The 72,089-nt window shown below is 38.2% G+C and overlaps 1 protein-coding gene across 4 annotated transcripts; it reads right to left on the bottom strand.

The window, feature by feature from the left end:
• Positions 1–36,778: 36,778 nt before the first annotated feature.
• Positions 36,779–71,279, bottom strand: LOC129767817 (zinc finger protein OZF). Of its 4 annotated transcripts, none has more exons than XM_055769038.1 (5): positions 71,137–71,279; positions 42,032–43,267; positions 38,274–38,657; positions 37,927–38,208; positions 36,779–37,862 (listed from the first exon to the last, which is right to left on the bottom strand). In XM_055769038.1, the coding sequence occupies exons 2-5, from the start codon at positions 42,623–42,625 to the stop codon at positions 37,539–37,541; spliced, it is 1,584 nt and encodes a 527-aa protein (XP_055625013.1). In that variant the 5' UTR covers positions 42,626–43,267; positions 71,137–71,279; the 3' UTR covers positions 36,779–37,538. The 4 variants fall into 4 exon arrangements, with proteins under 4 accessions (XP_055625013.1, XP_055625016.1, XP_055625014.1 ...); XM_055769041.1 differs by having other exon boundaries at positions 71,133–71,272; XM_055769039.1 differs by lacking the exon at positions 71,137–71,279 and adding an exon at positions 61,400–61,891.
• Between the last annotated feature and the right edge of the window lie 810 nt (positions 71,280–72,089).

The following is a 72,089-nucleotide window of genomic DNA, read 5'->3' as shown; positions in this document are numbered from 1 at the left end:
CATAATATGACATATAATATAAACTGATTTATTTTGTTTATCTTGTTCTTGAACTTATTGGTGGTTGGGATCTTTTAAATTGATCATTCAGTTTTCACAAACCCATGCATGGTTTCCGAATTAAAAATGGCTTCAAATTACAACACATTGTATGCAGGATGGCATTAACGAATTTTCTCGGTAGCAAGAACTGCTTTCTTTGGTTGATAACTAATGTTGAAAAATGAATGACGTTACATCTGCATTGTATAGAAAAATAACTAAGGAGCAACATGATGAGCTATGTATTTCCTTATTCTTCTTTCTTTGTTTTTAAGAGGCATTGAACTTTGCAGTTCATTCGCCTCTATGTATTTCCTGCTGCTCTGTTCTTATTTTAAAGGGCTTTAATCCGAAGGTCATTCGTCCATGTATTTACTGTTGGTTTCTCAGAACGCTTATAGCTCGTTTATTTCTCGACAGATCGTAGAGTTCGTCTCCAAAACCTCAGTTCATTTTTATTTACTTCGTTTGCGGAAACTACAAATCTTACAATTCATTCGTCTCCGAAACACGGAAACAGATTAAGGTACGGTAATGTGCTCAATAGTGAAATATATGATAGTGAATGAGCTGATGACCACCTATGCATCCCCTATCACAGCCATCATTTTGATTGTACGATATGTGCATACGCCGAAAGATGCCCGGCGTTGAACATTTAATAAGTACAAAGCCTTCGGAAAAAAATCAAGAATTAACTACAAGACAGCGAGAAAAAAATGAGAAAGTTTGTAAAAAAAAACGCAAAAACACAACACCAAAGATGCTTTGCAGAACCCCCAACATATTCATGAAGAGTAAACAGTAAACTAATCCATTTTTCAGGTAGATAGGTAGGAATTCACGTAGCAGAAGAAAATAAAACAATATATTTAAAATATATATTTAGCAAAAGCTGCCCCCTTTGTATAGTCCAACGTCACTCCGGTTATGTCCCCGACATTACCCAACCGTCTTTTTTTTTGCATGCTACAATCATGATATATGTTTCTCCTTTTATTTCTCAGCTACTAATCAGTGATACAATACAAACTTATTTAGTAAAAAGTCAAATCAATTGGCACATTAAATTTTTACGCGGTTGATACTTCCCGCGTAAATTCCGAAATCCCCGTGAAAAAACCGCGTAAATTCCTGAATTTGTGTAAAAAACGCATAGCTTCTTAAAATCGCGTAAAAATAATCGTGTAAAAATAACCGCGTAAAAAGCGACTTCAGCGTACCGCACCACAATATTTCTAGCCAACTACACTTTTTATAAGTGGTTGTTTCTTTTACAGTCGTTTTCTGCAGCGATTTTTTTCCGGGAACCATGGAAAATGAAGAGTATTCAAATCTCTTTGTCTTTCTTTTTCTATTTGTTCTGTTCCAGTTGCAGGACAGACAAACGATGAGAGAGAGCGAAATTATTCCTTTTCGGTCTGGTTTTAGTTATGAAAAGCACTTTTTTTGTAAAACATTTTACCGATTATTAAACAATATATTGAATTGTAAGAAACTGCATTTAAGTTTTGGGAAAAATGAGTTTACAAAGATACAATTAACGTATCTTATACTGATAAGTATCAGTATCAGTATCAGAATCATCTGAATACCACTAACATTATTCAGAGAACACTGAAATTCAGACGTGTGCGATTTTTTTTTATTGATAGTAGTCTGCCATTTTCGCTTTGTTCGCAAATATGAACTGAATTTCTCGTTTCCGCCTCGATCAGATAATGGGATTTTTTCTGATAATAGTAAGAAACCAAAAAAATTATTTAATGCATTCTTCTGGGACACTTACAGTACCTCTCCAAGTGCTATCAAATTTCCACGTATAACCGACCAAATGGTAGCTCACGAATGGTTTTCACGAGCTATATTCCGAGCGCACGTTCATAAATATCTCAACACTCCAACTAATGCGATGATCAGTTGCCACCGTTCAATTCGATCCATTTATTAAGATATCAACAAGATTGCTCGCTCTTCTGGATGGCACTGCAGAAACAGGAAGTGTCAAAATGCCTGTTTGTCTTCCGCCAACGATGTCGAAGGGAATGAGAGTGCTATACCAAGTGTGTGTGTGTGTGGTGCATGTGATTATTCACTTTTTGTCCGAACGGACATCGGAGCACAAACAAATCGTAAATCTCGCTCTGCGCTCAAGATGTAGCATCCTCCCAGCTGCATTTCTTCAAACATTTATAATCGTATAAATCACTCGCCACGATGATCGGGAGTACTGGCTCTTCCCCTCGAAATGGTATGCTATCTATCTTGACTAATTAGTTTGGTAACTATTGTTATTTGATTTCATATTCTCCCCTACTTGTAAAGATAATATCTTACGCCTCTCGAACGCTGTACAGTTTATCTCTGTATCCAATCGATAATCGAATAACACCTCATCTGCGAAATGCAGATAATCGAATTCCGTTCGTTCCATTCCGCATATCATAAGATATATCGGCAGATCCAAAGGGATGCCAAGCTGTAACTTACTGCACACCCTCTTAACTTTTGGTCTGATTCACCTCATGCTTCGCCACTATCCATCTAATGGAAGCACTCCAGTTCTGACAATTTGGCACGGCTGTAACTCACGCCATTTATACAAACGCTTGGCTCAAATATTTACGTTTGGTATTAATTCTCCGACTTTCGTGCTCAAGCGAGCCGATTGGCTGTAAATACAACAATATAATTTACTGATTATATGCTGTGCTCCAATATTTCCCATTGTATTAGATGCAGACGGTCCGGATCCGGGTCGCGTCGTAACGTGCGCAAGATACATTAAAACATGACATTTGGAAGAAAAATATAAAATTCAGTTTCGACATACATGCATCCTGCAGTTCATAATCTATTATTATTGCAATGGTAGGGGGTGCAAGTGATCCAGCATAACGCCTCCGGGCGCCAGTCCGTCTGTTACACGCTCCCCCCATATCACTCGGCCATAATTGAAAATAACATTCGCACTCAGCAAAACCACTCTAAAGCAGCGCTAAAATGATTTTAATTTTTAATTCATCTCCCTCCGGTTAGACGATGAAAAATTAAAACATTTTTCTTGCTCATTGTTTGCTCTTATAACCACCGTAACAGTAGTATTTCAACCCCCAACCTGTCATTCGTCCTGTTTTGTTTCCGTTTTGTGTTCCGTGCTCCCCGGAGGTTGAAGTGGCAGTGATGGTGCATGGCTTTATTGTTTCGCTTTTCGAGTGATTTTCCATATACCATTTCTTTTTCATTATGCTCAACAGTCACCAACAGGGAAGAGTACGGATGTTCCGTCGTGGGAAAGGGGTAACAATTTTGCTGGCGGTGTGTGCATTAGTGTTGATGTCCTTGGATGAAATGGATGGGGTTTCGGAGTCATGGAGCGTCGAATGCATCCACAAAATTGGTGCAACGAATGTTTGATATTTAATTTTATCTTAAATGTAACAGAAATCGAACTAATGAACTGCTTCAATGTAAGCGGCAAACACAACAAGCATTGTAATTCCCGGTCCTGCGTAAAACAAACTGCATTAATTATTGCAATATTTTTTAATTTCATTAGGCAAGGTGCACAAATAACGTAACGCTAAAAATCTGGGTTCTTAACCACCTCCCCCTCCTTACGTAACGCAATTACTATCTCTAATAAGTAATGCATCTTCTTCTCTCTCTTCCATCCCATTTTTCTATCCGATTTCTCGTTCTCCCCTATGCATCTTCTACTACTTTTTGTCGTTCTTCAAAACCAAAACGATCCAAATTTGTTGTAAGGAATCATTGTTAATATTGTTTCAGTTTCACAATGATTTTGATTTGCCCTCGTATTCGACCTCGTGCAATGTCTTACAGGTAGGTAGATGATGAGGAGATTTAGGTAAGTGTTAGTGAGATTATAGGATTTAAAATTTCACTTCGATCCGCATCGTACCACACCATCTATAGTATATTTATGTTTTTCCATTTTCCATTGTTTATTTTTTTTTTAACTGTAACAGAATCAACTATACTATGGTAACCCTAGTTTCTTTTATTTATAGAGTTTCACTTAGTATTCAGTAGAAGTTGATTGTGTTATTCTTATTTTAGCCAAACTGTCCCTTAAGCCATCCTTATCTTGAATATCCTGAATGTTGGCAATAATCCCTTCTGAATTCACCAAACACCATATCTTTAACAATTAAATTAGTTAAATTATTCAAATTGAAACCAGGAAAAGTTGTATTAGCAACGCACAAGATACCGTATACAAATCATTGTAGCATTTTGAAGAGAGTAAGGCAGCTCGCACACCGGAGCAATAAGCAACTAACAACTAACAACATGCAATAAGCAATATTATCACAAATGGATTCTTTCATTTAATTTTTGTTGATCTCGCACACCGACTCAATGCGATATCGCCATCTCCTTTGTAAAGCAACATTAAGGTGACAATGGATGTATGTAAATAACATAATCATCGAATATAAAGAGCCGACCATGTACATTTTGTTCACTGGCCCAAACAAATGTCCTGTGCAAAATATCAGCTCAATCGGACATGATTATGAGGTGCCTCAGAGCACTCAAAGTTTTTTCAATTTTTTTCAATTTTTTTTTCATTTTTTCAATTTTCCGATTTTCATGTACTCCCCCTTTGAAAAATTTTCAAAGGTCAAAAAATCAAAACTTTAAGCGTTTTAAGGCACCCCTGAATCATATCCGTTAATATGTTAATGATAATGGTCACTAGGGACTGATATTGAGCTGACATTGCACATCTAACGGGTGTTCAATAAAAAATGAGAATTTCTTCAGAGATGCAGAGATGCAATTCCGGATCCTCGTGGACAGCTGCTTGGTGTCCGTGGCCCGCCAATTATTCTTGTACACCAGGGAACTGAGGGAGCCAAAAAAATCCTCGATCGGACCGCACTGAGGCAAGTTCTGTTCACTGGATACGTACGGTATCTGTATTTTCTCGAGGTACGCCAACGTCTTCTTGGCGTAATGGGAAGAAGCCTTATCCGGCCAAATGACGTACTTTCCATCAGAATGATGTTCCTCTAAGAACGGAACCAGAATCTTCTCCAGGTATTTCTCCTGGTACACCTTCTGGTTGATGGCAAGTCCGCTCGGCTTGTTGAAACAGGGCTTTGAAATCCCTTTGTCGGAGATTTCAATATACAGCTTCTCAAACTTATGCTTGTATTTGCACTTCACCCCGGGGTTGTGGACGTCTTGTTGCTGGTATAGTACCGGTCATGGCCGGGAATGTGGGACTTTGAGAGCGGAAAATAACTTTCGTCATCCAGCACGAACGACGCCCCCGATAATTCTTCGTCATCCACCGGCACGATCGCTTTCTGCTCGTCCGTGTACTCTTGGGGAACTAGTCTTCTTCCGACAGACAATGCCCTCCTGCTTGAGGGTTCTGTGGATGTAGGAATGGGAGCAGCAATATTTTCGGCCAACGTCACGCAAACTCGGACCGTCCTTGTTGTCGAACAGCTTTTTCAGAGATTCCTTTTACTTTTTCGTCATGATCTTCGCCGGAAGGCTACTACCGGTCTTCCGCTCGACGTTCCGGAATGCCAGGATCCGGTAAACAGTGCTCACCGGCACATTTTCGTCCCGAAAGTGGGTTACTGTAAATTTTTTTCCTTGGCTGTCACGCGTTTCAAAGAACCGTACAACGCCTTTGCGGAGTGCTTGTTGTTTCGAAGCCATCTTTGATCGAACTGACAGCACCCGAGCGAAAAGAAACGAGCAACCCGTTTTTAGGGAGCCCAGAGAGCAATTCGCTCGGTGAGAAAAAAATACGCTCTCTACTTTTTTTACAGAAAGATATTGAAATCATTCCCACTTTTCATTGAACACCCGTTGTATTTTTATTTTCTTTTTTTGTAAGTGTCAGTCCCAGTCAGTCAGCGCTTTCCCACCAAAAAGCTCAAAGTCGACCTCTAGGGACCGACGCAGGGCTCAACGTGTTACGGATGTTCGTCGCAGTTTTTTCGTGGAGCTGATCAAGCAAATGAGAAAAAGATTCGATTTTGATTATCCGACGCTGAAGGCTGCGACAATGTCAAATCCCAGAAACTTCCAAATTGACAAGCATTAACGTTGCGCTAGAGGCGTTCCCAGGGTTTTACGACGGGAATATACAAGATCTGATGAATGAATTCCGTACCCTAAAGGTAAAATTATTCCGTAAGGAAATCATAGTTTCAGAAGACGAGCATGTGCACGCTTGGTGGACAACAATTGGATACATGGAAAGAATTGGCGGTTCACTCGCATTTTCGGGCCTTCGATGCCTTGTTTGTAACGTTCTCACTATAGGGAAACTTCGATATAACGTACCCTCGTTATAACGTACCCTCGATATAACGTCACTCGATATAACGTACATTTTACCTCGATATAACGTACACCTTTTCAAAGTGTAAAGTAAATTTTTTTTCAATATTTTTTTTCTGATAGAACAATGATTTATCTGTATTGTGATGCTAAAACAAGTTTTGTACCTTCAATCAATCTCGAAATACAGCTGATTTTGTGATTCCAGATTCTAAATGAATCAAGCTTTCATCAACAGTACGAAGGGAAACATCATGAGAAAGGCTGGCTTCGTCTTCTGATTGAAGTTATTCATTAACTTGACTAAAACAGCAACACAATAATGTATTATAGACTACGTTTGTGAGTACTTTATCATGCTTCGATATAACGTACAATTCGATACAACGTACAATTTTGAAAGTGAAATGTACGTTGCATCGAAGTTTACCTGTATTCCTTACTCCTGGTGTTTTTTTTTCTGAATATAAACAGAAATAAGCTTCGAAATCGGCTCAGCAACGATTGTTTTCGATTGTACAGATTTTTGGTACAGATGTTTGGAAGGAAAAGTACAAATGAGGAAGATTTTTAACTCCTCTGGTTCAGATGAAAATGTGGCAACACTGCCTGTGACCAGGATTGCCTACTATATTTTACAAAAATCAAGAAAAATAAAAACAAAAATCTGGAAGAAATCTGGATAGCTTATATTAGGTTGCCCGGAAAGTTTTTACCGATTTTTGGGAAAACGAAAGCGTCTTTTTCTGGGCAGATTTACAATAATTAAATTTTATATGCACACTTTTGTTGTAAATTTTTTTTTCAATCTATAATTAATCTATAAAAATAAAGTTTTTTTTGTATGTATTATACATATAAAATCCGCAAGATGTCTGTAAATCTGACATCCTTGAACTAAAAATATAGAGTGAAAGAAAAAAAAGATTTCATCCAATTCACGTTGACGGCATTGAATTTTGTGTTCTGTCACAGTAAAAGGGGAAATCTTAATCGATTTTCAGGTGGAAGAAACGCTTCTTTAAAATAAAAATTATAAATGAAAATTTACTTTTCCGTATCTTATATAAATTATACGTAATAGAGGAAGGCGTTCATCGCAAATTGTTAAAAGTAGTAAACAAAAACTGTATCTGATAATGGTTTTATATTACAATGATAAGTTTTTCGTGGAAATATAAGGAAATGTATAGACAAATTGTTAAATGGGGGTCTCCGTAGCCACATTCGTTGCGCGTTCGCTTAGTAAGCGATCGATCGTGAGTTCAAAACTCAGGGCCCTCATTGACCATCTTTGTGTTGTTACAGAATAGCTACGTCCACGCAACAATCATCAGCGATGGAGATCGATCCACGGTCGAAATAAGATCGATTCATCCATACAACTGCTCTGCTCTGCCAGACACATCGGGCTACTGTTCTATGAATAACTCAACAATGATCAAACAACTGTCTCCGCTGTCCGGTGGTCCAACTGGATAATGGAAGAACAGAATGAATACCCTTACGCCTAAATGGCTACTGTGTGAATGTACCATATGTAATGGAATAGAAGGAATACTGGCGAATGGCAACTGTGTAATGTGCTAATTATAGATATGATAACCATGTGACATGTACACGATTAAAATTCGGCTCTGTTACAGCTAAACTGCTAATGAGCCTTAAATAAATGAATGGGATAAAAAAAAATTGTTAAATCAGTGTCAGAACTACTTGTTTCGGTGTATTTGATAAATATCAAGTGATTATTTTCAATCAAAATATAACGACCGTCGGCCGTGTTTATCTGATGAAGAGTCTTTGTTTCACACCAACTTCAAGCTTGATTAAATGTTGACACTGTTGTTCTTGTTCTTCATGTTGTTCTTCGATAACGTGAATCGCTTCTGAATAGTTAGCTAATAAACGAAAGATAGAATGAGCATTATACAAGTGCGCACGGAGGAGCTTTCTTATGTAAGCAATAGACACCTTGAACGGAAATGTATGTCATTGATATACTTGTGTGCATCCTTGTAGAAAAATTTAAAAAAATCGTATACCAGAGCAGTGCTGACTGAATATTAATTGTCCTTTAAGGGATTAAGACAGTTCTCTTTTCAAATCAGGAAAACATTGAAAGGGATCCCAGTCTTTTTATTACTGTTTTATTTTTTTGATAAAATAAGAAATGAAAAATCAGGAAACTCAGAATCATTTTCGATGAATCAGGTAAAACTAAGTGTTTGTCAGGAGAAGGAAAAACCTGGGAAATTGTGAGAAATCAGAAAGGTTGGCATCTCTGCCTGTGACACGTGTCATTTTCAACTCTGACCTGATGGTATCCTTTTTACTGGTAGACCAAATATTTCAATTTTGAATTTACATGATTTTTTTTAAATTTCGATAGCAATGTATGTTTTCTCCAAAACATGAAATTTGATCTTATGATACATAGTTTCTTAGGGTCAATACATGATTGTTGATTATCAAAAAAATTCTTCACTATGCAAAATTTTCTTGCTTGTTTTGAAAATGTCAAACGTTGATTTATGTTCCATGGTGTAAATTATAGATTATTTGGGTGTAAACGGAACGCGATGCATATGAAACGGAAGATTGTCCTATTAGATTGTTTTAATAGATCCTAAGAACTTGTAAACATCCACAAAATAACGACCTCAGCAAAGGGCTTCCAGGGAAAAATGAAGCTTTTATTAACTATGTTCCGTGTGGAAATGTGTGGACTACAAAAATGAAAACAGAGACACAGCGACACTTCGATTGTTGCACTTTTCACGTTAAGCCTCGCACCGATCTCTAGGGACCGTCACTGATCTTTTTATAGTAAAAATGTTGATCATTAGGACTGACAGTTCAATAGTAAGAACATAAAAAGAATACTTTGTTTTCGGATGTGTTACAAAATGGTACTACAGGTGAACTTCGGAAATAACGTACCATCGTTATAGCGTCACTCGATATAACGTACACATCTTCAAAGTTCAGAGGAATAATTTTTTGAATATTATTTTTCCGAAAGAACAATAAATTATCTGTATTTTGATACTAAAGCTTGTTTTGTAACTTCAACCAATCCCGAAGTACAACTGGATTCTAAATGAATCAAATTTTAATCAACAGTACGAAGAGAAACATAATGAGAAAGGTGGGCTTCGTCTTCTAGTTGAATTTATTCATTAACCTTACTCAAACAGCAACACAATAAAGTAATATAAGCTACGTTTCTGAGTTCTAATAATACTTCGAAATAACGTACAATTTTGAAAGTAAAATGAACGTTATATCGAAGTTCACCTGTACCACCAAGTCGTATTTCTGACAATTGGCCTTCAATACAATGAGAATATTTGGGACCAAAACAGTGCGAGGTTCAATGTGTTAATGAGGAATGGCCCAGTTCTAGATACATTAAAAAATCGGTAAATCATTTTGTGTCAACAAATACGAAATTGACGGTATAAAAACAAAACAAAAGTTTCATATAAACATGTGAGACATGTTCCTTTCGGTGTATTAATTCAAATTTCCTGCATTTGTCTCCTTATTACCTGCTTTTCGATCTTAGGCTCTTACATTGTCACATACCTTCTCTGAAGCAACACTGAATATTACCAGCCGATTGCTTACCAATCGATTCATGTATACTTTATCATTATAGCGCTTATTTATTCATTTATATCATTTTTCTTCCACTCGGTTCGATTCCTTCCGTTTGCATTATTGTGTCTCTCTCTTCCGTTGTTTCCGCCCGGCACTCGTTTGATGATATCCACGGGACAAATCGTGTGTACGTTGTCCCGTTCATGTTTCCAGCGATTTCGCTTTCCAATATTGATTATTATTCGCTTGAATGTGTATTTTCCTCGTTCGTTGGTTTTTTTCCTGATACTGCCAAAGCTGTTCTTGTGCCGATAGTCAACCGGTAAGAATTCCATGCAAGGAATCAAACCGGGTGGTGGGCGGATTTTTTTTCTCGCATGGAAAGGGGGATGGGGCGCAGAAAATTCAGCGAAGGGAAAAGAAAAATATATATATTTTTAATATCAAGACTGTTCTTTTTCCACGATTTCATGGGGCTTCTCTTCAGGCTTTTGAAACATGTACATTAGTCAGATTTTCCTCCATTGTAATGTATGTACTGGCAATCCATTCATTTCTGTCTCTACTTCACTCGGCATGATTCCACCACACAGACAGTATCCCTGAACTGATCGCCGTGGGTCCCCCGCGGTACGCTAGACTATGCTGCTGGCGTTGTTTACGCTACGGGACAGTGCTACAGGGTTCGTTTTTTTCCTTTGTTGCAAAACAGAATTTTGACGCTGACTTCGGGTTCCGATCAATCACACTGTCTATCGAGCGCCGATAAGCTTTGCCTCACTCATTTCAGGGAAACGCTGATAATGACATACCATAATTTAAATGCCGCTTGCACTGGTGTTTCCGCGTGTACCATGGAAAACGGCGAAGCCGATGGGAAGACTGCTGTTTCACTGTGATGCTTTGGGGCGAAATCGGTCCTTCTGGTTTCGAAAGATGGTTGGAACGGATACGGAACCGTGTTCGATTGCTGAACAAGCAAGATTTTAATCAGCGATAGTAATACTACCCGTGGGTCGAGAGAGGAAGCTATATACACGTGTACATAATTTAAAGAGAAAGAATGCAGCACACATAGAATGTTGAACACGAATGAAATCTGCAGCATTATTACACGGCATGATTCTAGTGAAGGTATTAAAAATAGGATATGATCATGCATAGCATCCAAATTGGAGCACGAATACATTTAACAAAAGTCTGTACACTAGTAGCATGGAATGATGATTTGCACACATCTCATTTTACTGGATATATCATTATCTTGAAGTAGGTTTTCATACACAAGTGTCGAGTTAAACTGCTGTTGCGACAACAAGCAACCGAAAATATACCTCTCTAGAAAAAGAGCCTCTTTTTCCCCACGCACTCCTGCCAGCTTTCCCCATTTTTCCAATGCACCGTGCCATATCAATCAACGCGGCTCCTTCCCACTCTTTGCAGCAGATCCCAGTCGGTAAGGGTACGACATAATCACTGATGAGTGGCAACTCGAGTGCACCACACCGGCGTCATCGTGTTACACGTACCGAAAACCAGACGTCGACAAGCACTCGAAATTGCACACGGCTCGTCCTTGAGGACGCCAACCAACCAGCGCCTGATTGAGTAAGTCTCCCGGAACATATCGTTGATTTATAATTGAATTGCTCTCTTTTTTACAACTCAAATCAAGTGTACAAAATTCAACAATTTCTGCTGCGCCTTTTTTAATTTTTATTTCGTTTCCGGCCTTTTCTCGCTTTCTACCCGTTCCCATTCACTGCAGACTTCTCCCCCTCTCGACAGAAAATATACACACACCAACTGAATTCTAACTTTTCCCATTTTTTGTATGTCCGGAAAGCACATTGAAATACTACCATCGCAAAAGTGCCCACGAATGCGGAAACCAACCACAAAACTCCCCGTGAATGGTACAGATTGCGATACATGCACGACTGGACCATTGTCCCACTTAGTCCCTTCGTTTCAACCGTCAGCGCGCGCCGTGCCATCCTTCCATCCCTTCCGGCCCGTCCGGCATCCTCGCACGCCTCCACTCTAGGCCAAATTATCCTTCCTGCAAGTGCCATATCAGAATAATGACACATACTTAATTTTCCGTTTTATTCTACTTTTCCTGACTTTCCACTCGGATTGCATTGCGAGCCAACCCAAACTCGTGCCTTTCGCATATCGTTACTCTACTCCTCTCTGATGCTGTTGCTATTTTTTTTTTGTGCATTTGAATTGAATCATTTTTTCCAGTAACGATGATGTTTGATTAAACATTTGCGTTTAGTATAGCTTTGCACTTTTATTTGGGTTACAAATGAATTCTGAGAGATTCGCGAAATACACGTAACGTACATTAACTGGGATCGGACCATTTTGTGACTGCATTCATAATTTCCCTCTAAAGATCAGTATACATCCTGTCAAAAATATACCGGGAATTTAAAAATTTCAAATCTTTCTCCTGAACATTGTTCGTTTTTTTTAAGTTGGTACTGCTGTCAGTGGTCTCAATGTCAATTTTGAGCATGATCTGTCATTTAGTTTATTACCACGTTGAGCTCCGTGGCGGTCTATAGGGACTAACGTTGAGCTTTTCGTTAAAAAACGTTGATTACTGGGACTAACAGTTACAAACTAAGGAAATATAAAAAAAAAGTTGATGGATCTGAGCCTAGGAGCATGGACAGGATCTTGACATAGGACTGTGATTGTGTGTAATTATTTGCTTTTGAATTGAGTTTTTTCTTTGATCTGTATCTGTATGAATCTGTATCTGATATGTACAGTGATAGACATTCGTTGAAAAAAAAACTTGAAACACTTACAAAACAACTAGGAATGTTCTTTTTATACTTATTTGCTGCAGTGGTAGTATATTTAAGTCAATTTTATTGAAAGGACGTGCGTCACAATCACACACACACAAGGCGGCATCGGTGGATATAAACATTCAAACGTCGTTTTTTCCCGAAACATACGTTTAGCCGCAGAGCATAAAAATCGAGTTTTCGCATAATCGCCAAGCCTGTATCTGTGTTTTTGAAAAAATACTTGGGAATGTTCAATTTACAAGATAATTATTAGATGTGCAACGTAAGAAGTTGGTCAGATTAGTGATTTACGTAGAATTTGAAGGAATGGCGAAAGGTATTCTATTGACGGAAGAGGGGCGGAAAATAATAAAGATATTCAGTGAACAAAAGTATTCTAATCGCTCGATCGTAACAAAAATTGGTCGATCTAAGAAAGTGGTACGGAATTTCTTTAAATAGTGCAAGAAATATGGGATATAACGACCAACAAATGGGAACACCAAAGTTACTTTACGTCTTAAAGGTCGAATAAGACACGAAGCAACCAGCAAACGATGTCCTGCTCATACATTAAGGCAGAATCGGATGTTCCAGTAACGAAGAGGCATATTGCGCGCATCTTGAATGAGTCACCAAGTATCATGTGGAAGAAACCTCAAGGGAAGCCGAAACTGACCGCCACCCATAAGCAGAACCATCTCATTTTCGCCCGGCAATACATGGGATGGAAACTGGAATGGAGAAATGTTGTATTTTCCGACAAAAATTGGATGGTCCGGACTGTAACAGTTGCTATTGGTACAATTTAAGACAACGGCATGTCATGAGATCGAAGCGAAACTTTGGGGGCGGAAGTTTGACAGTGTGGGGAGTCGTTTCCTATCACAGCAAGCTTCTCATTTGTTTCATTCTCACCCGAATGAACTCCGAAAAGTATCTTCAATTACTGGAGGACGTTTTGATTGGCCATATTGAGAATAACGCGGCCGAGGAGGTTTTTTCAGTAGGATTATGCATAGATCCACGTTTTCACGCAATCGAAGGCATAGTTTGCCGAGAAGGACATTCTGCTTCTTGAATGACCTGCTTGCAGTCGATTGCAATTCCATAGAGAACCTATGGAGAATCTTGACCGAGATGGTCTATGCAAACGGATGACAATTTGACAACATTTCCAGTCTCAAGGCACTAATTCAGGAGTGTTGGGCTATAATCAATATGGCAAAACTTTAAAAGCTGTCTGACTCGATGCCAAATCGAGTTTTCAAAGTGATCCAAAATAGAGGTGGACATACTAAATATTAGCTACTGATTGGACTCGAAATTTGCCGCACAAATTTTCTTTTATTGAAATTTTAGGATGCGGCTAAACGAATGTCCACCCTGATTCCACATATTTGAATTACTTACAAAACAAAAAGTGAATTTATACTTTTTTTTAGAATTAATAAACAAATAAACAATAATAGTCTTTTATGAACAAAACTGTACAAATAATTGACTTATTTTTTAAAATATTGACGTAAAATAGGGTGCGGCTAAACGAATGTCTACCATTGTATGTATGTGTATCTGTAATTGTATATTTTTTTCTTTTGAAACCCTGCAAACCCAAAAAAACTGTTTTTTATATGAACTTTTATCCTTTAAACGGGTTAGATGAGATAACGTGGTAGAATCCGGAACCACATTCTTTTCAAAAATGTACACAAAAATGCCATTGAAGCCATTACTACTCTTTGCTTCTGTTAATTCAATTATGCAGAAGAAGACAAGTAGTCATCATTCATAATTTTTAAACTCAAGTCTAAATAATTAAAGGGTGTGTCACATCAAATTGCATCAAGGAAAAAACGCTGTAGAAATTAAATTTTTAGGAATTATATCTTCAGCTTTCGCTTATAATCAGATAAGAGTGTATAGATAACGTTGGCCATGCTTCACTGTCAATTTTTCGTAAATTTGGGAAAATGTCGTCGAACGAAAAAGAGCGTCGTGAATTAATCCTGTGCACTCATTTCGATAATCCGGAGTTGTCACATCGGGACATCGGTAAGATGCTGGGAATCGTCCAATCTACGGTCAGCAGAGTACTAAAACGATACTTCGAGAACCTAACCATCGACCGGAAGGTGAAGAACGGCAAAAATGGGTGCTCCGTCAGTGAAAAAGATCACAAGCGCGTAGTTAAGCAGTTTAGACGTGATCCGAGAAGTTCGGTCCGGGATGTCGCCAATAAGCTGAATTTGTCAAGTTCATTCGTCCAGCGGACCAAGCAGCGGGAGGGCCTGCGTACATACAAGGTTCAGAAGGCTCCTAACCGCGACGAAAGGCAAAACATGGTGGGGAAGACGCGAGCCCGGAAGCTGTACACCGAAATGCTGACGAAGCCGCATTGCCTGATAATGGACGACGAAACCTACGTCAAAGCGGACTCTCGTCAGCTGCCGGGCCTGTTGTTCTTCTCCGCAGACGACAAATTCAGCGTTCCGGAGGAGATTCGCAAGCAGAAACTATCCAAGTTTGCCAAAAAGTACATGGTGTGGCAAGCGTCTGCTCTTGCGGAAAGCGGAGCGCCCCCTTCGTGATGACCGGCACGGTAAACGGGTAGGTTTACCTTAAGGAGTACCTACAGAAGTGCTTACTACCACTATTGAAGCAGCACGAGGGCCCGACCATCTTCTGGCCGGATCTCGCTTCGTGCCACTATTCAAAGGACGTGTTGGAGTGGTTCGTGAGTTATAGTGTCGCAAATATGGAGCAAAATAAAGAGAAAATCCGACATATTTTACAGTACTACTATGACAAAGGCAAAAATGCATCTCAAGCTGCCAATAAAATTTGTGCAGTTTATGGACCCGATACAGTTTCCATTTCCACCGCACAACGATGGTTTCAACGTTTTCGTTCTGGTGTAGAGGTCGTCGAAGATGCGCCACGCTCCGGAAGGCCTGTCGTCGAAAATTGCGACAAAATCGCTGAATTAGCCGAGAAAGACCGGCATAGTATCAGTCGTAGCATCGGCCAAGAGTTGGGGATAAGTCATCAAACCGTTATTAACCATTTGAAGAAGCTTGGATTCACAAAGAAGCTCAATGTATGGGTGCCACACACGTTAACGCAAAAAAACATCTTTGGCCGTATCGACGCATGTGAATCGCTGCTGAATCGCAACAAAATTGACCCGTTTCTGAAGCGGATGGTGACTGGCGAAGAAAAGTGGGTCACTTACGACAACGTGAAGCGCAAACGGTCGTGGTAGAAGCCCGCTGAAGCGGCTCAGACGGTGACCAAGCCTCATTAACGGCCAGGAAGGTTCTGTTGTGTGTTTGGTGGGATTGTCAAGGAATAATCTATTATGAGCTGCTTCCCTATGGCCAAACGCTCAATTCGGACCTGTACTGCCAACAACTGGACCGCTTGAAGGTAGCACTCATGAAGAAGAGGCCATCTTTGATAAACAGAGGCCGCATTGTCTTCCATCAGGACAACGCCAGGCCACACACTTCTTTGGTGACGCGCCAGATGCTCCGGGAGCTCGGATGGAAGGTTCTTTTGCATCCGCCGTATAGTGCGGACCTTGCACCAAGTGACTACCACCTGTTTTTGTCCATGGCGAACGAGCTAGGTAGTCAGAAGTTAGCCACAAAAGAGGCCTGTGAAAATTGGCTATCCGAGTTTTTTGCCAATAAGGAAGCGAGCTTCTATAACAGGGGTATTATGAAGTTGGCATCTCGTTGGGAACAAGTCATCGAACAAAACTACGCATATTTGACTTAAAACAGATGATTGTAACTAATTTTATGAACAAATGAAAATTCAAAAAAAAAATACCGCAGGACTTTTTTGACAGCCTAATATTTGACTACAGTTTGCCCATGTTTGCATAGGAGACGTAATCACCAACACCATTAGTGTTGAGAAAATGTAATTTTGTTGTTTTTTTGCCTACAAGCGTAACCATGCATAATCATAACCATCGTTTCGATGAACATTTGTTCGCATAGCTAGACGTACTCACCAGGTTGCCCTGTCGGTAACGATGGTATTGAAATTTCCGATAATAGTCAAAACGTCTCCGTTGGTAGTTTCAGTTGTTATCGAATAAAATCAAAAAGGTTTGGAAGAAATTTAGTAAAATGTCTGGAAAAAGTGCTCTGGATTGCGAGTTGCGAGTTTATGATAGCACTTTTTTTTCTGAATACTCTGGGATATGATAAGAATAGCAGGTTCGTGTTTTTTCAATTAATTGAATTTGTAAAGGCAATCTGCAATGTTGGTAATGTTGGTAAATGTTTGGTAATTTCACGATCAATCGCATAAAAATTGTGGAGTGCCTTACACCAATGTTATGAGTAAGTGCTGAGTATGTGGAATAGTTTGATGTCGAATCCAAGGAGTTATAATGCCAAGAACCAATATTATTTTAATTTTACTACTGATCTGATTGTTTCATGATCTACTTGAAGATTCAAAGGCAGAAATTTAGGTAATTATAACATTAAAAAACACATCTGCTTCTCTCTGTTCATCGCAGTGCAGTGTACAGAAATTAGTAAATATATGAGCAGCGGTTTCAATGGTTTTTTTATTCATCAATTAGGAAAAACTAAATAATAAGACACTATCGTGATAGGCATGTTTGGACTCTTCGAAGAATGTGATTCAAATGTAGATTTAATTCATAGCACATAATACTGACAATTGTTAATTTTCGAACGATGTACAAAAGCTGTATGGAACTACGTCTGTTATGCGGACAAACAGTGTTTTTTCGGAAACGTTTTTTTCAAAATTGTTCCAATGTTTTCGAACAAAAAATGTTTGTTTGCATGTTGAGCAAACGTATTACATTGCGTAGAATGCAGAACGGCGAAAAAGTCGATTTTCTTCATTTTGTCGCTTACGTCTCTTATACAAACATGGGCAGTACAGAGATATATAATCGAGGAAGTGAAGTAGGCTTCTAAGGAAGACATATATGGGGAACATAATATTAATATCGCGACTACTCCAGCTATCATAATCTGATATGTGTGAGTGTACACTTTCGAACTTCTAAATCAACAGCCAGCTATATTCTTTATTTGCATTTTACATTTCCGAACAACATGCTCGATATCATGATATCCTGGACCAACATTGCATAAATTGTTAGTAGCAAGACCTACACGATAAAAACGTGAATTGAGCATGGACTGATTGGACAACATACAATGCAACAACTGATAAATGCTTATTATCGACAAATGGAGAATAATTCATAATACACTGCGTATACTATAGAACTATACTATAGAACCACTCCATTTTTCTGAGTTTCCAGAGATATGTAAGAAGTCGGTTGTATTGAAGTATATAGTGTAGGATATAATAACTATCATCATTTATAAGACTAGAAATTTGATCTTTATTTTTGTGTCCAGGTGCGAAGCATTAAAAAAACTAAAATTCTAGTGTTTCATAACTACAGATGGAAAAACTCTCACTCCTTTACGAAATTAACCCCTTCACGTATAACGTCGAACCACACTCGTGGCGATTAGACTGTGCCAGAACATACAAAATCGAACCTCACTCGTCGTCTATCGATGTGAAATGGATACATGCTTCATACGTGTGATGATGCGGGACTGCTACGATCGTAAGTAAGATACACACACTCAGCAGAGTATCGAAACGACTCACTCAAATCATACGGCAAGGGGTTAACTTCAATTTCACCTGAATTTCAATAAGTTTCTCATTCGTAGGTTATCTTTAGTTCTCAATCAGTTCATAATCAGTTTCAGTTAGACGGTTGAAATTCCTGCCAGAAGCGAATTTCCTTTTTTGATCGTTACACACCGTTCGACGGATATGAGTACATACGGCCCTTTTCAGGGCTACTATTTGAAGTTTCAAAAGAGTAAAACTAACAGATTTCTGAACAATGAACAGAATTACATTTAAAAAACAACTGTTCCGAACAATCACAGTCCTACGGCAAACTTCCGTACGTGTTTCTAGGCTTAGACCCTTCTACTTGTTTTTACTATATTTTCTGTTCGTGTTTCAACCGTTTCGCCCTACGCAACTTGCCCTGGAGCGATCCTTCGAACTTACCCAGCTATGAGGATCGTTGTAAATTGATCGGACTCGATTTGTTGAGCGTACGTAGAGATGTAGCGCAGGCAACTTTTATATCCGATCTAATTTCCTCGAAAATCGATTGTGCTGATCTTCTTCAGTCGATCGATTTTAATATACGCCCTCGTAACCTGCGTTCACATACATTTCTCTGCCTTCCTCACTCTCGCACAAACTACGGTTACAACGAACCCGTATCGAGTATGTCTCGTGTATTTAACCGCTGTTATAAGATAAGTTTCACATATCTCGCGCCAGTTTAAGAAAGGCATTCTTGACCGCTCTTTCCAGTTAGGCATAGTTTTAAGTAGATTAAGTATTTTATGTTATTAATTTATTAGGTATCATTAGGGCATTTATGTTCAGACCTGTTGATAGTAATGAATAAACAAATAAAAAAAAAAATTCCAGGATAAATTTCCTGTCTAATGGTATACAACACAACATATGTCGCAATAACGATTTTGAGTAATATGCGTTTGAAAACTCTTAATGAATCGTTACATTTTTCGTAGAGTTACCCTGCTATATAGAAATCGAAGACATAGTCCTATGTCAAAAATTGTTTGTTTTCGTATGTTTAACGATATGTGACTACTTTGTAGTGGAATTTCTGACCATTTTCGTATCATACAATAAATATCTATGGGGCGGGAGCCGACACTGACATAGTATAAATGCTCTTGATGCGGACTGAATGAAAAGCGAAGCGAGAACAATTGGGGTCACCCCGTCATTGAGAACAGGTTAACTCTTTTTACGAAGGATTACGTCTTTCGAGAAAATATTGGAAAAACGAAAATCGACCGCATCGTGAAAAATTGAAAAATTTCAAACGCTCATTGCTCAGTCATTTCGTCATGGATTGATGAGATTTTTTGGGTCGATCGATTTGGGTGCTCTATAGCAATTTATCACAGTAAAGAAAATAATATATATAAAATAATATATATAAAATAATATATATAATGAAATTTACTATCGAACTATTCACTCACGAGACGCGACACGGAACTAGGACACAACACTTGTAATCCATACAAACATTAAAGGGTTAAAATTATCTTTTCGTCTACCGGTGTCAGACATCTCAATGAGAATTCCGCGTTCTGATTGATCGATTCAAAAAATAAATATTTGCCCTCACATCCAGTGCATCTGCACTCTGTAGAAATAAGAACACGTGACTGTGCAATTAGATATAACTTTGATGTTTGATTTTCTCCTGTTGTGCGACGACTCATCACCTTTTTCTGAAGGTCGAGAGTTTTGATTGAGTTATTGTTTTTGTTGACGCTAGAGACTTCAAACTCGGGGAGTTACTTCACCTCCAGTTTTAATTTTCCAAATTAGCCATTTCAAAATTCTGTCATTCAAAACATCATCATCATGACTAATGATACAATCAACATAGTCCCTGCAAAGAAGCGAAAACTGCATCGCAAAGACATGCTACTATAGAAATCCGCCATTCACAGGCGGAGTTCGTTGTACAATTTCGGGGTACTTGGAGAGAAAAATGCATAAAATAGTACTGGGCATTGTATTGCCTGTGGCTGATCATCACACCAAATACAGAAATCTTGTTTGTTGACGTTCAACCAGAAGCGAACCTGGTCGCTGGACATAATAGAATGGTCTATGTTCGGCGAAACACGTTTTTTGCACAGAACACAAATTTTGATAATGAAACCAGGAGATACTTGCCTCGGTTGGGTGTTTCATCCCAAATTTTCTTTCTTCATTCGCGTAAATATTGCATTCGGGTAAATGTCGCAATGTCGCTAATATGGACATATAGTGGGGATAATATGGACAGGTTTGTAATATATGAAGAGTAGAGGTTTATCGACAGCGAGAGGAATAATTTTATTCAACCACGGTCTGAACTCATCATGCATGTCCGTTGAATGATGAAAAAATCGAATTAATCCACCTAGAAGTGATATCGTGCTTTTCAGCAGTATAAACGAGCAGACCCTCAACTATTATGCTTTTGGTTCCAGTCAACATCTAAACAGTCCATTTTTGGCGATTTGATTTCCATTTATAAACGCAGTCCATCTCCCTCCCAGTGGCAACTGTTCGTTTTACATCACCAGTACAATAATTTCAATGATTTGAATTTTCCACTGAAAAATGAATTTAATTTTCCGTACATACCTAATATCGTTTCTCTGTTAACTCACAAACCGGAATATAAGCGGTTTTGTTTTTGTTTCCCTTTTACACTTTTGATCAGAATTCATTGCCATAGGGTGGCTTAAATATTATAGAATAACATGTAGAAGGTGTTCTCATTAACAGAAATCTGAAATTCAAAATGCAACTATACAAATCAACTACCTGTCCTTATTACCCCCACTGTCCCGCGGTTCACCAACATTAACATTTTATAGCTCGAATCACTCGCGTGTTTGATGATGCTTTTTTTTTATTAAATCGTTTATTTTTACAGGCTCAGTTACATAAGTTTAAAGGAGCCAAACTCCTATCTGTAATGTTACAAGTATATATAAACATTTTTCATTAATTCTAGTGTTAATGAAGTAGAGAACCGATTACTCGCGGTTTGCTCGAGTTTAGAAGGGTGACATTTTGTTTCAGGAAAAGGAAGGGATATAAGGATATGTTGACAATGTTCACACTCACATTCGCACTCACATTCATCATACTCAATTCTTAAGCCTATCTTATATCTAATATGTATTTACATTTCACCTTATTCTATTGTTAGTAAGAAGGGATTTAATTTCTCGCGAAGGTAAAGGAAAAGGAGAATATAAGGATATAAGGACAATCACACACGAAGATTGATAACTTTTAAGAAGACATATATTTGGGACATGTAATCAAGGTCTAACCGAGCCAACACATTTCTCACCGGCACATTGGGCTGTCTTCCTCTGACCCGAAGAGAGTTTTCTAAATTCGATCTGGCAACAAGATACACCTCGCACGACCAAACAACGTGTTCGATGTCGTGGTAACCTTGGCCACAAACACAGATATTGCCATCGGCAAGATTAAAACGAAAGAGTAGCGCGTCTAACGAACAGTAATTGGACATGAGTCGGGAGAAGGTGCGAATAAAGTCCCGACTCAAGTCCAGATTTTTGAAACATGGTTTGAGGCTAACCTTAGGGATAATCGAATAAAGCTACCGACCCAATTCATCTTCGTTCCACTTACGTTGCCAGTTAGCGATGGTATTTTTGCGAACTAAAGAATAAAATTCATTGAAGGCGATTTGACGCTGATATATATCGCCTTCAATTGCACCTACCTTTGCCAATGAGTCAGCCCTCTCATTACCCGGAATTGAGCAATGTGAAGGGACCCAGACAAAGGTAATGACATAACAGCGTCTGGTTAAAGCACTCAAAATTTCTCGTATTCTCTCAAGGAAGTACGGCGAGTGCTTTTCCGGCCTCACTGAACGGATAGCTTCGACAGAGCTAAGACTATCCGTTACAATGTAATAGTGTTCAACAGGTCGTGAGGCGACGCTGTCCAGCGCCCAGTGTATTGCTGCCAATTCAGCAATATACACTGAGCAAGGATTCTGAAGACTGTGGGAGGTGCTAAAAATTTCGTTGAACACTCCAAATCCTGTGGACTCATTCATAGAGGACCCATCAGTAAAGTACATATTATCACAATTGACACGCCCATACTTTGCATTGAAGATCGTAGGAACGATCCCCGATCGATGATAATCTGGAATTCCATGGATTTTCTCCTTCATGAACAGATCAAAATGTACAGAGGAATTGATGTAGTCAGGAAAACAAACACGGTTGGGAATATACGAAGAAGGATCAACCTGCATGGAGATGAATTCATGATATGAAGTCATGAATCCAGAATGAAAATTTAGCCCGATCAGCTGCTCAAAATTTCCGATCACCAATGGGTTCATGACCTTACACCGGATGAAGAACCGAAGAGATAATAAATTGAAGCGATCTTTTAGTGGGAGTAGGCCTGCCAAAACCTCGAGACTCATGGTATGCGTTGAGGGCATACATCCCAACGCGATACGGAGACAAAGATACTGAATTCGCTCGAGTTTAATGAGGTGTGTTTTGGCAGCTGATTGAAAACAGAAACTGCCATACTCCATCACTGAGAGAATAGTTGTTCGATACAACATTATAAGATCTTCGGGATGGGCTCCCCACCAGGTGCCGGTAATTGTACGGAGAAAGTTTATTCTTTGTTGGCATTGTTTACTCAGATACCTAATATGGGCCCCCCAAGTACATTTGGAGTCGAACCATACCCCAAGATACTTGAATGACATAGCATGAGTGATCGGTTTACCCAAAAGTTGAAGCTTTGGTTTTGCTGGTCTATGCTTCCTAGAAAAAACCACCATCTCTGTTTTCTCCGTGGAGAATTCGATCCCTAGCCCAATGGCCCAGGTTGAAAAATTGTTCAAAGTATCTTGTAAGGGTCCTTGCAGGTCGGATTCGTTTGATCCTACGACAGACACCACTCCATCATCTGCAATTTGTCTTAGGCTGCAATTTTGTGTAAGGCAATTGTCGATGTCGCTTACATAGAAGTTGTACAAAAGGGGGCTTAAACATGAGCCCTGGGGGAGGCCCATGTAAGAGACCCGACTTACTGCCGAATCTCCGTGAGAAAAGTTCAAATGTTTCTCACAAAGCAAGTTATATAACATATTATTCAATAGAGGCGGCAGACCCCGAGAGTGTAATTTGTCCGACAAAACCTCTATTGAAACAGAATCGAAGGCCCCCTTTATGTCCAAGAATACTGAAGCCATTTGTTTTTTTTCGGCGTAAGCCATTTGAATTTCTGAAGAAAGCAACGCAAGACAATCATTCGTCCCCTTGCCCCTGCGGAACCCATATTGTGTATCTGAGAGTAAGCCATTCGTTTCAACCCAACGATCAAGGCGAAACAAGATCATTTTCTCCAACAATTTCCGTATACAAGACAGCATTGCCATTGGGCGGTACGAATTGAAGTCGGACGCGGGTTTTCCGGGTTTTTGAATAGCTATAATTCGCACTTGTCTCCAATCATCTGGAACAATATTATGCTCCAGAAACCGATTGAATAAATTCAACAAGCGATGTTTCGCCACATCAGGGAGGTTTTTTAACAAGTTTAACTTAATTCTATCCGTTCCTGGAGCCGAATTGTTACAAGAAAGGAGAGCAAGAGAGAATTCTACCATCGAAAACTCGGAATCAAGATCGCACCTATCTTGTGGTATATCTCGAACAATTTTTTGCACAGGAACGGAATCGGGACAAACTTTCCGTGCAAATTTAAAAATCCATCGATGTGAATATTCTTCGCTTTCATTCGATGAAGAGCGATTTCTCATGTTTCGAGCCACTTTCCATCATTTTTTCATTGACGTTTCTCGTGACAAACCTGTAACTAGGCTCTGTTACGCCCTAGCAGCCCCAATGGACTCTCACAGCCTATACTAGGTTAACCCGAAAGAGGTTGGTACAATAGGGAAAACACACGTGTTTCTTCTGGTTTACGACGGCGATTTATTATGTGATTCCTGAATTTCCTGATTCCCTAGTTCCCTATTCCTTTTTACATTACTCACGGTGTTGGTGTGTTGAAGTGTCTGGGCCCGCCGCTGGATTTTCGTGCTGTCGTGGTATGGTATGCTTCACTGTAGTTGGCTCTGTTTCAGGTAAACTGGTTCAGTCTGCTGGTGTTGGTTCGTCCTATTTCCGCTCCTTGACCGGTGCACAGGAAACGGAAGTTTGGATACGACACGTGTAAATTACGAGTCAGCCTCACTATTCGTTGACACATCAATGGTTATTGACGACGAAGCAGTAAAACTTTCGCTACGCGAACTTCCTCCGGAAACGGTTTGGATTGTTCGGAAGGAACGGAAGGGAATCTTCACTTCAATAATCTGGGATTTAATGTTACCCTTTTCCGCGAACTGTATCGACTGTATCGTATAACGTCTTCAAGTTGGTGCGTCTTTGTCCGATGGTTTCGATAAAGTGTCCGCCTCGAGTATGGCGAAACTCTCTCAAACCCGCCAGGTCACATTCGGGTCGGGTTACACCGCCTCTGATACAATCTTGCCAACTGTTGTGATGTGAATTGTGTTGTGTAGTGTTGTCTTGGCTGTTTATACATTCTGGTTTGTGTGGTGTTAGCCCTGTGCCGTAATTTAAATCTATCTTCCTTCTGTTATTCATTTTAAATGTCTTTATAATCATTTTAAATTTTCTTTTCTTTCAGTATATGTTTGTTTTCAAATATTCTAGCTAGCTTTATTCGTAGAAATATCCGTGTGTTCTCCCTCTATGTACCGTTAATATATAGATGTTAAGCACCGTAGAAGGGGACAGAGTTTTGAACCACCCGAACGCACAGTGGGACATGTCACAAACCTCCCACGAAAGTTCGCCAATAAGCACGTTTTTTCCCTTTGATCAAGTTTTTAAATTGATTTTCAAGGTCCAAATACGTTTGAAAATTCTCAATGGTTCCACGTTTTCGAAAAGCTTTAAATGCGTTCGATTTATCCTGATAAAGCTTGGAACATTGGCTATCCCACCATGGATTGGGAGGCCTTCGACGAATAGTGGAGCCTGGGATGGGTTTCGTTTGAGCGCGAACCGCGCTGTCATAGATCAAACGAGAAATGAAGTTATACTCCTCCAATGGAGGCAAACCATCTCTGGAATTGATGGCTAGAGCAATCGCGTCCGCATATTTTTTCCAGTCAATGTGTCTTGTGAGGTCATATGCCATATTTATAGATTCAGAAGAATTCGACCCAATGGTGATGGAAATTTTGATTGGCAAGTGGTCACTGCCGTTGGGGTCCTGGATTACATTCCACTTGCAATCTAACGATAGTGAATTCGAGCAAAGCGAGAGGTCAAGAGCACTTGGGTTAGCAGGAGGTTTAGGTACACGTGTTGTTTCCCCAGTATTCAAAACGGTCATATTGAAGCTGTTACAAAGGTCATATATCAAAGATGAACGATTGTCATCGTACTGTTCCCCCCAGGCAGTTCCGTGAGAGTTGAAGTCTCCCAAGATCAATCGTGGCTCAGGAAGGAGTGAGCACATGTCAACAAGTTGCCTTCGGCTAACCGCAGCTCTCGGAGGCCAATACAAGCTGACAATACAGAGGTCTTTACCTCTGATGTTTGCATGACAAGCAACAGCTTCGATCCCTCCAATAGGTGGAAGTTCAATTCTAAAAAATGGGTGGCACTTATGTTTGATGATGCTTATACATAGTCTTTCTAAGTTTAGATTGTGTACTATCATTCAATAAAATTTTCGAGAGAAATTTCACACGCGGAAAAAAACTGTACCAATCTGTCAATCTTTTTGACGAATATCTATAACCCGTAGCGTACAGAACCTGTACCAAAAATAACGAAAAAATCTGTACCTTTCCAGATAAATCTGTACGTGTGGCAACACTGGTCACGAGTTCAATTCCCACTCCCGACATTCTTCCAAAAATGGAAGTAAAGTGACGAACTAGTCAAAAGTGTTGAAAGCCACTATAATACAGAAAAAATTATAGAAAGTTGTGTCCAAGACACGACCACATTGTTGACCTAGAACTACGCTGTTATTTTGTTCAAGTCGCTTGTTAGTAACTTCAGATATTATGTTACACACACATACGCTTATCTCCTCTATGCGCTCTTCACAGCAGGAACCCTTTCTATCAATATTTCCGGTCTCGATAAGCTTAGTGGATATAGTTTTGCTACTGCGAAACCAAATCACACACAAAATTCTTGAACAATTTTCTTGGTGAGCCGATGATAGCCTAGTTTGATGATTCCCCACACAATTGTATAGTTCAGATCCTTAATGGCATGGCGTTAGTTTGATGTAATGATTGCATTGCCAGAAACATGAGCGAGTGAGTAATTTGGCCGTGTCTACAGCTCAATTCGAAATGAAAACATGTGACAGCGAAGACAGCGAGATCCAATATTTATACTCCAGGCAAATATTTCCATTCGTTCTTCTTCATTTTCTTTTCTTTGTTCACGGTAACTTTAAATCATTCCCCTTCGTTGATCGCCGATAAGTTGCTCGTTATTGACGGCATGGGTAGGGAAGCTCACACATTAGCAGAACAAATGTATGGGAAAATGGAAATGTTTCTAGTTTTCATCGATTTAAACCGTTTACACATCAGGGGATTGTAATATATAGCATAAAAAACAAATCTTAGGGAATTTCAGATTCGTTTGGTATGTAAATAATCTAAATCCGTTCGCAGCAAAAATAGTTATTCAAGTTACCTTTATTTCTTTAAAGCGTGACCTGTTCTCTGATTTAGCCCCCTAATGAAAGACGTAGTTCTACGTCAAAAAATCGATCAAATTAATTCATTCATTGAACCTCAACGAATTTTCCTCTTCTCTATCATGATGAATTTCATACCGTCGTTCGTTACTCTAATACCTTTTGAATAGAATGTGACAGAGCGACACATGGAATATACACATTTTTCTTAATTGATGATTTTGCTTTTCTCCCACATCAGTATTTTATAGTGAATACATGAACGGAATAACTAGATGGAACTAGGCGGAAAAGCATATATGCACCATCTCTTCAGCAGTTTCATTTTTTGTCATTTCCCATTCCTCATCCGAGCCACCCACACGACAACCTTTTTGCGGCTTTGTATCTACTTTCCGATAGCCACCCACTGCCATCCAAGAACGGTGGGATCGCTGTTCTTCTCCTCGCTCAGCACGGATACATTACAGTCGCCACCAACATCAGCAGTAATAGCAACAATGTTATCGGCAGGATTCGGTCTAAGCGGATGAAATCGCTACAAATGGTGAATTATGTTTGAACATTGAACGAACCCCAACATTTGATTATTGCGATTAGAAAACGAGTAGTCACGAATGATTTCAGCCAGTTAAAGACTTTAATAATGCCAAAAATATTGGCCGAACAAAGTTATTCCGTTCTCAACGGAACCCCCAGTCCACAGGACGACTGAAATCGAATCCGATTGTACGGGAAGAGGACGAGCTAACAGGGAGTTTCGGTTCCACACTCGCATGCATGCATATTACAATTTTCGAATTTAACAACCCCATTCCAATTATTTTTACATTCTATCCACTTCCCTAGATTTCGTTTGCCTTCGCCACTCTCCTCTATCGGGTCAGATCCGCATCATAGTCGAGCTAGCTTAGCACATGGGTAAGGCGGGACAAAAAAAAGGAAACTCGAAAAAAGTACACCAGACGACGAACCAAGAAGGCATGAGATTTCGTGTGGAAATGCCATCGACTTTTTTTCTTCACCCCCTTTCGTTTTCGTACCAAAATTTCGATGGAACATCCTGGCCAAAAGATGATGGAATTATTAAGCGAGCGAAAAAAGAAACCCCTGTGCAGGAATGTGCACAAAATGAAACTGTTGAGAGTGTGGAGATGGCGGCGGCGATTGAAGGGGTACAATGTTCAGTCCCCAAGAATTGCTTTTATTTTTTCTTCTGAGTCGCTGATATAGGTGGATATTTTTATTCCACAAAAAATTGGCATTCAACAATAGACTAACATATTAGGTTGCCCGAAAAGTAATTGCCCATTTTTTTAATTATTAATAGAATACACTTTTGTACATAAAATGGACGCATAAAGATGAGATGTATCGTTTTTTCTCACATTCCGAACAGTCTTAAATTTCAAAGACTTCATTTTTAAATGTAAATTTACTGATCTTTTATGTTATAAATAATTGAATAATGAAAACACATTTCTTTAGGGTATAGGCTTCATTTTGACTTCATTGACAGGTATCGATACAGCCTAAAATTTATAATATTAATCATTTGCAAAAAAAGTGACAATCAAAACCAATGATAAAATGTTTGCGTATGTAAATTCCATAAAAAACAAGCATCGTTCATTTTTCAGTGTTTGTAGTTGTCGCAACTATTTTGTTTGCTGTTTTCATGTTGAGTGCTGGAGAATGTAAGAATCTACAATAACTGGATGAAAAAAATGATATTTTATGCAGAAATCTCAATTAGAATTAGTATTGATATGAATCAAGTTCCTATGCATGATTCAAATTCCGAACACTTCATTTTCAAATGTAATTGATGTTTACTGAACTTTAATGTTATAAATTATTGAATAATCAAAACCCTGACATTCTTTGGGTAATAGCCTCAATTTTGATATCATTTACAGGTATCGATACGTCCTATAATTTATAATACTAAGCATTTTTAATTTATAATACAGGTAAACTTCGATATAACGTACATTTCACTTTCAAAATTGTACGTTGTATCGAATTGTACGTTATATCAAAGCATAATAAAGTACTCACAAACGTAGTCTAGAATACATTATTGTGTTGCTGTTTTAGTAAAGTCAATGAATAACTTCAATCAGAAGACGAAGCCAGCCTTTCTCATGATGTTTTCCTTCGTACTGTTGATTAAAGCATGATTCATTTAGAATCCGGAATTACAAAACCAGCTGTATTTCGGGATTGATTGAAGGTACAAAACTTGTATTAGAATCACAATACAGATAATTCATTGTTCTATTAGAAAAAAAAAATTGGAATTTTTTTTCCTCTACACTTTGGAAATGTGTACGTTATATCGAGTGACGTTATATCGAGGGTACGTTATAACGAGGGTACGTTATATCGAAGTTTCCCTGTACTAAGCAAGCATTTTTTTTCAGTTTTTGTAGATGTAGATAATGTCTGCCGTTTTCATGTTACGTGCTAGAAAAGGTAATATATATATATATATATATATATATATATATATATATATATATATATATATATATATATATATATATATATATATATATATATATATATATATATATATATAAATGGAGTGATGTCTGTCTGTCTGTCTGATTCTTATAGACTCGGAAACTACTGAACCGATCGACAAAATTTGGCAAAAGAGAAACCAAAATCACTCAAAATCACAATATAAATCAAATCAAAATTGTGTAACCCTATTATTTCCTTCTAGCTACTAATACGACGACTATCGGGATCCTGGAGCGTGTATTTTTACATTCGACGATTTAATATGTTATAATCGTAGTAATAGTAATAGTAATAGTAATAGTAATAGTAATAGTAATAGTAATAGTAATAGTAATAGTAATAGTAATAGTAATAGTAATAGTAATAGTAATAGTAATAGTAATAGTAATAGTAATAGTAATAGTAATAGTAATAGTAATAGTAATAGTAATGGTAATAGTAATAGTAATAGTAATAGTAATAGTAATAGTAATAGTAATAGTAATAGTAATAGTAATAGTAATAGTAATAGTAATAGTAATAGTAATAGTAATAGTAATAGTAATAGTAATAGTAATAGTAATAGTAATAGTAATAGTAATAGTAATAGTAATAGTAATGGTAATGGTAATAGTAATAGTAATAGTAATAGTAATAGTAATAGTAATAGTAATAGTAATAGTAATAGTAATAGTAATAGTAATAGTAATAGTAATAGTAATAGTAATAGTAATAGTAATAGTAATAGTAATAGTAATAGTAATAGTAATAGTAATAGTAATAGTAATAGTAATAGTAATAGTAATAGTAATAGTAATAGTAATAGTAATAGTAATAGTAATAGTAATAGTAATAGTAATAGTAATAGTAATAGTAATAGTAATAGTAATAGTAATAGTAATAGTAATAGTAATAGTAATAGTAATAGTAATAGTAATAGTAATAGTAATAGTAATAGTAATAGTAATATATATATATATATATATATATATAAATAAATGGATTTCTGTCTGTCTGTCTGTCTGTCTGTCTGATTCTTATGGACTCGGAAACTACTGAACGGATCAACATGAAAATTGGTATGTAGGGGTTTTTGAGGCCGGGGAAGGTTTTCGTGATAGTTTGTGTAAAAAATCTGAGGGAATTACTCCCCTAGATGCTTGCCTGGCAAGACTTTTTAGCTTTAATGGGACAAGTCCCCTTTTAACAAGCGAAACCCGGCTAGGGTAGTTACAAAACTTCAACTTCGTCCAGCTCCAGTGCGGTCCGGTGAAGAGGAGCAAGTAATCTACGTTCGGAAATGGGATTGCTTGAATGCTTACCTGGAATCACAGAATGTGATTCCTCGTTGAGAATTTCCCGGCCTGTGCTGATCGTCTGGTGGTGGTTTCGGATCAGCAATTGAACTTGCTGAATTGGATTGTTGAATTGAACTAACTTTATTTAACAAAACTTAGACTATATATACACAATTCTAAGCCTAGCTAAATTCTAAAAGAGAGAAAAAACGATCTCTCTTTCCTACTCTTTCAGATAACCAACCACGTGGTTATCTGCCTCCTACTCTCAGCGTGGGATTTTTCCCAGCTGTTTCCTATTCAGATAACCAAAACATATCGGTTATCTGTTATTCTATCTTGCCGCGCGGAACATTTTTCCACTTGTTTACCGCCCTTATCTGTTTCTGCCCCTCGCGCTCTCGCTCTTTCCACACGCTTCGTAAGGGGCAGACCTAAATATTCATTTTAATCACCTCTTCGGGTGGTCTATACGGCGTTCTCGCCTTATCGCCTAAGCATTCTTGTTGTTGTTTCCATCTTTCTTACCGGCATCTGTATTTGCCGTAGAAAGAGGACGTAGACCTTTCGAGCATTTTTCTCATACAGACCCAGACTGAGTCAACGTATGCTCGCCTGAGTCTGTTTACAAACAAATTTATGTTCGTTCTTAATTGCCCTAGTTTGGGTCTCGTTATCTTCATATGCGCCTATCAGTTTAAGCTAAAATACATATCAAGTGCCCGAGACAATGAATTCGAAAGAAGATAATTATTTTTCAAGTGCACATAGTGTCATAAATTTCCTATGCGCTTATTTGCGCTTCAAATAACATTTTAATGCCGGCCCTGCTATCAGGGTCCGTAACAGGGGGTCTGCCATACAAATGAAACACAAATTTCTACATTATTCGAAAATTAATCAAGCAAATGAAACCAAATTAGGCATATTGAGGTTTACGGGTGCAATAAATGTTTTTATGATGGTTAGACTCCCCACCACCCTCTCTAAGTGGGGGTTGCCATACAGATGAAACACACATTTCTGCATTACTCGAGACTTAATCAAGCGTATGAAACCAAATTTGGCATGTGGAAGTTTTATGATAAAAGAAATGATTCTATGGTTGTTAGTTATTCCTCCCCCTTCTCTTAGGGGAGCTGCCATACAAATGAAACACAATTTTTTGCATTACATCAATCAAGCATATAAAACCAAATTAGGCATATGGGGGTTATGGTGGATTGACACAGGGTGCTGAACAACTCGAGAACTTATCAAACAAATGGAATTGAACTTATCATATAGAGGTTTTAGGGATCGATAAACGTTTCTATGGTGGGTCGACACTCCTTCCTCCCCTCTAAGGGGAGGCTACCATACAAATGAAGCACATTCTGCATAACTCAAAAAGTAATCAATCAAATGGATCCAAATTTGGCATGTGAAGGTTTTTGAATATGAGAAATGTTTCTATGATGGTATGACAACCCCCCCTCACATCCTCTGAAATGGAGAGCGGGTCCCGCAAAAATAATTATTTGCAAGTGGTTGAAAAATCTTGAACGAGAATTGTGTCTGAAAATAATCTGATATTATAATGAAGAGTTTTGGTAGAAGTACTAGGAATTTTATATTAAAGATTATTTTAAAGGGTAGATTAGAAGATCAATCAATGAACAGTTCTGCGATTGGATCTATGAACGTGCGCTTAGTAAAAAAACGAGAATGTAATAACGAAAAGTAAATTTTGCGCGGGGCGAAGTCTGCCGGGTCAGCTAGTCTACTAAATATGGATGAACAAATGAGCTTTTATGCAGAGATCTTCATTAAATTTAGCATTTAAGTAGTTTCGGAATTTATAAGAGTACCATTTTGAGTAACGAGACACTGTCTAATGGCCAACAAAGCTTAAGTGTTGACTTTTTTCAAAAATTCATAACTTTTGAACTGCTGGACCGATTTAAATGATCGACATATTAAATTAAAACCAATTAGGTCTTTTTTGGAAAAAATATTAGACTTGCAGAGAAACTGTATTTCCTATGTTCCTATCTCCTATCAATAAGCTTATTCTTCCTCTTTTCAAATGGCACTAACGTTCCTAAAAGAACTTCGTCGTCTCAACGTATTATCACTTGTGTAATTTTTCATCGTTAAAATTATTCAAATTTTTATGCTTTTTAACGATTTTCCTCGAAGAGAAATTATGACCATGTTTTGACCACCTTTGATCTGTTTACAATATTTGTAAGTGTTATAATCCAGAAAAGGTCTGAATACGTAACACCTGGTGATTAAAAGTTAGCTCAAATGGGGGGGGGTTGCATTATTGACACCAATAGAAGATGTATTTTATAATTCTTTAAAACATGTGATTTCGTATAAATATACTATAAAACTAGTGTAAATCATGGAAAAGACAATTTTATTTATATGTTTTGAAACATTCGAATACCTGAATTGACAAAGGTGTGCTGAATTAAAGCATTCAAAAAAGCGGACAAACTATGATCATATTTTCTACTGGACAAAACCAAAATTATTTACCTTACTTAGTTGAGATTTCTATGCCAAATAAAATACCTTGAACGCATTCTGAGTGGCAAGCACTAGAATACGCGTGACCACATTGCAAGTCGAAAGAAATTTCCCTGAATAAAAATCCAAGAGCGGAAATCGAACCCGAACCCCGGCATTTTTTTTTTATTTATTTTTTTTCCCGGCATATTAGGTGTGATGCTCGTGACCAACTCGACCACTCGGCCACAGAAGCAATAAGCTACCGCAACCAAAACATCTCAACTTTGGAAAATCATAACTTTTTGGATATGTTATGTAAAAAAAACCTCAGCTCTCAAGAAAAAATATAAAAAAAATATTCTACCTTTTGTTCCGTAACCCTATCTATATCTTCTTCTATAAATATAAAAATGGATTTCTGTTTGTCTGCCTGTCTGATTCTTATGGACTCGGGAACTATTGCACCGATCGACATGAAAATTGATATGTAGGGGTTTTTGGGATCGGAAGGTTCTTATGATAGTTCGAGAACCCTCCCCCCTCTCTAAAGGGGAACAGCCATACAAATGAAACACAAATTTCTGCATTATTCGAGAATTGAACAAGCAAACGAAACCAAATTTGGCATGTGGAGGTTTTGGGGTGCAATAAATATTTCTATGGTGGTTGAACACTTCTCCCCATCCCCTCTCTGAGAGGAGGCTGCCATACAAATGAAACCAATCACGCAAACGGAACCAAATTTGGCATGTGAGGTTTTAGGGAGCAATGGCATGTGAGCTTTTAGGGAGCAAATAACTTAACAATACATTGTTAAGTTAATACATATACATTAGGCTGGCTGCGAAAATGTTCATGTCAAATTTCAAAAACCGACCATGTACATTTTGTTTATTGGCCCAAAAAAATGGCCTGTGCAAAGTTTCAGCTCAATCGGACATTATTTAGGGGTGCCTCAAAGTGCTCAAAGTTTTGATATTTTTATCCTCGAAAATCTTCCAAGGGAGAAGTAAAAGAATTTGGAAAATCGAAAATTTCGGTGTTTTGAAGAAAATTTGGAAAATCAAAATTCTTTTTCGATGCCAAATAAAATTTTTGGTGTTTGAAGGAAATTTGAAAAATCAAATTTTTGTTTCGATGCCAAATTATTTAAAAATGCATGAAACGATGCTTTTTCTGATGTCATCTCGAAAAAAAGATTTTGGCCGAAAATCGACCTTTTAGGACTGGGGCACCCTAATAAAAAATAATAAACACGGGTCTAATGTCTGCGATAAAGAACAAAATTACATTTTTGACGAAAATCTGAAAACAACTATATCGGTTTGGCATGGAATTACTGAATTTATGTGTTGTTAGAAATTCCCTAAAATGCTACAAAGGCGAGTTGTTGGTTCGCCGCACAGAAAATGTTTCGAGTGCAAAGGGTTGATACATTATTATCACAATATGCGAACGATTATGATGCTACAATCAAAAAAATCATATTACTTACAGTTTTTATTCGATCCGTGCTTTTGCGTAGATTTTGATGCAGATGTGGAATTCTCCATGAAGAACAGCCAATCTGCTGATGACAAAGTTTTTTTGTAAACAAGTTAAATGTATTTAAATCAATAATCGAATGAATTACAATAGTGATAGTCGTATACATATTTCTTCCTATGATCCATTGTTGCTGTTTTGGGGACAATCTTCAGTTCTTTTTTCTCTGTCTTCTTTTTCTTCTTCTTTTCCGTTTCGATCTTTTTCGAGGTTTCTTCGAGGTTTTCCATATATTAAAATTATATATAACTAGTAGCTACGGCAGGTATCGCTGGCATTACAAGGCAAAGTTTTCATAGATACAGAGGGCATACAAAATGAAGTATCAAATGAATCATGTGATGCGAGATCTTCCTCCGGGTTATTTCTCATCGACGATTCCATCTTTGTGTATGTTACATTTTCCGTTACAGAATGTGTTCAAGTTTTAGAATACAAAAGCAAATTAACTACCTTCTGTAATCTTCTGTAATATATGTAATCGGCAATACGCTTGGAACGCACCGACCCATTTACGATCAGGTATCCCGTTTTTGAACAGATTGGGATGAGCTGATTTTCGCACATAATATGCTACGCTTGGCACTAATATCTTTGTGTCCACGAGGAATTCAGCTTTTGTTATAGCTAGCAGCCATTCAACTATTTGTCGTTCTTCAGTTGCTCGGAGAACTGTGGCTTTTCCAGGACCTGGCATGGAATACTTTCCTAATTCATTCTCGCACAATGTTAAATTCGGAGTTCCATGCATTTTGGCCAAATTTTTTCGCATCTGTAAATCATTTTCGCACGACCCTTGAAGCTTTTTTGTGTTATGACAATTAATCGTGCGGATATTTATAAATGGTTCATGCAAAACGAAGCTGGAAAGATTATAATGTTATAATGTTGCATTAGATAGTATTGAAAAACCCAAGTGTCGAAAGTACTCCGACATATCACTCCGAAATAATGAACGCGATGGTAGTTTGCAGTCAATGTTTCAAAATACGTGTGCTATTTGATAAACACATAATCATGGCTACAGTTTTTAACTTCACAATCCTGTGGGGAATCATCAAACTAGGCTATCATCGGCTCACCAAGAAAATAATTGTTCAGGAATCTGTGTGTCATTTGGTTTCGCATATCGCAGATGAAAGTCTTAGCACTTGAAAAGCATCTTTTTTTCGTAAATATATATTTTGAGAAATAATACTGTCAAGTTGTCTAGCCCCTGCGTTGTTCTGTTTGTGGGTGATACCATTCAAAGGAAACAACTTTTGTGATTGTGTAACTATAAAAAAGGTAACATAAAGCGGTGTCAACATTCTTGTTCTTGAAAAGAAAGAAAAAACGGAGCTCAATAAAGTGTACCATTTCTCAAAAGTAAGTATTCAATCACAGGTTGAAATTTTTGTTCTATTTGAATGACTACTGCCTTTCACTTACTGAACCCTGCTACAACTTGGAAATATTGTTATGAAAGATTGCATTTACAAAAAGTAAATTGAAATACTAAAAAAAACATTTCTGGCTTCCACTTACCATACAGCCCAGACATGCGAACACGATTGCTAGACAATTCTTCTTGATAGAAATTCATTTCAAAGCTTTATTGGATGGATCCCATAGCATCCCAAAATTGTAAAAAATGTAAAAATAATTCAGGAGGGCAATTTCGGCACTAAATAAGAACGATGTCTATAAACTTCAATATACGCACCAAAGCGTTGTACATCATTCAATGTTTTAGGTACAAACATCTAGATTAAATTCACTACACTATGCTAAATTTCTCATATTCATTTTCATTTACACTGGCATCGCATATGCTGCTTCGGTTCAATTTCAATTTCATGAGAAATTTCACTCACGGAAATGAACGCTTCTATCTTTTTGGTTTTAGCTCTCATAAGATTGATAATGTACAAAAATTTCTACAAAATCATAAAGTGTGTTTCTCAGCTATTTTTAAACTACCTTTTCCTTTGTTGGGTTAAGAGCGTAATGGCATCTGATTGACTAGATCACCGATGACTCCTGTTCATTTCCTTGCGGTAACGCTGAATTGTGTCAATCGGTAGGCAGTAGGGATGGTCGTGTCTACTTTTTCTCATAAACAAACCAATCGAATGTATAGGGAGACCTCAAAAACGGGTAACTAAATATACGTAATAATTCCATCTAAAATAATATTTGGCAAGTTTCATTCTTTGCTATGGCAAGTTAGCTCCTGTATGCTGTTGAACTTAAAACTAAAACGTTAGAAAAAAGGTTATTAAAGTTAGTAACTATCAAATTTCTTTTATGTTGGGATTTCATGTGATCTATCTGCCAATTTGCTATTTTAAAATGAATCCAAGCTGCCACGAACAGTTTCAACGAGTAATAATGTTATAAAAAATGGATAAGAAGTTAACTTTGTCAACTGTACCAATGAGATAAATGGGTCCAATCGATGAACTTAATTGGTCAAATCCTCCAACAACTCCTCGGTACTTCGATTAGCTTTTTTGAACTCTTCCATATACTTGACCGGAACGGTCCACTCGAGCAGTTCTTGGACGTTTTGTTTCAGACGAAGAGCCGGATCCATTGTTTTATCTTCGTATACCTTGCGACCAGCGCATTTCAACGAGTCAACTAAAACGTTATCGATTAAACGCTTATCAAATCCTAAATCTTTCAATCGCTCTTCGGTCGAAATTTTTTTAAGCAGTATCGCTACCAGGAATCTCATGTTAGACAGTGGCATTGGGGGATCGACTCCACTGTTAGCTGCTTTAACCTGGAAATATGTGTGATTTATGGAATTAGTTACGTACAAAATATTTATACCCGATTTCACTCACATTTCGATCAATAATCTCTTCAACACTGGTTGGCGTTTGTGCTGTTTCCGGTGCACACGATGTAACGTGATTTTGATGGTCTAGTTTTGTTTTGAAAAAGACATTGCAATTCTTACATAGATACGATTTATCCTGATTGTGTATAGAGAGCATATGTTTCTTCAAGTGTGGAAGTTGCGAAAAGCCCACACTGCAAATGGGACATTCGAACGGTTTCTCTCCGGTGTGTTTGCGAATGTGCAGCTTGAGAACGCTCGAGTGAGCGAAGGCTTGCCAGCAAACCTGAATCGTTTGGATGAAAATATCATAAGCAATAAGACGGGGAATTAACGTAGAAAACGCCTTACCTGACACCGATAGGGTCTCTCACCCGTGTGGATACGCTGATGAACCACCAGCTGCGACCGCTGGGAGAAAACAGCACCACAAACGGCACAGCCGTGCGGACGAATCATCTTGTGGGTTCTCATGTGCTGCGGAAGATGACCTTTGAACATTTTGTTGCATATTTTACAGTGGAAAGCCTTGAGGTTTGCATGATAGCACAGGAGGTGTTTCTTCAGTGCATCCGGCCGGTAGAATCCTTTGCCACAGATATGACACGTGTAATCCCGAATGTCGAAATGGCTCTTCAAGTGCATCCTCAAATTGGCAGCACACGAAAATGCAGACGTGCAGTGGGGACATTTATGCTTCCGTACACCGTTATGAGTGGCAAGATGCTGAGTTAACTGGAACGAATACATGATCGTTAAGGTACTTTGTATCAATATTTTCAAGAATATATGTATATAACCGCAGTATTCAACGTCAAAACATCAATCGAGTCAACCTCGAGTCATTGGAATTACGTGGTACTTGTCAACGAAACATGAAAGAAATAAGCTGTGTGAAAACGTGAGAAAAAAAATTCGATGAAAACATGAAAAGATGGAAACGCGCGGAGAACGGGTCATGCGACGTAAAAGCAATATTTGTATAAATAATCAATTTATCGTGTTTTTGATTACAGCGCCGTGTTAGTTTTATTCCCCGCCACCACCCCATCACAAGTTTGTCCCTAAATCAAACTTCCAACAGTGCCTCCAGGATAAACACTGGATCGGTGCCACACGGGAAAATGATGGGGACGCGTATTCGAAACTGTGGATAGTACAACGGGAACTCGAAGAGAAGATGTGAAATTCACAAAAATCAGGGAGGCGTGGTTGTCACAAACAGGCGAATAATTTCCACAGTGTTTTGCTTGGGAGCTGGGCGATTTGGATTTTGAGCAACGATTTAGTTTGTACACGTGTGCAGGAAAAAGGCAGAAACACGGCGTTGATAGGATTTTTGTTCTTAATTTACGAAGTTAATTATGAACTTTGTTGCCACAAACCATCTACTGTTAGCAGTATTCAACACGAGTCTCCGGAATCACGGTAAAATACTACACCTTCGATTGTGGTATTTCTTCGACTTTGCAACGTAGTGTTAATACTCGTGTAATCCGTGTAATTCCACAGTACTTGGTTGAGATTCCGTTGTCACTATTGTTTTTCGGTTGGCATTTTTAATGAGTATAGGGACTAAGACTAAAGATGTTACGTCTATACTAGACGCATATACTATTGTTGAGTTTGAAGTTTATCTAGCTTTCATTCGTATACTAACTAAATTGGAAATTTGACCTGTGAGAATTATTGATCGTCAAATTCGCAGACGAATAGTCAAAGAATGTTGTGCATATCATTGGCTGAGATTGCTGAGATCCAACAAACCAACAAATTCTGACCCCGTACAGGGGGCTCGGGGTGAGCACGACAACTAGTCTTCATACTGATGGAGATCAAACCAGATCAGTCATCAGACTAAAATTTGGGAAACGTAAAATGTGTGCTGCTGCTATAGATTGGTATGAGGCGTATCAGGAGAGAACGTCTTAAAATTGCATTACTCGTCGAGATTTACTGTTATTTCGAAATATTTTTTTGTTAAGAAAAATGTTTTTTTTGCGCTTGGTCGTTCTTTCATCTGAAAAGTTCGATTTTTGAGATTTTTTTTTGTAAGTTAACTGTAAATCTCAACGTGTCATTAAATTTTAAGACATTTGCCATCAAAAAAAAAAGTCACAGGAGGGTTGTGTCCAAAACACGACCGCATAATTGAAGTAGGATTCCGTTGAGCTATCGTTAAATTCTTTGATAATAATTTGGCATTGTTTGTACACTCCATCATTGTTTACAACCGAGTGATGATGACAGAAGGATAGTAATTAGTCGTTGGATGGTGCGTATCACGATAGAAGATGCCAAAGATATGAGAAGCCGCCTTCTGTGACCTCGGACGAGATGGCTCCTGTGTTCTGTATGGATGAAATGGTGCGCCAGGAAAAAAACTCTCCAATGTAACATAAGATAATTATTATTATCGAACACAATTATCCATTTTTAGCACCAGAAAAACATGTTATTTTATTATAGAGAAAATAAATTTAAAATGGAAAAGGAAATTTTCAATTATGATTTTTACTTCCTGAATGTTGGATCAATCATTTTCCATTTTTTCCATTTTCGCTTCAAACCCAAAGGAACACGGTGCTATATGCCTCAATGCGAATTTCAATTGGACTAAGAGCACCTATTACGATATGTCGAGATTACCTATGGGAGATTACTTTTTCGAATATTCCTTCACTTTTTCAATTTTTCTCGCCACATAAACTTTCCTTGGGTGAAAATGAACACAAGAAAACAGACAGACTTAAACCGGACGTTCCGTTCTCGAGCGGGAACACACATTAGTTTTTATTTATGAAAATTAAAATAAAGCGTTCACATTTCAAATCATCTTACATGGTAGCGATTGTATATATATATATATATATATATATATATATATATATATATATATATATATATATATATATATATATATATATATATAATATAATTTTACGTTTACACTTGGGCTAAATGTTTCACAATGCATGATCGGTCATGGATATGAAATTTCACGAAACAACCAACATTGAAGTTCCAAATTTAAATTTTATTCGCTAGAATTAGTCGTATCACTCACCTTAATTGTAATTCAAAAATGTCCCCGACTTGCCTATATTTGCAATGCCAATTTCCATGGTTTTGGAATCTCTGTTAGGAAACACAATCCGGTGGGGACAAAAGCTCCCATTACTTTCATGTATTTGCAATGCCTATTTATCCAGGCACTTTGAATTCAAAATCTGTAGTTTCATAAAATATATAATTTCATTTATTTTCACTGTAATGAATTGTTAGCTCAGGAGAGCTCAAAAGGGTTGAGGCGAAACTCTCGTAAATCTGTCAGAAACTGATCAATTATTGTGTGTACAAGAGGAAGTTTGTAGCTTCAATTTGGACCAATAAGAACAAGGTATTTCCGTTTGGAGGGTTTTCGATTGTTTGATAGTTAGTAGTGAATAATATAATATATTATCTTATTCATTGTGATGAATTATTATAGAGTGCTCAGATCGATTGATGCAAAAATCCCGTAAATCCATCGTGAATTAATTTAGTAAAAGTTGTAAGCCGCCGCTTGTGTAGTCAGTTTCGACCAATCAAAACTTAGTATTTCTGTGCCACTCTCCCTTAAGTCCGATTGAGCTGAATCTTGCCATAGAGTGTTTTTTCGAGGTAGTAAGTATTTTGTATAGGGTAACTTTTTCATCAAATTTTTCAAATTTTAGGGTCGATTTTTCCTATACATTCATTGGCACCCTAATATACACACTAGAGTGCCAATGAAAATGGACATCTCGAATTTTAAAAGCGAACTTGAAATATGAAGTTAAAAATATTTCGTCTCCACGTGTTTCTTCTTCTTCTTCTTTTTGGCTTTAAGAGGGTTTAAACTTTTCAGTTCATTCGCCTCTACTCCACGTGTTCATTTTTAACGAAATCACTAGATCAATCAATTACAAACTAATCAATAAAAACACCAATTTTGCACCCTGTATTTTTGTCGAATGTACTTCAAAACGGTTATGGTGGTGATAACTTATCCCGTATGCAAATTTTCGAGTGACACGATTCGATTTGAATCTGTTTTATTTGGATGGAACAAAAGAATTGACACTCACCTGACCACCACGCGCGAACGTCTTCGGACATTTCGGGCATTTGTAGGGTTTTTCCCCAGTATGAACTCTCATGTGCAACCGCAACCGCTCCTTGATCGGGAACGACCTCCCACAAAGATCGCATGTATACAACGTGTCCGTTCCATGTTGGGAAGCAATGTGATTCTTCAGACAGCCAGCTTGCCGGAACCGGCTTCCACAGTGCTGACAACCGTACGGCCGTTCGTCGTTGTGTATCCGAAGATGTTTCCGTAAATCACTGATGCCTAGGAAATTCTTATGGCACACCTGACAGAGGTACACTTTTCGTTCCTTTTTCTTACCGGATTGTTTTTCATTCTCGGACTCCGATACGGATGATGCAGCACCAGCGGCAGCTTCGTTATCGACAGCCGACTCGACTACACTGTTTTCCAGATCCTCCTCTATCTCTGGCTGAATTGGTTCATCAATCGGTTTTGTTGCTTCTGATTCATTTGAAATCACCGGTTCGTTGTTATTGTTCTCTCTTTGGATGTCCGATTTCCTGGTTTTCCGTTTAGCGGCCTCTGAAGTCGATTTGGTAGTAGCCTTACTTTGACGAGCCCGCTTCATTTTATGTTAGTTATTGTTATGGTTAGAAGATGACAATCCACCGAAAAGGAGATATAGCGATAGTTTAACGGTTAAATTAAATGCACAGTTGTACTTTAGCTACAGCTTCGCTTATGGCACACAATCTTTGGTTCTTGTTTTCTCTGCCCAAATGTGACGGACACATTTGACCGATTGTTAGTGAAAGAGCAGGGAAACAAAAGTTCGTGTTAGTAACACCACCACCAGATAGCGATAAGTGACTGATCACATCACTGCTACATTTGAATTGACTTTGGTTCTACCAACTACCACCGGCAAAGTTCCGCACGAAACTATTGTCCTGCGAGTTTGCTCCACTTTTTTCCTATATGTGTACCTTTTCTTCACGTTTAAACTTAGCGAGCCAAATCGGTCGGCATTATGCATAAACACACTCGCTTCCTTGCTTTTGTGCTGTCGCTGGCTTCCCTCAGATTTTATATAATATTCATTCGGTCGCAGAGTGACAGAGAGAGCGAAAATGGATTTAAATTTTAATTTATTCTTTTCATTGCGACGAGCAACTTCGATTTCGTCGCTAGTACTGGCTAGTGACTTCCTCCCGGGAGGTCAATCCGAGGTGACACCATGACGCGCGAAATGGTAACGATCGCCGAGGAGCTGGAACGAGGCAAAACAATCATTGGTTACAGTCTGCATTCATTGGTACCGACTAGCAGTGACGGACAGACGTTGAGAAATGTGAATTATAAATAAAAGATTGAGCTAAATTCAAATATTTACCTTCCTTTAGCCACACACGGAGGCAAGCGACTTGGTTCGTATCGAAAACGTTCTTCGCTGACTGGGCGTATCGTGTTTGTGACGACATTAAGATAAGCTGAGTAAACAACTAGCTGCGCTGATAAACTTTTCTAAAACGTGGTATGCGCGTTCTGCTAGCTCTAGCAATGCTGAAGCAATAATAACGAGTTTTCTAGAACTGCAGAGTTGCACACGACCGAACGGCACACCAAAAAGGAACCAAGAATAACTTCAACTCAGGATAAAGTCAGGAACCCCTTCTAAATAGCGTACGGCCGGCAGGATCAACAAGCATATTGCACATCGAGCACAACGCGAGGCTTTTGTTTGGGAGCGAATAGTTGCTTATGTACTGAACATACCATGCGTTATGTAAAAGAAAGCACACTTCCCCTTCCTAACGATCGTCACTGCGTTATGCGGGGTCGATTTTGAAGCGATAAAGAGGTTCGACGCTATCTTCAAACTTTGGCAAACAAAATAACAATACTGGGTGAGGAACATTGTGTTCCATGTTTTGCTTCAGAAGTATTGAGTGCAATCAGCCGATAGATTTGATACTATTAGCTTGCGAACTTAAAATATTAATAACATCAAAAAAGACAGAAGTGTGCAATTTTCCAGATGTTACAAGGATTTGTGCCTACTCTAGCATTCAAGTATTTTGCGCATGCTTTCCCCCATTTATTCCGTTTATATATCTTCCCTCCATATTGCACCAATGCGCAGTTCCTTTATCCCGCTGATCCCTGCACGTATCGAGCGCGCCCATTCGTATAGGGGAGGGTAGGGTAAGACGCCTATTTTAAGCAAAACTGGATGAAACATGTAGTTTTACTACATATTTCAACGTTCCTTAACATCCACAACGTAGCCACATCTGTTTTCTTTGTAATGAATTGAACTAAAATGAGTACTAATAAAGAAACCAAAATATGCGGACGCGATTGCTCTAGCCACGAATTCCAAAGATGGTTTATCTCCATTAGAGGAGTATAACTTTCTTTCTAGTTTGATCTATGACAGCGCGGTTCGCGATCAAACGAAACCTTTCCCATGTTCCACTATTCGTCGAAGACCTCTCAATCCATGGTGGGAAAGTCAGTGTCCCAAGCTTTATGTAGAAAAATCGAATGCATTCAAAGCTTTTCGGAAACGTGGAACCAAAATTTTCAAACGTATTCAACATGATCAAAGGGAAAAACGTGCTTATTAGCGAAATTTCGTGGGAGGTTTGTCACGAGAAACATCAATGAAAAAATTATGGAAAGTGGCTCGAAACATGAGAAATCGCTCTTCATCGAATGAAAGCGAAGAATATTCACATCGATGGATTTTGAATTTTGTACGGAATGTGTGTCCTGATTCCGTTCCCGTGCAAAAAAAAACTGTTCGAGATATACCACAAGATAGGTGTGATCTTGATTTTGAGTTCTCGATGGTAGTATTCACTCTTGCTCCCCCTTCTTGTAACAATTCTGCTCCAGGATTGGATAGAACTAAGTTCAACTTGTTGAAAAACCTCCCCGATGTGGCGAAACATCGCTTGTCGAATTCATTCAATAGGTTTCTCGGGCATAGTATTGTTCCGGATGATTGGAGACAAGTACGAGTTATAGCTATTTAAAAACCAAGAAATCCCGCGTCCAACTTCAATTCGAACCGCCCCATAGCAATGCTGTCTTATGTACGGAAATTGTTGGATAAAATGATCTTGTTTCGCCTTGATCAATGGATTGAAACAAATGGTCTAATCTCAGATACACAATAAGGGTTCCGCCGGGGCAAGGGGACGAATGATTGTCTTGCGTTGCTTTCTTCAGAAATTCAAATGACTTACGACTTTGATTCATTTTCGATAGAAGTCCTGTCAGACAAATTATAATATAATATTATAACATGTTGACTTGCTCGTAAGAAACATTCGAACTTTTCTCACGGAGATTCGGCAGTGAGTCGGGTCCCTTACATGGGCCTCCTCCATGGCTCATGTTTGAGCCCCCTTTCGTACAACTTCTACGTAAACGACATTGACAATTACCTTACACAAAATTGCAGCCTGAGACAACTTACAGATGATGGAGTGGTGTCTGTCGTAGGATCCAACGAATCCGACCTGCAAGGACCCTTACAAGATACTTTGAACAAATGGGCAACCTGGGCCATTGGACTCGGGATTAAGTCATCCACGGATAAAACGGAGATGGTCGTCTTTTCTAGGAAGCATAGACCAACAAAATCAAAGCTTCAACTTTTCGGTAAACCGATCACTCATGCTATGTCATCAAGCATCTTGGGGTCTGGTTCGACTCTAAATGTACTTGGGGGGCCCATATTATGTATCTGAGTAAAAAATCTCAACGAAAATAAACTTTCTCCGTACAATTACCGGCACCTGATGGGGAGCCCTTCCACAAGATCTTATCTCAGTGATGGAGTATGGCAGTTTCTGTTTTCAATCAGCTGCCAAAACACACTTCATTAAACTCGAGCAAATTCAGTATCTTTGTATCCGTATAGCGTTGGGATGTATGCCCTCAACGCACACTATGAGTGTCGAGGTTTTGGCCTTATTCAGACGCTGTTATGTCATTACCTTTGTCTGGGTCCCTTCACATTGCTCAATTCCGGGTAATGAGAGGGCTGACTCATTAGCAAAGATAGATGCAATTGAAGGCGATATTTATCAGCGTCAAATCGCCTTCAATGAATTTTATTCTTTAGTCCTCAAAAATACCATCGCTAACTGGCAGCTTAAATGGAACGAAGATGAATTGGGCCGGTGACTTCACTAAATTACTCCTAAGGTTAACCTCAAAACATGGTTCAAAAATTTGGACTTGGTCGAGACTTTATTCGCACCTTCTCCCAACTCATGCCCAATCACTGTGCGTTAAATGCGCTACTCTTTCGTTTCAATCTTGCCGGCAGCAATCTCTGCGTTTGTGGTCAGGGTTATCACGACATCGAGCATGTTGTTTGGTCATACGAGGTGTATTTTGTCGCCAGATCGAATTTAGAAAACTCCTTTCGGGCCCGAGGAAAACAGCCCAATGTCCCGGTGAGATATGTTTTGGCTCAGTTGGACCTTGATTACATGTCCCAAACATATGTTTCCCTTAAAGCTATCGAAGTTCGTTTGTGATTGTCCCTATATCCATATACCCTCCTTTTCTTTCTTTGCGAGTAATGGGTCCCCTTGTAGAATAAGTTGAAATGTAAATACACTATAGATATACGAATAGATTTAAGAATTGAGTTTGATCATCAACATTGTTACAATCTCCTTTATCCCATCCTTTTCCCTTAAAAATATGTCACCCTCCTTAACTCGAGTCAACCGCGATTAATTGGTTTTCTACCTTACTAACCATAGAATTAAGAAAATTGTTTATATATAATTATAAAAATATAGCCTGTAAAAATAAACGAATTATAAAAAAAGAAAACCAAAAAATTATAGGAGATTGTGTTCAGGACACGACCGCATTGTTGACGTAGAACTACGCTGTAGTTTAACTCAAGTCTTTATAATCTCAATAAAAACAATGATTAGTTTATATGTGCTATATATTTGGATCCCTTAAAAGAATATTATTTCACTGGGTTCCAAAGTTATGGATTTTTGTGGTCCTCTTATCTCTAAGTGTTGTAGAGTCCTGTGTAAAAAAAGGGGACCAACTTTAGGAAGCTCGAGTATGAGTTCCTTAGAGATGGGGGTGAGAGGAGGGTAAAAAAAGAAAAAAGGCGCTTGTTTCTAACTGCGGATATTATTTTATAATGCTAAGAAAATTTTGAAATAACCATTCTACCAGTTTGGTCGCCCTGAAATGTTTCTTATTGTAGAATCATTTGACGATAATTGTTTTATGATTCACTCTCGTGCTCGCAGAACAATACAGACAATCGAGATAAGATAAGCGCTCGAGATAAGCGCAGCTGTCATCCTTAGTGAAGAAAGTTTTGCTACTGACAAGCGTAACCAAATCACATACAAAATTTCAGAACGACATTTACTTTCTTGGTGACTAAATAAGCGAAACAAACTTTATCCATAATATTACTCCTCCACCGCATTTCCTTGAGAAAGGCATTCGATCCCTCGCCGTCCAGCTCGTCCAGCAACGATTTCTCGCCCAACAGTCGATTTCCTCCCGAAAAATGAAAGAACAAATGTATGAGGAAATGGGAATGCTTCCAATTTTCATCAATTTAAACCATATACAGACTATGGGATTGAAATGTATAGCATATCAAACAAATCTTAGGGAATTTCCGATTCGTTTGGTATGTAAATCGCCAGAATCCGTTCACGGCAAAAATAGTTATTAACATTAACTTTATTTCATCAAAACGTGACCTGTTTTCTGATTTGGCACCCTTAATAAATTATTCAAACTGATTTGACGTTTATTCAAACTCAATCGATAGCTGCCGTAACATCCGAAAGTGTATTGAAGTTTGTAAAATTTCAATTAGTTTTATAATGCTTCAAAAGTCAGACAGAAGCGGCTAAAGTTGGGGGCTGTCCACATACCACGTGGACAATTTTAGGGGGAGTAGCGGTTACGGAAATGTCCACGTTTGTCCACGGTGAGGGGGGAGGGGGTATAAACATTAAAAAAACAAAACCGCCAGTGTTTCATAACTTAAGAACCAGAAGGGAAAGTCAGGAGTCGAACAAAGTATTTCGGAATCATTTTTTGCTGTTTTTGTGTCAAAACCACCGCGATTATTAGGTAATTGGGCACCAGTTAACGAAATCCGGACGGTCTTCAGGGACTTTCCAGATCAAAACCCATTCGAGAACTTGTGATGAATAATCTTATGAAGGGTAAATTAAGCTAACAAGCAGTATCATTTTTTTTTCTCTATTATAGTGACTTTCAACACATTCAGGCTGGTTCGTCACTTTTACATCCAGTTTTGGAAGAATGTCGGGAGTGAGAATTGAACTCGTGATCTCTGCGTGAGAGTTATGGATGTTACCACTACGCCAGATCGCCTCAACAAGCAGTATCATTATTTAAAAGAACATTGAACTAAAAATGAGTTACGGATTAGAAAATGGTTGTACTTCATGCAAATCCTATTTAAATTTTATAAAGGAGTGATAGTTTTCCATCTGGTTCTTTATTTATGAATCAGCGGCATTTTTTTTTTTATTTTTTTAGCGCCTGAACAAAACAATAAAGTTCGAATGGCCTGTCTTACAAATGTTATTATATCCTACACTATATACTACATTTCAGTCGGAAGCTTAAAGAACATTCCAGCTTAAAAACTGAAACAGCTTAACCAGATTACGTTGACTCATTTTTAGATACTGTGCTAACGTAAGAACTGCTGTACACACAACACGCGGAACGCGACAGGACACGACACTTATGGTTCTTACAAAATTTAAAATGACTGGTAAATTTACGGTCGGATGGAAAACTCCCTTTCTTGGATCTTATGATCACAAGAAAAAAGGATAATACCTTGAAATATGGCATCTACCGAAACCCGACCTCTACGGACCGACTTGCACAAAAGCAAGCTGCCTTTCATTCGATGCCACATCGTCTTTTCAACATTCCGATGGAAAAACGTGAATTTGCAAAAAGGAAGAAAAGAATACAAAATAAAAACGAATTCAAAATAGAATTTAGACGCAACACAATTTTTTCCCCGAATTTTTTTTTCCAAGAAGAGAACAAATGTCCACGTGGACAACAGAGGAAGGAGTATAGAAAATTTCCACGCTTGTCCACGGAGGGGGAGGGGGGTGTCTAAAATCAGGTTTTTTTTTGTCCAGGTGGTATAGGACAGCCCCTTGCATGAAATCATTCGGTTTTATATATATTACTATTTAATGAAACTCGACGAGGTTTTCGGTGCTGAACTATGCTTAATGGTATTTAAAGTAAAAAAAAAGTTGTAAGTTGTAGGTGTTCCCGTGGCCGAGTGGTTAGCGTCACACCTAACATGCCGGGAGTTCGGGTTCGATTCCCGTTCTGATCGAGGGAATTTTTCGTCAAAGAAATTTTCTTTTGACTTGCACTTTGGTCAAGCGTATTCTAGAGTTTGCCACTCAGAATGCATTCGAGGCGTGTTATTTGGCATAGAAATCACAACAAATTACTAATAAAAATGACGCAAGTAATACTACGTTGAGACGGCGAAGTTCCTCTAGGAACGTAGGTGCTATCTAAGAAGAAGAAGAAGCACAATCCTGCCAATTACTGCGTTTTCCATGCTTTTCCATGGTGGTGCATTTTATCGACACGGTGCGTCTTACCCTAAGTTTCCCTATGCTCGGCAGAGTGTGACTCATGCCCGTTCCCTCTATCGACACCATCAGTTGGTCGAACGATCGAACAAGCAAGACGGTAAGACGCAAGCCGGCGATGCGTTCGCACATATGTTTAACAGATTGTCCCGCCAGCGGCAGCCGAGCGCGGGAGAGCTGCATCCAAAAACTAAACAGAGACCTCTCTCGAAGCAACGAACTCGGCAATAGGAACGCTTAATTGGATGGAAGAAATGTGATAAAATTGTATTTGTATACATATGTATGGCTCTTCATCGGTCAGGAGCGCAGAACCCAAGGGTATATGCTACGAGACGAAATTTGATATTTATTATTGTAAATTTCTGCTGTTCAACCCGGTTGGATTGAGTAGTTTTTTTTTCTAGCGTAAGCAGTTTTGACTCTGGTTGAATGATTGGTGAAGAGTTCGAGTATTGCCACATTATGGTGCCTTTGGTCTGTAATGATTTCTACGAGCGCATAAGTTGGAACACTCCGATGCAAATTACGAGGGTGAGCTTCCGGCTTCTCGTTGAATAAATGTGCACAGCAAGATTGCGCCTCGCCTCATTGATGAATCCAGATTATTGTGTTGCGGCTATATGACGATCGTCTTGCGGGCGGTCACGGTCTATCAGTCTAGAACAATGACCAGTATTGTACAGTGACTGATTGCGAGGAGTGTTGCGGTCATAATTATGCCATGGAGACACACAATCGGGCTGCATGTGATGATTCAGCGAAGTCATTGGTGCTGTTTAGTTTATCTTCGAAATACGCGAGTCGAACTGTTTTCATTATCTTATCTGAGATATTTGCGCAGAAACTCCAATAACTGTTATCATTACATGCGATCTAATTGTATCACTATTATAATAGTAGACCAGCTTATCATGGAAGGTGATTCCCATTGAAACATACATATTGACTGCCTACTTTAGATTCAGGTCCGTGGGGATTCACAACACCCGTACGATTTTGACAACGAGCATCAAAAGTTAATGTTGACAAATTTTTTATTCGATTTTTATTTTTCTACCATATTATTGTAATTGTTCTAACAGATGGAAACAAAAATTTTGGAATTTCTTTCTTAAGCTGTCAAAAAAAGACTAACATACTTGAAGAAGATCTGATTTATTGGAATTAACACTTTGACTGCCACTGACGTGACACTGAATTTTCGCTCAGCCTGCGTCAGTCACTGCTGACTAACAATATAACATATGACAATAAAGGTAACTAATATAAGCATATAAGCTTGTAAGCATTCCCTTACGAACAAAAATACCTTCCAAAAAGATAACAAACGATGGCCCTAATACGTTAAAAAATTTCCATAGAGTCGCTATAAAACCGTGGCACTCAACGTGATAAAGATAAACTGCCCATTGTTGAAAAAAAGTGAACATTTGAGAACGGTCCGTATTCGGCTGTTCGGCGAAGCTTCCGTTTGATATCAAAACAGGAGCGTTGTATGACCTTCATGTCCACTTTGCCAATGCATTTCTTGATTCTACCAATCAACTGTTCGTGACTCTCCAGTTTTTTTGACGTAGAACTACGTCTTCCAGGAAGGGTGCCAAATCAGAAAATAGGTCACGATTTGTGAAATAAAGTTAACGTTAATAAAAATTCTGATACTTTGCATATCGATGGAATCGGAAGTTCTCTAAGATTCGTTTGATATACTATACAGTAAAATCCAATAATACCTAAACAGTTTAAATTAATGAAAAGTGGTAGCATTTTCATTTTCCCATACATTTGTTCTGCCGATTTGTGTGCATTCCCGAACAGAGCTGTCAATAACGAGCAACTGATACATTCGTTTCTGCCCGTTTTCAAAACATTTTGTTTAAACAAGCCATCCGCGATTTGAACCCACACCACTTCTCGTTTGGTGGTAATCGAAGCAACATGGTTGCCGCAGAGCGTCGAACGGGAGAGGATTGTTTTCTTGTCGGGTAAAGGAGGAGTATGGAATAGAGTTTCTTTCTACAAGGGTGCTTCTCAGGGCTGGAGGCGGAAACCAAAAATAGAATAGAATGAAAACACAGATGCGAGTGAGCTAGTATAACACAACGAGCGGATATCATTTATGCCTAATGCTGATTTCATACACATACACACAGCTCGATACAAGGAGAGGAAGCTCTCTCTATCGAGGTGTGCTACGACAAAGAAGAGCAGCATACGAGAATTTTTTGTGCTAGTGCGTATATGAAAGAGTATCCAGAATTTTGGAATATAGATACACACTGCATCTATTTAGATAAACGTACATTTCATGAAACTATGTTTTCAAATTCCAGCAGGGTAACCTTACTGTTGCATGTTGTGGGGTTCGATCACATCTCAAGCGGAATATAGGAGCAAAAGATTCATAGTTTGTGATCGATATCTGAGTGGGAAGGAGAAAATCTGATGCGAGTTAAACCAAATAAACGAGAAGTGCTGATAGCTTTCGACTCTACTCGACTCTTTCGAGACTATTGAAGTAATAAAAAATTTAATAGCAAAAAAGATATTACAAAAATTTCGATGCATTCTAAAATAATATCCGAAGTGATAAACAAGTGAATTGAGTAATATAATTCCGTAGTTCTACGTCGAAAACTGCGGTCGTGTCCTAAATACAACCCATTACAATTTTTTTGTACAGATTTGTCGGGTTGAGGTTTTTGGGTACAACTGGGATCGAAGATGTTCTGGTGAGAACAGTTGAACCTCTTTTGCGGCATCCCGTTGGCTCAGTGAATCCATGTTGTTGATGGTACGAAAAAGTGAACGGAGTCCTTTTGCGTCCATAATTTTGACTGGTCTTCCACTATCTTGCTTACGAGTAGTTGTTGGGGATCTTAGGATATGGCAAACAGCCAAGGCCGCAACATTTTCGCTTTGAAAATGTTGTACAGTACACTTTTTGTCGCGATTTCTGTGTAGTTCGTAGAACTGTGCAACGCGCTCCCGAAATGCTTCTTGTTTCGACGTTATTTTGAGCAATACTGAGCATGAATATACAAAACAAATAATACTAGCAGAAAGAGGGGAGAGAACACACTCGTTTCTCTCTGAGCTAGTCTGGTTTTTGAGCATCGGGGCCTCGAAAAAATTACAATAGTTTAGTTGCCACCCGTTATCCAAATAGAGTGTTTAGTTGCAATCAAAATAATCTCCCTAATATCAAAAGTAGAATGGGTTTTTGTTGAGAATTATCTCTATGCGCAGGTTAAAAAATTCCAGAACCGTTCAGTTTGACTAAATCAACTGTATACAGAATTCTCAAACCGTTAACGCAGAAGTATCATTCGAATAGATTATAGAAGATCTCGTAAAGTTACAATGACATGCGTCTTTAATTAAGGAGCTTTGAATGAAAGGGGTGTAAGTGACTTGATCGATTTTCTCTTCATCGCCTATGTTTTAGTGAATAACCCCACTTGCTGAATATACTCAATAACTCTCAATAACTTAGCTGCAAAAACGATCCGATTCGATTTTGCTACAGAAACTGATAATTGAGGTTCTGACCTATCGTTCACATCGTCAAAAAAGCTGGAAAGTGTTTGCAGTTATGTTATGATCAAAAGAGAAAATCGATGAAGACAAAATCGAACATGTCACTTATACCCCTTTCATTTTGAGCCCCTCTACTTTAAAACATATATTTCTAGATCATATAAAAGTTGAGCTTGAGCTTGGGTAGACTGTACAATTCGTAGTTGCTCTCCGTGATTGACCTGAACCAACCAAATTGCACAAAGAACACACAGAATGACGCTTGGGACTAGCAAATCATTCTCGTTGTGCAACTTTCGGTGATTCGAGCTTTAAATGATCAATAACGACGCCGGCCACGTCCTCACAGTCACCAGGGGAAGGGAAGGAATGTTATTATGATATTCGCCGCCCGAAGGCCAGAAGGGTCGCCTCTATAGCGTGGTTCCCTAGCGAATATCATGGAAGGGATAGTTGTTAGTAGGGATAGGTATGAATCAGGATTCACTGAGGTAAGTGATGTGATTATGTAAACGGCACCATTGACCATTCGGAGAAACAAAATTCTGAAACTTCTTGTGACAGAGATTATCTTTAGGTATCCTGAGAAGGAAAACCTGCATAATTAATTGGACTGGAATCGAATATATACTATTTATCGAACGCATTTTTTTCTAATCGCCAGTCGGCGGACATTTAAGTGTGGAAATCCTGAGCATCCCTGAATGCCTGAATTTGATTCATACACACAAACACATAGTACCATAGAAAACAGAAATAAAAACACATATACTACATAGCTTAAGGATTGTTGTACATCAATTCCATAACACATTGTCAATGTGTGTTTGTGTGTGTATCGCAACGGCATGTCGCCTGTTCTTCCGCCTCCGCGGTTTCATTCTACTTTCGAACATGTGAATTTCGTTTTCGGTATTCTCACTACGTCAAGGCACGAAACCATGATGTCATCCACGAGAGCTTCTGCTTATACCCTCCATTAAAAAAGAAAGTCTGTCATCTTCGTACCGTACCGCTGCAAAAAAATATTCTGAGAGAATCGCGTTTCTCTCACCACACATATTTCTAACATTTGCATACGATCACAAAATGATAAAAAACACAAACACATTAAAACCGGATCTCGTCAATAGCTAAACGAAAATTCACGGAATTTCTACACGGAATATTTCTCTTTTACTGAATCACAGACGGCTGCTAATCTGGCTATCAATGATGCTCACTTTTATGCACAGAACCAACGGTTAACCGCCACAAACCGTAAAAACAAGACGACCGTGAAAGCAAACGTCTATCGCGAACCGATGCACACTTCACCAAACTACGAATGAATTTTGATGATTTGCACACTAAACAAATCGAAAATTCTCTAAGATAACCCGTAAACGATCGAAATTAATGAAAATTGGAAGCGTTCCCATTTTCCAAAACCTATTTCTAGATCATATAAAAGTTGTCCACAAAGTTCAACCTTTCAATTTAATCATTTATCCGAATCCGAAGATACTCCCTGAAAATCATCCTATTGCTCAATCCATCTATTGACGTACACATTGAAGATTCAGAATCGACCCGAACTGCATGAAATCACTTGGAGCAAGTATTCGAAGACTTTGACGAGACTTACCCTGTTCCTGGGCACTGCGGAATTGGAGGTAATGAAAAAGCAGATTTGTTTGCTTCTTTTTGGATGGGTCGAACGTTCTCAGTGAAACTTTAGCATTCTCAACGTAGTATTATTTTGGATTGGCAAGCTCTAGAATACGCGTGACTACAAGCCGGAAAAAAATTCTTTGGCGGTAAATCCACCGGAACGAGAATCGGCATGATAGTGTGTGACTCATGTTTTGGCGTCCTGAATTATTACATGAAATGAGCTTAAAAATAACATATATATATATATATATATATATATATATATATATATATATATATATATTTATATATATATTTATATATATATATATATATATATATATATATATATAAATATATATATATATATATATATATAAATATATATATATATATATATATATATATATATATATATATATATATATATATATATATATATATATATATATATATATATATATATATATATATATATATATATTTGCGTGAAAATAAGCACGCATTAAAACCTTTTCGCATACTTTACCACATACACGGCCCAGACCGTAAAGGATATAGTTTCACGTTTATGCTCTCCTTTTTACTCTTAGAAAACACTTCCCAACTTTATTTTATAATGTGGTGTAATGGTGTAGCATTATTTCTGCCGAAGATGATATTTTTTCTGCCAACGCTAATTTGGATGTAGGACCAGAACCATATTGTGGGATTCTCGAATGTATCCTCAAAATAGAATTAAACAATTGTGAAAAAGTGACAGGTCATTGTCCAAGTAAATACCACCTAAAAAAGCAAGGTAAATTGGAAGACGATAACTATTTCTTCTGTAGAGTGATAGTGAAAGTTCGGTACACTTATTATGTAATTGCGAAACACTTTTCCACACAAGAATCTCTTTGGTAATGGTCTAATGCAATCCTCAGATGTATGGATAGTAGAGTGCCAATGAAAATGAGCATCTCAAAATTTCAAAGGGAACTTGATGAAAAATGTTGATTCCCACGAAAAACTACCCTATGCCTCTCTACTCTATATCGATCTTTCGTACAGGACTCCCTGCAAAATGTTCATTTGCTCGATGAAATACCATATGCAAAATATTAGCTCATTCTATATTATCGCCCTATTGTCGCAGATCTCAAAATTGAATTTTTCTGAAAATCGAAAAATCGTCCAAAGAGAGAGTAAAGGAAATCGGGGTTTTAAAAAAAATTGTTGATACCAAATGTCTTAAAATCGCATAAAACGTCGAGAGTATAGATTTTTCCGAGATGACAGTAAATCTCGACGTTTCATGCGATTTGAAGACATTCGGCATCAATTTTTTTTTCGAAAACCCCGATTTATTTTACTCCCCTCTTGGGTGATTTTTTGGTTTTAGAAAAACTCAAACTTTGACGACTGTGCGAAACTAGTAAATGAAGTCCGATTGAGCTGATATTTTACATAGGGTCACAACAGGTGGAAATCACTTCAAATGATAGTGATACGACCCCATGATAAGGCTTACAACAAATAGTGGTCCGCCACAATAGATCAAATAACTGACTGCAGTGGGAAATGTACCCAACAGGGGAAATAAAAACCACCCTGCTTTGCTGATAATCGCAGGAAGAATTTGGTCTGCAAGCTGAACAAAGCTCTGTACGGACTCTAACAATCAAATAGAGTCTTGAATTAGAAACTTGACGTTACTCAAAATAAATTTGGATTAATTTCTACGGAGTATGACCCATGATACTGATCGTGGCCTCTACGTGATCTATTTGATCATTTTCGATAATGATGAAGTAACGGGGAACAAGCTGAAGAACTAGTCATTTTCACAGGAAGGACCTTGGAAAACCCAAGCATTGCGTTGAGATTCGGGTTGAGATGCCGAACGATTGTATCACCCAGGACCAGGAGGCGTACATCGAATCCATCTTGAAGCGCGTCAATATGAGCGATTACGAACCCGTGAAAATCCCGAGGAACGCAAGTGAAAAGCTTCCCAATGAGATGTCACCGAAGACTGAGCAAGAGATCGCTACGACGAAGGATTTCGGTTTCCTTATGTATGTGACTCAGATCACTCGGCCTGACATACTTTTGGCACATTCGTTTTCAAGATAAGCGATAACGTGGTCTTGCAAAAACCAACCAACAGTTGCTCTTTGGACGTGTGGAGCATAAAGGGTGTGTCACATCAAATTGCATCACGGAAAAAGCGCTGTAGAAATTTAATTTTTAGGAATTATATCTTCAGCTTTCGCTTATAATCGGATAAGAGTGTATAGATCACGTTGGCCATGCTTCACTGTCAATTTTTCGTAAATTTGGAAAAATGTCGTCGAACGAAAAAGAGCATCGTGAATTAATCCTGTGCACTCATTTCGAGAATCCGGAGTTGTCACATCGGGACATCGGTAAGATGCTGGGAATCGTCCAATCCACGGTCAGCAGAGTACTAAAACGATACTTCGAGAACCTAACCATCGACCGGAAGGTGAAGAACGGCAAAAATCGATGCTCCGTCAGTGAAAAAGATCACAAGCGCGTAGTTAAGCAGTTTAGACGTGATCCGAGAAGTTCGGTCCAGGATGTCGCCAATAAGCTGAATTTGTCAAGTTCATTCGTCCAGCGGACCAAGCAGCGGGAGGGCCTGCGTACATACAAGGTTCAGAAGGCTCCTAACTGCGACGAAAGGCAAAACATGGTGGGGAAGACGCGAGCCCGGAAGCTGTACACCGAAATGCTGACGAAGCCGCATTGCCTGGTAATGGACGACGAAACCTACGTCAAAGCGGACTTTCGTCAGCTGCCGGGCCTGTTGTTCTTCTCCGCAGAGGACAAATTCAGCGTTCCGGAGAAGATTCGCAAGCAGAAACTATCCAAGTTTGCCAAAAAGTACATGGTGTGGCAAGCGATCTGCTCTTGCGGAAAGCGGAGCGCCCCCTTCGTGATGACCGGTTTACCTTATAGAGTGCCTACAGAACCACTATCACCTACTACCACATTGAAGCAGCACGAGGGCCCGACCATCTTCTGGTCGGATCTCGCTTCGTGCCACTATTCAAAGGACGCGTTGGAGTGGTACGAAGCCAACGGGGTCACCTTCGTGCCAAAGGAAATGAACTCGCCCAACGCGCCGGAGCTTCGCCCAATAGAGAAATATTGGGCGATTATGAAGCAGGCCCTCCGGAAGAACCCAAAAGTTGTCAAATCGGAGGCGGACTTCAAGAGAAAATGGATTTCTGTTCAAAAAAAACTACAACCTGACGTTGTACAGAACCTTATGGACGGGCGAAAGAGGAAGGTGCGAGCATACGGGCTTGGGCTCGAAGTATGAATAAAAAGAAAATGCCAAAAGTTGTTTAATAGTTTTTATTTTACTGTCTAAAATTTTCAAAAGGATCGGTCTACTGGGCGAATTTCTACAGCGTTTTTTCCGTGATGCAATTTGATGTGACACACCCTTTAGTTGCCATAATAAAATCTGTGTTTTTGGTTTCAAAAAATCTTTTAATCTTAGTTTTTTTTTCTCAGAAAATCTGTATTTAAATCTGTATAGGTAATTTATATGTCCAATTTTGAAACATAATCTTTGGTTTAGTATCATTGATTGGCATATTTATTATGAATTCGACGAATTGGACGATATCGATGATATCCACGTAGAGCCAGAACTGTAGTGAAAATACAATGCTTCATTGAAGTATGATGAAAGTTTACACTGTTACTAAGGCATGCTTTTTGCGTTGCGCTTTGTAAGTAGCTTTGTTATAACAATTACAATAACATAATAAGGCAGCAATTCAAAAATAAGAGAACTCTCAACGCTTTAAAATGGTCATAAAGTTGCTTTGAACCCATATGCCTAGGATACGGACAGGTTCTGATAGAATTTCATCATTCATAAATTAATCGGATATGTTTTTATTAAGATTTATATTTCTTCTTTTCTATGTAACACTTTCAGTTCAGTAACTTCTGTTTCTACAGCTTCAAAACCGACGTAAGTTCTTGTGGCTTCATGCTGTTAAAAATTTACAAAATTTCACGGTCGTAGTTGAACCTTTTTAAGTTGCGTTTAAAACGGATTCCAGTAAATAAAATTAAACCCATTATGAGTATCATTAGTCATCATCATTATTTTCAATGACTTGAGCTCCAACATTTGCTGAGTTGAGTTCATCTTAATTGTTCACTTTGGGCGCTATGGGCCTTAAAATAACTATAAACGTAAAAACCGAAATGCCTAACACGGACTAAACAGTTTTTTTCTAGTTTCAAAGATTTCCAACATAAAACTGTTGGAAATTTATCAATTGATATTGTATTATATTGTTAGGAGGTACGATTGGTGTAAAAATATCACGAATTTGTGAGCAAAAATTGGATAATTTTCGTGACCGATATCTATTTTTATATTTGTATTCACTAAATGTTTCCGAAAACGTATTCCTATGTGTTTTCAATTTTTAAAACAAGACCTCTCAGAGAAAAATATAATATAAGCGCACTTTTGAAATTCAAATTCACTGTGTTTTAGAAAGAAAAGAAAAAACAGTGTTACTTATTTATTGTAACGCTAGTAGATGACATAGATTGTTGCATCTTTCCGCCTCAGATCGAACATAGGAAAGCAGGGTATCACGCTACATATGAATGCCACAATGACTCTCTTTCAGACTGATTCAAACCCTATATGAATAAAATGTGAGATGGGTAAAAATAATATTGACATCAAGACATAACTTATATTGAAACGTTATTTTAAAAAATCTGTAGATTCTGTATGAAACCCAAAAAATCTGTAATCTGTAACTACAGATTCTTGGTTTCAAAAAGTCTAAAAAATCTGTATAAAAATACAGATTATTCTGTAAATATGGTAACCCTGATGTGGAGTGGAGTACATGACAATGTCTACCGCAGTACAAGAAGCGCCATGGTGGCGTAACATCACAAGTCTATTTGGAACGATGGATCCAATTGAATTTGAAGGCGATACCCAGAGTTGCATTACAATAGCGAAGAATGCAGGACAGAATCCCCGTACAAAGCATAATTATATCATTGGTATCAGGGATGCCGTTGATCGTGGAGTTGTCAGATCTGCGCACGCGTCCATGGATGAGCAAAAAACAGACTGACTGACGAAGCCTGACAGGGTTGGAATTCTTGAGTAGTCGCTAGTAGTCGCGAATCGCTACGATTTTAAGCGGAGTGTTGAGAAGCCTACGCTACGAGATGTATCTAGTATGTAATAAAAATTAGTTCTTATCGAGTCCTTGTTCTCTTTCCTCACAATAGCTTTATTACTCATCATTTAAAGAAAATTTGGTGCATTAAGTAGGTTTTTTTTCATCACCATCCGAAATTAGTCCATTTAATTTAATGCATACGTTATTCGCTCGTAAGACATCCGAACTGTTGGATGATCTCAAATCCACTGTGTGTAATGCTCTAAAGCGATCGATCGACCATTTGCAGAAAACGCGGAAGTGGGAGAAAAGCAAAGCTCTTCGACAATTTGCTAACAAAAAAAAGTTGCGTCGTTATGGATGATGAAACGTCTTACAAACCGTTTTCGGACAAATCTCTGGCGAAGAATGTTATATTTTGTGCGACAGAGTAACCTGGAAGACAGCAAAAGAGAAATAGGTCGACACTCCCGAAAGAGTTCGTCGTTTGGAGAGCTGACATTTGCGTAACTTCTGGATCCCTCATCTGGGCAAGCTATCACTATTCAAATTCGATCAAACCGCAATACAGTGGTGTCATTGTGGTTCCCAAAGAATGAAATCCGGCCAATACCCAGAGGGCCGATTGTGAATGACTGTAGCAGAATAAAACTGCAGCTGGTGCAAAGGATGATGGACCGTGTACGAGGAAGAATTCGAGCAATGGTCTATGGTGAGAAGAAAGGCTGAAACAATCAGAAACGAACAATGAGCACAAAACTCTGATGAGTAAAAATAATTTTAAAGAAAGCCTAATTCCACTTCAACAAATTTTTCCGAATTTACGTGCGAGCAAGTTTTTTAGCACAAACTGCCTGTAGTGAGCACTGAGGCGGTAAGATTAGAACTTGTTTGTCTTAATTTTTTGTTATATCTACCACAATAGTAAATTCAGAGGCATCATTATTTTTTTTAACTGACCAAACAACATCTACGATAAAATATTTTAATGTATTTGTTTTCCACCAATGAAATTCATTCATGTACCGTATAGTTATTGTAGTATCACAGTATGGCTCAAATTGAACAAGCCACCGAAGCCTGCGAGGAAATTTAAATGCATGCATGAAGCGAACCTCGAGGTCTGCTTGTTGCGATCGTCGTAGGGTTCCCCCGTCATACGTGCAGCAGAGGAAGGCACACATGAGCACGTTACTAAATAGCACGATGTCATCACATTCCGCAGCCCAGCGCGATTCGAACCACAATATCAAAGGGCCCGATTCGTCGAACGCGAATTGGCACACAGGAAATGAATGAAACCCAAGAGCGAAAATTATTATTCTAAATTAAGCGAATACTTACTCGATAACGAGGGTTGAACCTTCAGCCGTAGCGATAAGAGCTTGATTATGACATTCGCAAAATATAAACATAACGTGGTGCGAAGGAAGAGTGCCTCACGATGCCACCGCCAGCAACACAATGTAATTATCCAATTAATACACACGCATACACACAATCATCACCACAATAATCAAAAAAAAAACTTGTTCTTCTTTTACCCCGATGATAAGGCTTCCGATACAGACAAAAACAATGAATCCAAACGACTGAACTCGGCGTATTCCGAGAATACGATCCCTCGATCCCGGCACCACGCGACCGTCGTTCAAGGTTCACTCACAGGATGCAGATGCAGATGCAGCAAGCAGCTTCCCTCGATTTAGCATACCGCCGTCGCATAAGCTACGAGAGCTCGTCAGAACCCCAGCGAGCGATTTGTATATTTAAAAATATAATGATGAAGTAGAGCAAACTGAATGCCTTGATTGTCGCAATGGAACTGTGCGCGCACATGTTCGTCGTTTCTGTTTTTCAAATTCTCTTTCGTTTGGCTGAGAGCTCGCGGCTCGCGGTGAGCTCTGTGGAGGAATATTTTAGTAAAATATTCTACCAAATGTAAATAATTTTCCCACAGAAAGATGGTTTGTTCACAATTATAATGTGATTAACTACAATGTCTCCAGAATGTTTCGTTCTTCCAAATAAAATTTTCCCCATAAAGTTAATTTGAATATAAAACATCCTTCTATAACACCGTTTTTCACCCGTATGAGATGCGCACACAATTTGTGTACGATATATATATATAACGTTTAGAGCTGCTAAGTACAACGATCTTGCGAGAGCAGTAGTAATGTTTCCTAAAGCACCATACATGGTGCAAAGACGTTCCATATTGATAAACATTCAAGCTATATTTATGGAAAGATTATTTCTCTCGTACATAAGATGTTATTGCGCATTGTTAGACTTCCAAATTTAAACGTACATGAAGTAGGGAAGAAGATAAGGCTTATGTAAGATCCTGGATGATTGGCACCCACTGTACAGCACGAGACATTGTTCCATAAATACACAGATTTGGTTACAGAAGATTTCAACCTTCTAGATAAAACTATCGAGCTTAGTGATCCTAGTTCATATTTTTGATGTGATTTTCAAAAACAAAAATCAAATGATTTTGGAAATCAGACAGAAGTATTTAGAGATTTACTGCCGATCGGCAGACAACACAATAAAATGTATGTTCGCTGTCAAAAATTTGCAGGATGAATGATATCATATATCCTTGATTTATGTATCAATTACGTTTATTCACTCTATGACTAACGATTCATGCGATGTTTCGCAGAACTTTAAAAAAAACGAGAATCATCATTTAACAATTTGAAGGTGATGTTTGACTGTTTACTTTCTTCATGCAAACAGTTAAAGAATTATCATTTAGTGAAAACATTGTTTTTTTCTGTTCTGAACAACAAACGACGAACCTTTCGAATCTTCATATCGTACCTAATTCGTTCACTAAGTATAATTCTGTGCAATACAGATACTTCCATGGGGAAAATTTCCAGAGTAACTTCAACGTTGGTTTGAAAAAAGCATGACAGTGATTCGAGTTCTTTTTTTTTAATTTCGGCATGTTTATGGCTTCGTTTTTATTCATAATTAGAACGTCTTTGTACATGACAATCTGAAATTCCATGGATTTCCTGCTTCATGGACAGGTCAAAACATACAGAAAAATTGATGCAGTCCAGAAAACAACAAGGTTGGGAATATACGAAAAAGGATCATAATATAGGGTTGAGGAAAAAGAAATGTCGTATTTCTGATCGAAATTTGACGCTTTATTTAACACTAGCTGACCCGGCAAACTTCGTCCCGCCCAAAATTTGTTTTTTTCTTATCAATACCTTCAAACATTCACGTTTTCTTACTATGTGCAAGTTCATGGGTCCAATCGCAGAACTGTTCATTGATTGATTTTCCGTTCGACCCCGTTGAATTTACCTTTTACTAAAACATTCCTAGTATTTCTAACAAAACTCATCATTATAATATCAGATTATTTTCAGACACAAATCTAGTTCAAGATTTTTCAACCACTTGCAAATAACATGTTTCTCCGTTACATGGAATAAATGTTTTATAAAGAAAATATAATAGAAAAAAGACAGCCCTAAATCGGACAGTTCCTACCTTGAGTTCTGCTTTTATCAACACATCCAGCGATCCTTTTTTTGTATAGATAGAAGAAGATATAGGAGTGCGTTTCATCACATTAAAATCCATTTCCAGTTTCGAACAAAGATCAATTTCGCTAGCGCAAACATCAAATGGACTAATAGCACTTGTCACTATGTAATTGTAGAATATATATAATTTAATTTACCGAATTTTCCCTTTTTCGTTCAGAGTTTTCCGAGAATTATCAATTGTCATGTTTGGTTGGAATATTTTTGGTTGAAATATGTGTAATATTTTTATGGGACCACCTCTCAATTCCAGAGGAGGGAGGGGTGTCATACCATTATTGAAACAATTCTCATACCCAAAAACCCTCACATTCCAAATTGTGCTTGATTAGTTCTCGAGTTATGCAGAAGTTTGTGTTTCGTTTGTATGGCAGCCCCCTCTTACAGAGGGGGAGGAGTGTATTCACCATAGAAACGTTTCGTGCCCCGTGAAACCTTCACATGCCAAATGTGGCTCCATTTGCTCGATTAGTTTTCGAGTTATGCAGAAATTTGTGTTTCATTTGTATGACAGCCCACCCTTAGAGAGCGGGAAAAGTGTCTAACCACCATATAAATATTTATTGCATCCTAAAACCTCCACATGCCAAATTTGGTTTCGTTTGCTTGATTAATTCTCGAGTAATTCAGAATTTTGTTTTTCATTTGTATGGCAGCCCCTCCTTCGAGAGGGGGGTGGAGAGTCTAACCACCATAGAGACATTTATTGCACCCTGAAACGTCAATATGCCTAATTTGGTTTTATTTGCTTGATTAATTCACGAGTAATGAAGAAATTTGTGTTTCATTTGTATGGGAGCCCCCCTTAGAGAGGGGGAGGGGTCTCAAACTATCACGAAAACCTTCCCCGGCCCCAAAAACCGCTACATACCAATTTTCATGTTGATCGGTTCAGTAGTTTCCGAGTCCATAAGAATCAGACAGACAGACAGACAGACAGAAATCCATTTTTATATATATAGATACTTAAAATTATCCAATTCAAAACAAATATGCGCCGTTTTGTTCGCAAACTTGTTGCCATTTAGAAGGCAACTTCATTATCCCCCCCTCCTTATTTGCAAAAAACTCAGACATCCAGTTTTCGCAAGCCTCTTTTGAGGCCAACTTAGTATCACAAAGAGCGTTTTGCATGAACCAGAAGAGATGATAATCACTTGGAGCCAGGTCCGGAATATACGGTGGGTGCAATAGAACATCCCATCCGAGCTCCCGTAGCTTCTGACGGGTCATCAAAGATGTGTGAGGCCGAGCATTTTCCTGGTGGAAAACAACATCATTCCTATTGATCATTTCTGGCCGCTTCTGGTCAATCGCCTGCTTCAAACGGTCAAACTGCTCACAGTAGAGAACCGAGTTGAGGGTCTGGCCATAGTTGAGCAGCTCATAGTGGATGATTCCCTTCCAATCCCACCAAACACACAGCAAAACCTTCCTGGCCGTCAATTCGGGCTTGGCGATGGTTTAGGCCGGCTCACCGCGCTTCGACCACGACTTTTTTCGTTTTAGGTTGTCGTACGTGATCCACTTTTCATCACCAGTCATCATCTTCTTCAAAAATGGGTCGAGTTCGTTCCGTTTCAGCAGTGCATTGCAGGCGTTGATTCGATCTAAAAGATTTTTTTTTGCGTCAACTCGTGTGGCACCCATACATCCAGCTTTTTTTGGAATCCAATCTTCTGCAAATGGTTCCAAACGGTTTTATGGTCTATACCCAGTTCCTGGCCAATCGAGCGAGTGCTCACATGCCGGTCTACTAGGATGATTTCAACGATTTCATCGGTTTCCACGACAATTGGCCTACCAGTACGGGGTGTATCTTCAACAGCCACTACACCAGAACGAACTCGATCAAACCAACGCTGTGCTGTGCGAATCGTTACAGTATCGGGTCCATAAACTACCTGATTTTTTTCGGCCGCCTTCGTTGCAGTTTTACCTCGCAGGTAGTAAAAAATAAAATATTGCGAATTTCTTGCTTGGTGGACTCCATCTTTGACGCGCTATATCTTGAGACTGAAAAAGGACATTCACAACGCTGTCAAAACGACACTTCTAGCACAGATTGTCGTCTTTAAATTGCCGTATAGTATGACCCGATGCGATAAGTACAACACAAGATATGTTTAAGTGTTGCCATATATTGACAATATACGACATTTATATACGACAACCCAATATGAGCTCATGACTCCAGAATGCAAATAAGCTCAATTAGCTGCTCAAAATTTCCGATCACCGTTGGGTTGATAAGCTCACACCGGATGAGAAACCGAGGTGATAACGAAGTAAAACGATCTTTCAGTGGGACTACGCTTGCCGAAACCTCGATATTTATGGAGAGTGTTGAGAGAACACATCACACCACAATATGTAAAAAAAAACTGAATTTGCTCGAGTTAAATGAGGTGTATTTTGGCAGCTGATTGAAAACAGAAACTGCCATACTCCATCACTGAGAGAATAGTTATTCGATACATCATTATAAGATCTTGTGGAAGGGCTCCCCATCAGGTGCCGGTAATTCTGCGGAGAAAGTTTATTCTTCGTTGGCATTTGTTACTCAGATACCCAATATGGACCCTCCAGGTACATTTGAAGTCAAACCAAACCCTAAGATACTTGAAAGACATGACATGATTGATCGGTTTACCCAAAAGTTAAAGCTTTGGGTTTTTCTGATATATGCTTCCTAGAAAAGACAACCATCTCCGTGCGGAACTCAATCCCTAGACCAATGGCGCAGGTTGAAAAAATGATTAGACAAATTCAAATGTTTTCATTGATGTTTCGCGTGACAAACCTCCCGCAATATTTTGCCAATCTGCACCATTGTGCTCGTTGATCAAATTTCAAACTGATTTTCATGGTCGTGTCGATGGTGCAACGTTTCCGAGAACATAAAATGCATAGGATCTATCCACATACAGCTTGTACCAAGCTATTTGCTATTGGACTATTTAGCTATTTTCAAACAGAATGAATTTGTTTACGTTGTTAAATGACAGATGGCGCTATGACCGCTTCTTCGATCTTTCACCCATACATGAGCAAGTAACCTCCATTCGCCTATAGGTCTGCGCATAGCCGGTGAGCTAGAAGCCTTTTTGAATGAGCACAATGAATTATTCTTATCACACATGCTCGGATTGCGAAATGACAATCACGCTATTGTCATCAACCCTGATAAAACTTCGGTTGAAGAACACGTGTGTAGATCTAATGCGCATATTGTTAAAAGCATTACTGGAATCATGGTAGGTGACTGTGCTGCGTCGCGCGAAAAATTGTGATTCGAAGAAAAAACAATAATCTGGAGTGCATCGTCGACACTCACCGTTCATACGGCGCCCTCCATTATCTTCTTCAATGATACTAACGTTCCTAATGTTCCTAACGTTCGCCATCTCAACGTAGTATTACTTACGTCATTTTTAAAACTACTAAGTTGAAATTTCTATACCAAGAAACACACTTTGAGTGTATTCTGAGTGACATGCTCTACAATATTCGTGACCACAGTACAAGTTAGAAGAAATTTCTTTGACGAAAAATTCGCCGGTCGCTCTGAAGGGACAACACGGATTTTGTATGAATATTGAAGAACGAGATCTCGCCACAAGTTTTTCACTCACTAAGAACATCATTACTCATTTTGAATTAATAATTTTAAACATCTGGATGGACGAGACGAAACAAACAGGAGAGTGCGGTCGATCAATTCTATTGGTGTCGTATAATGATTCGACGTGGTCGGGACATCATTCTACGATGTCTGGAGCTGTGCCAACAGTCCATGGTCGACATGTACGCGAAGGTAGATAGCAAATGACTGTGAATCCTACGACACAATCAACGAAAGTGGTTAGAGAAAGAATACATTCACTAGCGAGACGCTATCATGAGCAACACCGACACATCCTTTGCTGTTGCCAGGCCAAAACGTATGCATTCTTACGTGTGAACAATAAGTATGAAGTCTGTAATGAGCTCTATTACAACATTACACCAACATAGTGATAGATGTTTTTAGTTGAGCGGCAAAATTTCGTGTATCGTATCGAATGTATGTTCTGTGTAAGAGAGTTACGATCAAGAGAGTAATCTTGAACGAAAATTGTCTATGATAATGATTTTATATCGTGGATAAAGATTTGGCGATAAACATTCAAAGAAAAATTATTAAGTTAGAGTCCAGACTAAGTCTTCTAAGTATTCAAAATTGCCTCATTTCATAGCACTATTGAATTTAAGTCGAACGGATTTCATAATGCAACAGTCGATTTCGATTTAGAATTAGTCTGTACATTATCTTCAATGATGTTTTCTGGGGTATCTTTGGATTCCTATTTCATGAACCCAACAGTTATAAATGTAACCGTTTGTCTGGAAGACGCGTTTTTTTATTTAACAACCAACACATTCATTAGAAATAATTGATATGGCAGAACAACGTTTGCCGAATCAGCTAGTGATTTTATAGTATAATGATGAGTCTCAGTAAAATATATCGGAAAATGTATAGAGTCAGGAACACGTTCACGTTTGAGTAAATAAATATGACGTGAAACATTTTCATTCCAATCTTAACATTTTAAAATTAAAAGCTTCGAGCCTTCTAATCTGATAGAGATTAGATTTTCGAGTTTGGAACCCAAATTATGGCCCCGAACTAGAAAGTCGCCACCTGACGTTGACACTGTAAATCTGCCATCGCGGATATGGGAAGACCTTTGATCGTGAATGTCACAATTAGAGATGTCGGTTCGATTAATTCAAATACGTTTACGTGCTAGCGTAACAAAACGTTACGTAACAAAATTCCATTCTTGTTCCTAAATAAATTCGCGCGTTCTCATATGCTTGAGCAGCTAGCTTCGATTCTGAAACCGAATGAGGTGTGCTTCCTGAGCCAAGATGATAAAGCACGTGTTGTAATAGGATTAACAGCAGCCAGTAAGCAGGCACCGATTAATGCATCTTGAATATGGCGTTAGTCTATCGGATCTTGATTTTGTCGTGGTTGCTAAACATAAGCTTACTAGCTGACCCGGCGAACTTCGTCCCGCCCGAAATTTGTTTTTTTGTTTTCAATACCTTCAAACATTCACGTTTTCTTACTATGAGTAAGTTCATGAATGCAATCGCAGAATTGTTCATTGATAGATCTTCTATTTGACCTCGTTGAATTTACCTTTTACTATAAATTTCCTAGTATTTCTAACAAAACTCTCATTATAATATCAGATTATTTTCAGACACAATTCTAGTTCCAGTTTTTTTCAACCACTTGCAAATAACATGTTTATCCGTTACATGGAATAAATGTTTTATACAGAAAATACGATAGAATAAAGACAGCCCTAAATCTTACAATTCCTTCCTCGAGTTCTGCTCTTTTCAACACATCCGGCGATCCTTTTTTTGTTATAGATAGAAGAAAATATAGGAGTGCGTTTCATCACATTAAAATCCATTTCCAGTTTCGAACAATGATCAATTTCGCTAGCGCAAACATCAAATGGACAAACAGCACTTGTCGCTATGCAATTGTAGAACATATGGGAATTTAATTTTCCGAATTTTCGCATTTTCCTTCAGAGTTTTCCGAAAATTTTCAATTGTCATGTTTGGTTGGAATATTTTTGGTTGAAATATGTGTAATATTTTTATGGGACCCTTCTCTCCATTCCAGAGGAGGGAGGGGTGTCATACCGTTATAGAAACATTTTTCATACCCGAAAACCCTCACATCCCAAATTGTTCTCGAGTTATGCATTTGTATGGCAGCCCACCCTTAGAGAGCGGGAGAAGTGTCTAACCACCATAGGAATATTTATTGCACCCTGAAACCTCAATATGCCTAATTTGGTTTTATTTGCTTGATTAATTCTCGAGTAATGTAGAAATTTCTGTTTCAATTGTATGGCAGCCCCCCTTAGAGAGAGGAAGGAGATGTTGATCGGTTCAGTAGTTTCCGAGTCCATAAGAATCAGACAGACAGACACAAATATATATATATATATATATATATATATATATATATATATATATATATATATATATATACATATATATATATATATATATATATATATATATATATATATATATATATATATATATATATATATATATATATATATATATATATATATATATATATATATATATATATATATATATATATATATATATATATATATATATATATATATATATGTATATATATATATATATATATATATATATATAGATTCCGTCTGTTAAAATAAAGCAAGAACACCTTGGTCATGAAGTTCGTTAAGGAAGGCACTGTTCTTCGAGCGCATTTTCTCATTGGCTCGTTTTTAAAAAGGTGGGCAAGGAGTTCACCGTAATCGCCGCCCGAAGGCCAGAAGGATCGCTGTATGATTGATATGAAGTATTATATGAAGGATAGTTGTTAGTAGACATACGAAAGAATCAGAATTCACTGAGGGATTGCTTGTTGCGTCGTTTCAGAGCTATCAATATCTACAATATACTTCATTGGCTTTATTCTAAAATGGAGGAATTTCCAGCTGAGAGATTTGCTATCAATTGTGTTCAAACCATCATTCAAATATAAACACTATCGTAGCAAAAATAAAAAAGCGCGAAATTTCAACGTGAAAAGTATAGCATTCATGTCTCAATCCATATTGTCTGTCTGTCTTTCGAATAAATGTCTTTTCATATTTTGTTTTTCTTGACTGAGAATGTTCAAGTTAAATGCATAGATGATTTTTAATATTTTGAGATTCTCAATGTTCCTTTATAAATACACTTCGACAGACATCGGTCTCATGATGAAATGATAAGGATGAAAACCAACTTAAGGACGTTTATAGGCAAACATGAACCAAAACATCGTGCATTGAAGTCACTCTTCGAAAAATTGATAACAAATTTCCCCTGTGAGATCGAGCTTCGTAAGCGTAGAACATGCGCTGTACAGTGGAAATGTAAATTACAGGTTCAATAGCGAAAAGAAAAATTTCTAGGTTCATCTCTGTTTTCTTATAGAATACTGATTTCGCGATGTTGGTTCCGGAGAACAAAGCTTTCACAAACATTCTCGACAAACATTATGCCATTTCTATTTATAAACGAAAGCGATTAATTAATCAATTGACTTTGCCTGCAATGGAATTTTTCAGTGGGTGCATGACAGTAACACAAAATAATAACTAATTTCCTCCAAAATAAGAAATTGAATAAAAATAAGCGGGTGTGAATCGCAACAATTGATTGACCTCAAGCATGTGCAGTCTACAGCGAATTGCGACATTTAGTCGCTACTACTCTCATTCAAGGCTACAAATGGGACGTAAATTATAATTCGCACAAGATCACGAAAACATACAAGCAGGAAAGTGTACACAAGACATGCAGGAATTTCTTTTCTTCAACATGAAAACGAAACACATGAATTCATGCAATAAACACGCACATTTGATTGGTTTTCTTACTTACAACAAGCCGTTTGTGTCGTAAAAAACTAAATTAGCAAAAGACTTTATCCTAAAAGATTCACACTGAACAGAGAAGGAACTTCCCTATGACAAACCATTCGTGAATTTTTCACTATCAATTCCCTTCCTTTGCACTGCTAGCCACTGACAGCTGCAAACGTATGTCGGGTTCACTTTGTTTACAGTTTTGCGCAAGCGCAAAAAATCAGTGCTGCCGAGAATCTTATATGATTAGTTCATAGACTCTGAGTTTAGCATATTTTGATCTCTCAACGCGTAAGTAAATAAATCTCTTTTGTTATTTCTGATTAAATAAAAATACAAGAAAAAGAAAATTTCTAATCAAATTTTCTCGGTGGGTAGTGCAATTGGTGAGATACCATTCTACAAAATTATTCGGGTTCTGGCAACGTTTGATATCCCATCGGTTTCATCTGCTCGCGATTTGATGCACTTTTCAAATACACTGTGAGTTATTGGCGGTTAAAGTAATTCGAAGCTAGAATCCTTACTATTCTATAAAATGTGTTAAATCTCATGAAAGAATAGGGTTAACAGAAAACGTGTTTTATATTTTGTCACATAGAAATGTATGTAGAAACGATTTTTCATAATATTTTTTCTAAATAGTAACAATTTCGCAAAGTATTGAAATTCCATAAATTTTATAAATACATAACATCACTATGCGTCAAACGAAAAATGTCCACGCTTGTCCAGAGTGAGAAAAGGCAAAAGTATTGAAAATATCCACGTGAATGAAATGTCCTAACAATAAGACCATGTTCTCACTGCAGCGGGACGTCAACGTGGCGTGAGCGGGGCGTGCTCACTTCTCGCCATGATATTTTGATTCACTCAAATTGCACCGTGCCAGTGGCGTGTCTTCGGCGTGTTCTATGAAAATTGTCAATGTGTGTTTTTGAATGAAAGAATGAAAATTGGTTTATTTCT

Source organism: Toxorhynchites rutilus, chromosome 2 (genome assembly GCF_029784135.1).
Source record: "Toxorhynchites rutilus septentrionalis strain SRP chromosome 2, ASM2978413v1, whole genome shotgun sequence".
Classification (NCBI taxonomy): domain Eukaryota; kingdom Metazoa; phylum Arthropoda; class Insecta; order Diptera; family Culicidae; genus Toxorhynchites; species Toxorhynchites rutilus.
The sequence above is the reverse complement of the archived record's forward strand: the minus strand, read 5'-3'. Positions and strand labels throughout refer to the sequence as shown.

Bases quoted from the DNA above. Each gene is read 5' to 3' on its own strand.
- LOC129767817 (XM_055769038.1), bottom strand. From the start codon at position 42,625: ATGAAGCGGGCTCGTCAAAGTAAGGCTACTACCAAATCGACTTCAGAG. The intron at 38,658-42,031 runs GTGAGTGTCAAT...TATTCGTTCCAG, and splicing joins CGTTCGCGCGTGGTGGTCAG to TTAACTCAGCATCTTGCCAC. The intron at 37,863-37,926 runs GTGAGTGAAATC...ACATATTTCCAG, and splicing joins AAGAGATTATTGATCGAAAT to GTTAAAGCAGCTAACAGTGG.